Source organism: Lethenteron reissneri, chromosome 60 (genome assembly GCF_015708825.2).
Source record: "Lethenteron reissneri isolate LAM-NWPU_2019-01 chromosome 60, ASM1570882v1, whole genome shotgun sequence".
Lineage (NCBI taxonomy): Eukaryota > Metazoa > Chordata > Hyperoartia > Petromyzontiformes > Petromyzontidae > Lethenteron > Lethenteron reissneri.
The window spans coordinates 1788739-1849704 of record NC_083838.1 but is presented as its reverse complement, the minus strand read 5'-3'; the positions used below and the strand labels follow the sequence as shown (position 1 = coordinate 1849704).

The 60966-nt window shown below is 53.0% G+C and overlaps 4 protein-coding genes across 5 annotated transcripts in view; 2 read left to right on the top strand and 2 right to left on the bottom strand.

The window, feature by feature from the left end:
• The first annotated feature begins 2964 nt into the window (after positions 1-2964).
• Positions 2965-26523, top strand: LOC133357939 (glucose-6-phosphate isomerase-like). The gene is given in 20 exon segments (XM_061576132.1): positions 2965-3064; positions 5228-5296; positions 7079-7109; positions 7112-7197; positions 8022-8105; positions 10164-10310; positions 12463-12534; positions 13650-13694; positions 14475-14528; positions 15297-15357; positions 16053-16078; positions 16530-16566; positions 16569-16681; positions 18066-18185; positions 18187-18196; positions 18967-19043; positions 20747-20875; positions 23714-23789; positions 24969-25035; positions 25262-26523. Coding segments are annotated over 20 exon segments (1449 nt in total). The 5' UTR covers positions 2965-3043; the 3' UTR covers positions 25386-26523.
• A 1575-nt stretch (positions 26524-28098) lies between these two features.
• Positions 28099-34555, top strand: LOC133358005 (DNA replication complex GINS protein PSF2-like). Its single transcript, XM_061576272.1, has 5 exons — positions 28099-28338; positions 30321-30435; positions 31425-31524; positions 32746-32872; positions 33572-34555. Exons 1-5 carry the CDS (start codon positions 28237-28239, stop codon positions 33698-33700), a joined length of 573 nt encoding a protein of 190 aa, XP_061432256.1. The 5' UTR covers positions 28099-28236; the 3' UTR covers positions 33701-34555.
• A 69-nt stretch (positions 34556-34624) lies between these two features.
• On the bottom strand, positions 34625-51639 carry LOC133357928 (cytoplasmic tRNA 2-thiolation protein 2-like). The gene is made up of 16 exons (XM_061576116.1): positions 51328-51639; positions 48787-48864; positions 48045-48119; positions 46553-46631; positions 46083-46142; positions 44848-44908; positions 43518-43627; positions 41884-42191; positions 41409-41544; positions 40672-40803; positions 39765-39856; positions 39480-39565; positions 37991-38144; positions 37292-37346; positions 36625-36683; positions 34625-35343 (listed from the first exon to the last, which is right to left on the bottom strand). Exons 2-16 carry the CDS (start codon positions 48843-48845, stop codon positions 35265-35267), a joined length of 1545 nt encoding a protein of 514 aa, XP_061432100.1. The 5' UTR covers positions 48846-48864; positions 51328-51639; the 3' UTR covers positions 34625-35264.
• Positions 51640-54221: 2582 nt separating this feature from the next.
• The window catches only part of LOC133357945 (WW domain-containing oxidoreductase-like), a 12597-nt gene continuing 5852 nt past the window's right edge, over positions 54222-60966 (bottom strand). For both annotated transcript variants that reach the window (XM_061576150.1, XM_061576149.1), the window contains exons 5-9: positions 59984-60090; positions 59012-59100; positions 58448-58633; positions 57365-57632; positions 54222-56055 (exon numbers count right to left, since the gene is read on the bottom strand). In XM_061576150.1, the coding sequence (XP_061432134.1) occupies positions 55855-56055; positions 57365-57632; positions 58448-58633; positions 59012-59100; positions 59984-60090 (851 nt within the window). In that variant the 3' untranslated portion in view covers positions 54222-55854. The remainder of the gene's footprint in view (positions 56056-57364; positions 57633-58447; positions 58634-59011; positions 59101-59983; positions 60091-60966) is intronic.

Below are 60966 nucleotides of genomic sequence, written 5' to 3'. Positions count from 1 at the left end.
GCAGTGCTGTGTTTGTGTGCATGCAATGTGTGTGTATGTGCAGTGTCTGTGTGCAGTGTGTGTGTGTGTATCGGTGCGCATGCAATGTCTGTGTGCGGTGTGTTGATGTGTGTGTGCGTGCAATGTGTGTGTGTAATGTATGTGTGTGTTGATTGTGTGTGCATGCAGTATGTTGATGTAGTGTGTGTGTGTGCAAGCAATGTGTGTGTGTAATGTCTGTGTGTGTGTGCAGTGTCTGTGTGTGTAATGTGTGTGTGTGCAATGTCTGTGTGTGTGTGCAACATCTGCGTGTGTGCGTGTGCAACATCTGTGTGTGTGTGCTGTGTGTCTGCGTGTGTGCGTGTGTGCAACATCTGCGTGTGTACGTGTGCAACATCTGTGTGTGTGTGTGCTGTGTGTGTGTCTGCGTGTGTGTGTGGCGTACAACATCTGCGTGTGTGCGTGTGCAACATCTGTGTGTGTGTGTGCTGTGTGTGTGTCTGCGTGTGTGCAATGTCTGTGTGCAACATCTGTGTGTGTGTGTGTGCTGTGTGTGCAACATCTGCGTGTGTGCGCGTGCAACATCTGTGAGCGACGATTATCTGAACCGGTCCTGGGTTTCCCCGAGGTCGTCTCAGCCTCAAAACGAGTAACCTGCCCCACGTGTAAACAACATCGCCACTGGGGAGACAAAGGCGGCCGGGCGTGGTGCTGCCACCCACCCCTCGTGTGTCGTAGCGCCGTCCGTCGCAGGTGCCGCTCGGCACTTTGCGAACGGCGCTTGCCCCTCTCGCAGCCTGTAGCAGGCTGTAGCAGGCTGTAGCAAGCTGCTACAGGCTGTAGCAGGCTGTATCAGGCTGTAGCAGCTGTTTCACTGTTGCAAGCTGTTGCAGGCTGTAGCAGGCACTAGCAGGCTGTAGCAGGCTGTATCAGGCTGAAACAGGCTGTAGCAGCCTGTTGAAAGCTGTTCCAGGCTGTAGCAACCTGTAGCAGGCTGTAGCAGCCTGTAGCAGCCTGTAGCAGGCTGTAGCAGCCTGTTGCAAGCTGTTGCAGGGTGTAGTAGCTTGTTGCAGGCTGTTAGCAGGCTGTCGCAGGCTGTCGCAGGCTGTAGCAGGCTGTTGCAGGCTGTAGCAGGCTTTTGCAGGCTGTAGCAGGCTGTATCAGGCTGTATCAGGCTGTTGCAAGCTGTTGCAGGCTGTAGCAGGCACTAGCAGCCTGTAGCAGACTGTAGCAGCCTGTAGCAGGCACTAGCAGGCTGTAGCAGGCTGTCACAGACTGTCGTAGGCTGTCGCAGACTGTCGTAGGCTGTAGCAGGCTGTTGCAAGCTGTAGCAGGCTGTAGCAGGCACTAGCAGGCTGTAGCAGGCTGTCACAGACTGTCGTAGGCTGTCGCAGACTGTCGTAGGCTGTATCAGGCTGTTTCAGACTGTTGCAAGCTGTTGCAGGCTGTAGCAGGCACTAGCAGCCTGTAGCAGACTGTAGCAGCCTGTAGCAGGCACTAGCAGGCTGTAGCAGCCTGTTGCAAGCTGTAGCAGGCTGTAGCAGGCTGTAGCAGGCTGTTGCAGGCTGGTAGCAGGCTGTTGCAAGATGTCACAGGCTGTAGCAGCCTGTTGCAGCTTGTAGCAGGCTGTAGCCAGGCTGTAGCAGGCGGTGCAGGCTGTAGCAGCCTGTTGCAAGCTGCCCAGACGGTCGCAGGCTGTCGCAGGCTGTAGCAGCCTGTTGCAAGCTGTTGCAGGCTTGTAGCAGCCTGTTGCAAGCTGTTCCAGGCTGTGGCAGGCTGTAGCAGCCTGTGCAGCTGTTCCAGGCTGTCGCAGGCTGTAGCAGCCTCTTGCAAGCTGCCCCAGACTGTCGCAGGCTGTCGCAGGCTGTCGCAGGCTGTAGCAGCCTGTTGCAAGTTGTAGCAGGCTGTTGCAGGCTGTAGCAGGCTGTGTTTTTTTATCTGCCTGCGTGCTGTCTGCTGGAACCCGAGACCCGCTGGTGAGACTTGCTGACTTAGGGGTCCGGCTAATTTGGGTGCCCAACCTTGGGCGAGTTATTTAATTATTAACGCGGCTATTTCTGACCGAGTGTAGGGTTGGTGACCCTGACAATTTAATATAATATCGTGTGTGTGTGTGGGTGTGTGTGTATATGTGTGTGTGTGTATATATAGGAGGGGCAGACACTTGAAACTGCGCTCAGGTGCCTATGTAAGGGTGTCTGGGGTGTGCGTGTCTGTCTGGGTGTGTCTGTGTGGGTGTTGTGTCTGTGTGTGTCTGTCTGGGTGTATCTGTGTGGGTGGTGTGTCTGCTGGGTGGTCTGTGTGGGTGTGTCTGTCTGTGTGGGTGTGTCTGTGTGGGTGTGTGTCTGTGGGTGTCTGTCTGTGTGTGTCTGTGTGGGTGTGTGTTGTCTGTGTGTGTGTGTCTGGGTGTATCTGTGTGGTGTGTGTGTCCTGTGTGGGTGTGTGTGTCTGTGTGGTGTCTGGGTGTGTCTGTGTGTGTGCTGTGTGGGTGTGTGTGTCTGTGTGTGTGTCTGGGTGTGTCTGTGTGTGTGTCTGTGTGGGTGTGTGTGTCTGTGTGGTGTTGTCTGGGTGTGTCTGTGGGTGTGTCTGTGTGGGTGTTGTGGTGTCTGTGTGTGGTGTCTGGGTGTGTCTGTGTGTGTGTCTGTGTGGGTGTGTGTGTCTGTATGTGTCTCTATGGGTGTCGGTGTGTGGGGAGCGGTGGTATAGCGGTTAGCACGCTACGCTATGAACCCGAGTAAAGATTCCCGCTCACGGCCAACATCAGTGATGAAAATCTGAAAGCATGTTCTGGGCCTCCCCAGGTCGACTCGGCCATAAATGAGTCCCTGGCGCGGTGGTGTTGAAAAGCGTCACCATGGGGCGGCCGGGACCCCGGCTCTGGCCACACCGCCTCTCACAGCGTGCGCCGTTCCGGCCTTCGTAGGGGCCGCTCGCGAACGGCTCTTGCCCCAACAGTCTGCTCAAGGCTACCCGGGCGACCTTTGTCTTGTGTAGCACGGTGCTGAAGACCGAGGATGGGGAGCTCCTCTTTGACTACTCTAAGAACCTCATCAATGAAGAGGTGATGAAGATGCTCGTGGACATGGTGAGGACACCGCCAAACACCTGCAGAGAGACACTGCACTGCCGTGCAGTCCATCAGCTGGTCCATCAGTCACTCCATCAACCAGTCCATCAACCAGTCCATCAGCTGGTCCATCAGTCAGTCCATCAGCTGGTCCATCAGTCACTCCATCATTCAGTCCATCAGTCAGTCCATCAGCCAGTCCATCATCCAGTCCATCAGTCGTCCATCAGTCAGTCTATCATCCAGGCCATGAGCCCGTCCATCAGTCAGTCCATCAGTCAGTCCATCAGCCGGTTCATCAGTCAGTCCATCAGTCAGTCCATCAGTCAGTCCATTAGCTTGTCCATCAGCCAGTCCATCAGTCAGTCCATCAGTCAGTCCATTAGCTTGTCCATCAGCCAGTCAGCCTGCGGGCAGCTCAGCCAGTCTTTGGGTCAATTGGTCACCGCACCAACTCGGCCTCAAATGAGACCTGGTGCGGTGTGTAAACATCGCCACTGGGGAGACAAAGGCGGCCGGGCGTGGTGCTGGGCCACCCACCCCCTCGTGTGCCACAGTGCCGGTTGCCTTCATAGGTGGCGCGGGGTGTAGTGTTTATTGACAAGGATCGATTATATTGCAACTCGCACTCCTCTACCATAGTACAGGGGCTTGTTTTGTTAGTTGGGGGTTAGATCGCATAATCAATGCCGTAATTATAATAAATAATATTCAAATATGCTCCAAATGTTCCCCACAATAGATTGCTATAAAATAGATTTCTGTTTATATGATTGTGGTTATGGTTGTACTGTATTAATCCCTAATCTCTGCCATTACATACAATGAAACAAGAAAAGGTAAAAAAAACAGAGCAATGTATTACAATACACTATTAGACAGTATTGTAAAAAAAAAATGTAAAGTCCATCCTATGTGTTAGTGCATTTTTAAATATTTTAGGCAGGAAATTCGTTTTTAAAAATTCGATGTTTTTTTTCTGGGGGGAGGGGGGGGCCTAGACCCCTGGAAGATTTGCCCCCCCCATGTTGACTCCATGGCTATGGCCTTGGCATAAATACACATGCCGTTAAACCCCCACCACCTGGCACGGCCTATTGCCAATGTTTGATTCACGTGAATGGAACTGTGGAAATTCGGCCCCGGGGGGGGGGGGGGGGGGGTGTGAGGGGGGGCACGTGGTGCTGCCCCCACCCCCCTGCCCTTCGTGTGCCGTGCCAGCCGCCCTTGGTAGACGCTGCCCCTCGCGAAACGGCACTCGCCCCCCAGCTGCTCGCACTCGTTCACTCATTCATTCACCCATTCATTCACTCATTCACCCCATCCATTCACTCATTCACCATTAATTCACCCATCCATTCACTCATTCACGAACTCATTCACCCATTCAATCACCCATTCAATCACCCATTTATTCACTCATTCACCCATTCATTCACTCATTCACTCATTCACCCATTCATTCACTCATTCCCCAGTCATTCAGCCATCCATTCACTCATTCACGAACTCATTCACCCATTCCATCACCCATTCAAATCACCCATTTATTCACTCATTCACCCATTCATTCACTCATTCACCCATTCATTCACTCATTCACCATTCATTCACCCATCCATTCACTCATTCACGAACTCATTCACCCATTCAATCACCCATTTATTCACTCATTCACCCATTCAATCACCCATTTATTCACTCATTCACCATTCATTCACCCATCATTCACCCCATCAATTCACCCATCATTCACTCATTCACCCATTCATTCACTCATTCACCCATTCATTCACTCATTCATTCACCTATTCATTCACTAATTCATTCGCCAATTCTTTCACCCATTTATTCACCCATTCATTCGCTCATTTTTTCAACCATTCATTCGCTCATTAATTCACCCATCCATTCACTCATTCATTCACTCATTCATCCCATTCATTCACCATTCATTCACTCATTCATTCACCTCATTAATTCCTCAATTCTTTCACCCATTCATGCACTCATTCATTCACTCATTCATTCACCTATTAATTCACTCATTCATTCACCAATTCTTTCACCCATTCATTCGCTCATTAATTCACCCATTCATTCACTCACTCACTCATTCTCTCTCTTGTTACCCTCTCACCCCCTCTCCCCCGTGTCCCCCCCCCCCCCTCACCTCACCAGGCAAAGGCACGTGGGGTGGAGAAGGCCCGAGAACAAATGTTCTCTGGCGAGAAAATCAACTTCACCGAGGTGAGGGATGAGCGGCGTCCGGGCCAAACTGCCCGGGACGGTGTTGGCAACACTTGCCGCTGGTGATTGCGTAGCCGTGAAAACGAGCACCGCTTTGAGCGCCACGATGGCTAGGAGATGTTGACTACCTCGCCTGGTGTACAGGAGGTCGTGGGTTCGATCCCGACCCTGACGCCTGCTGCTGTATATTTGGAGTTTGCGTCTCTCTCATCATCATCACGGTGGCTAGATGTTGACTACCTCGCCTGGTGTACAGGAGGTCGTGGGTTCGATCCCGACCATGACGCCTGCTGTATATTTGGAGTTTGCGTGTCTCTCTCTCATCATCATCATGGTGGCTAGGAGATGTTAACTACCTCGCCTGGTGTACAGGAGGTCGTGGGTTCGATCCCGACCCGACGCCTGCTGCTGTATATTTGGAGTTTGCGTGTCCTCTCTCCCCGTGGTCACGTGGATTTTTCTCCGGATCCTCCTGGGTCTTTCCCTCCACATTAAAAATCAGTATTTGGCTGCGATACATTTCCACGCGACGAGCCACTTCGTTGAGCTATCATTTGTGGCCACGTCGCTTCTAGAAAATAACGATGTTGCCAGGGATTTGGAGGCAGTCGCCCTCCAGCAACAGCGGAGGGCGGAGGAGCGACAGCTCACAAACAACGAGCGAAGCGCCGGGCGGTTAAACGCAGTGAGTTGGCACAGTAGGAGGTACACAGTTGGTGGTGCATCTACCGGTCATCTCAGTCGGCCAACCCATGGCACCTGCTGGGTTTGTTTCGAGATCTCCTCATGCACCGGTGAAGATTATCTGAGACCGGACCTGATCCATCCCTAGGTCGACTGGGCCATAAATAAGAATGATTAAAATGTAAAATTGCGGCTCAGTTTAAAGAGATGGGTTTCCGCGCCTTGTGGGTGCCACGCTAACAGAAGCACGGATCGGCAAGATGAGCGCGACCTGTAGGTCCTGGGGTAGCTGAGCAGTTGGAGATCAGTTCTTAAGGACCGTGATAGAGGCTTGTTTGGGTGAGATTGCGTGGAATGTATAAATGTTGTGTCTTAAACCCGCCACCAACCCGACAGCCAACTAGTGAGGGTTGTCACGTAGACAGAACGTGCCAATTCGTTACTAGTACAGCACTAGTGTGTAGTGTAGTGTATAGTAGTGTATAGTGTAGTGTAATTGTGTAGTGTATTGTAGTGTATGGTGTAGTGTAGTGTATAGTAGTGTAGTGTATAGTAGTGTAGTGTATAGTGTAGTGTATTGTGTATAGTAGTATATAGTAGTGTAGTGTATGTAGTGTAGTGTATTGTGTATAGTAGTGTATAGGTAGTGTATAGTGTAGTGTATTGTAGTGTGTAGTGTATAGTGCAGTGTATAGTATAGTGTATAGTAGTGTAGTGTATAGTGTAATGTATAGTAGTGTATAGTAGTGTATTGTATAGTAGTGTAGTGTATAGTAGTTGTAGTGTATAGTAGTGTATAGTAGCGTAGTGTATAGTGTAGTGTATTGTGTATAGTAGTGTATAGTGCAGTGTATAAGTGTAGTGTATAGTAGTGTAGTGTATAGTAGGTATAATGTAGTGTATAGTGTAGTGTAGAGTGTAAGTATATCAGTACGCACACCGGTTGTGTGTTGGAGAGCCAAGCCCCAACATTCACAGCCCAATCTGTCTGTCGCCTGATGAAGCTGGTTGCAATTATCGACGGCCTGCGACTTGCCCCAGCAGTCTTGAAGGCTACACATTGGACGGCACCTTTGTCTTTGGTGTGTGCGTGCACAGCACCGTGCAGTTCTGCACGTGGCGCTGAGGAACGCTCGGGGAAGCCGCTGATGCTGGAGGGGAAAGACGTGATGCCCGGAGTGAAGGCCGTGCTCGAGAAGATGAAGGCCTTCTGTCACGTGGGTACACACACAGAAGGCAAAGATGCCCCGTGTAGCCTTGACGGACTGGTTGGGGCAAGTGCTGTTAGCGAGTGGCACCTATGAAGGCCGGCACGGCACACGTGTACACACACGCATGTACACACACATGTACACACCATACGTACACAGACACACGTGTACACACACTCATGTACACAACAACAACAACAACCGCCATTCGCCACTAAGTGGCGGTGACGTCACCACGATGCTTGTGCCAGGCCAAGTGCACCTTGAGGCCACGTGAAGTGTCGAAAGCCCGCTGGCAGGAGGTCACGGGGCAGACCCAGGTGCCACGGGTCGACTGACCGAGATGACACACACGTGTACACACACATACGTACACACACGCATGTACACACACGTACACAGGTACGCACACACGTTTACACACACACACGTACACACACATATACACACACACGTACACACATGTACACACACACACACGTACACACATGTACACACACACACACGTACACACATGTACACACACACGTACACACATGTACACACACACACATACACACATGTACACACACACACAACCCCGCGGCGCTTTGGGATTCCCTTCCGCGGCCCGTCTGGAACGCGCTCTTCCTTCCGATATCAGGAAGCCACAGGACCCGTACACTCTCAAATCGCCATCTACATCGACGAACTCATTGCTTCGCAACTGCTTTGTGTGTTTAGGTTGCTGTTGTTGTTGTTGGCTACGTACGGTGCGAAAGAATTTTGCTAACAGCACTTGCCCGCAGCAGTCGGTCGAGGCTACACGGGGGACCTTTGTCTTTGTGCAGCGCGTGCGCTCCGGCGAGTGGCTGGGCTACACGGGGAAGCCCATGACTCACGTGGTGAACATTGGCATCGGAGGGTCGGACCTGGTGAGTTTCGCCACTCCACACACTCAACAGCATCATCGGCAGCAGAATCACATTCATTATAATCATCATCATCATCAGCAGCAGCATCATGACACTCATCATCATCACACTTATCAGCATCAAGATCATCACACTCATTATCATCAGCATCATCATCGGCAGCAGCATAATCATCACACTCATTATAATCATCATCAGCAGCAGCAGCAGCATCATGACACTCATCATCATCACACTTATCAGCATCATCATCACACTCATTATAATCATCATCATCATCAGCAGCAGCAGCATCAACATCAGCATCATCATCACACTCATTATAATCATCATCATCAGCAGCATAATCATCACACTCATCATCATCACACTTATCAGCATCATCATCACACTCATTATAATCATCATCATCATCATCAGCAGCAGCAGCATCAACATCAGCATCATCATCACACTCATTATAATCATCATCATCATCAGCAGCAGCATCATGACACTCATCATCATCATCATCATCATCACACTTATCAGCATCATCATCATCACACTCATTATAATCATCAGCAGCAGCAACAGCATTACATTCATCATCATCAGCATCATCATCATCACACTTATCAGCATCAAGATCATCACACTCATTATAATCATCATCATCAGCATCATCATCACACTCATTATAATCATCATCATCAGCATCATCATCACACTCATTATAATCATCATCATCATCAGCAGCAGCAGCATCATGACACTCATCATCATCAGCATCGTCATCATCACACTTATCAGCATCAAGATCATCAAGCAATCATCATCAGGTGTGAAATCCACAGCAAGAAAATTTGAGAGAAAAAGTATAACCCGTAAAAACAAAGTTTTCACTTTAAATCCTTTATATGCGTGGTGGCTAGAGTCCTCTCGTCCTCTGGCTTGAGATGGCTGCCACCTATGGGTCAGATGATTGCCTGCTACCATTAAGCAATTGGTAATTAAATATAATTTTTTTTTTCCTAAAAAGTGTAAAATTTTCACGAAAATTAATTGTCTCGCACAACGAGTCTGTGTGCAAAATGTCAGCTCGATTGGATCGCGGGAAGTGGGTTAAAAAACGACCGAAAGATTTGCACGGTCGTAAGCGCGCAAGCAAGCAAGTGAACTTAATATAAAGGATTTAAAAAACGGCACTTTTAAAAAAATTCTTGCTGTGGATTTCACACCTGATGATGATTGCTTGTGTTGCAGTGGAAACGTCGTGAGAATTGTATTGTTTAATATTTGTATTATTGTATTATTTCCCTGCTACGTGACTTTACCGAAAGAACCAAGATATGAATCCCTGCAGTCACGAAAGCATTAAATCAAAACCCACACATCATCATCATCCGGCCACACCACTCCGCTTCGTAAGCACTTGCCCCAGCGGCCCGCGTGGGCTACACGGGCGGGGAGGGGGTGGTGCCTTTACCTTTGTAGTGAGTTCAGGGAGACGACGTCGGAGTTGAGGCACACTCTTTTTATTAACTCAGGACAGACACAATAGTTGAAGGGGTAACGGCCCCTTCACCCGTACTATGTGGGAACCCACCCAAGTACTAAGCCCTCTGTCCTGTTCCCCAGTCCTCCTCTAATGGGCTACGGGAGGCTGACTGATCTGGCCCTGGCAAGCACAGATCTCGCCACCAGCTAAGCCGGTCTTGCCCTCACAAGGGCAGAGGTCCGGGAGTTCTTGGGCCGCGCCGCTGGCTTACCCAGCTCGGCCCTGACAAGGGCAGCGAGACAGGGGAGTCCCAGGGCCTAATCTCCGAGTCTTCAGTCTTCACTGGTCAGCTTCGTGTCCACTGGCCCCGAGCTCTCTGGCTCCCCGCCTTTTATAGAGATCCCCTCGGAGGGGCGGGGTTATGGGGGATCATAGAGCCCCCATGGCCCCCCAGTGGTTAACGGATGCGGACGTTGGTGTGGCCACCCGTGTGTGCGGGTGCAGACACCCCTGTGTTTCTCGTCCGCCTTTCTCCCGTAATAACCCCTACATCTTTACCTCTGCGGCCACGTGCGCAGGGCCCCCTGATGGTGACGGAGGCCCTGAAGCCCTACTCCGTGGGGGGTCCCAGCGTCTCGTTCATCTCCAACATCGACGGCACGCACCTAGCCAAGACGCTGGCCAGCCTGCAGCCCGACACCACCCTCTTCATCATCGCCTCCAAGGTACACGGCAGTCCATCGTGAGCCACTCGCACCGCCCTCTTCATCACCACCCTCTTCATCACCGCCCTCTTCATCGCCACCCTCTTCATCACCCGCCCTCTTCATCACCACCCTCTTCATCACCACCCTCTTCATCACCGCCCTCTTCATCATCGCCTCCAAGGTACACGGCAGTCCATCGTGAGCCACTCGCACCGCCCTCTTCATCACCACCCTCTTCATCACCGCCCTCTTCATCATCACCCTCTTCATCATCACCCTCTTCATCACCACCCTCTTCATCATCACCCTCTTCATCACCGCCCTCTTCATCATCGCCTCCAAGGTACACGGCAGTCCATCGTGAGCCACTCGCACCGCCCTCTTCATCACCACCCTCTTCATCACCACCCTCTTCATCGCCACCCTCTCATCACCACCCTCTTCATCACCGCCCTCTTCATCACACCCCTCTTCATCACCGCCTCTCATCATCGCCTCCAAGGTACACGGCAGTCCATCGTGAGCCACTCGCACCGCCCTCTTCATCACCACCCTCTTCATCACCGCCCTCTTCATCACCGCCCTCTTCATCACCGCCCTCTTCATCATCACCCTCTTCATCATCACCCTCTTCATCATCGACCCTCTTCATCATCACCCTCTTCATCACCACCCTCTTCATCATCGCCTCCAAGGTACACGGCAGTCCATCGTGAGCCACTCGCACCGCCCTCTTCATCACCACCCTCTCATCATCGCCCTCTTCATCACCACCCTCTTCATCATCACCCTCTTCATCATCGCCCTCTTCATCATCACCCTCTTCATCACAGCCCTCTTCATCATCACCCTCTTCATCATCGCCCTCTTCATCATCACCCTCTTCATCATCACCCTCTTCATCACCGCCCCTCTTCATCACCACCCTCTTCATCATCGCCTCCACGGTACACGGCAGTCCATCGTGAGCCACTCGCACCGCCCTCTTCATCACCGCCCTCTTCATCATCACCCCTCTTAATCACCGCCCTCTTCATCACCGCCCTCTTCATCACCACCCTCTTCATCATCGCCTCCAAGGTACACGGCAGTCCATCGTGAGCCACTTGCACTGCCCTCTTCATCATCACCCTCTTCATCATCACCCTCTTCATCATCACCCTCTTCATCATCACCCTCTCATCACCACCCTCTTCATCACCACCCTCATCATCACCACCCTCTTCATCACCGCCCTCTTCATCACCACCCTCTTCATCACCGCCCTCTTCATCACCACCCTCTTCATCATCACCCTCTTCATCATCACCCTCTTCATCACCACCCTCTTCATCATCACCCTCTTCATCACCGCCCTCTTCATCATCGCCTCCAAGGTACACGGCAGTCCATCGTGAGCCACTTGCACCGCCCTCTTCATCACCACCCTCTTCATCACCACCTCTTCATCACCGCCCTCTTCATCACCACCCTCTTCATCACCCGCCTCTTCATCACCGCCCTCTTCATCATCGCCTCCAAGGTACACGGCAGTCCATCATGAGCCACTCACACCGCCCTCTTCATCATCACCCTCTTCATCGCCACCCTCTTCATCAAGGCTTCTAAACTACCCGGCGTCCCGGCCATTGTGAATGTTCGAGACGTGGGGGGTGGGTTGGTGTAGTGTTGTCTGTAGTGGCGGTGACGTTTATGATGACGTTGACAATGATGTCGACGACGATGATGTTGACGATGATGTTGATGTTGACGATGTTGATGTTGACGATGATGTTGCGATTATGTTGCGATGATGTTGATGTTGACGATGATGTTGACGATGATGTGATGATGTTGATGATATTGATATTTACGATGTTGACGATGATGTTGCGATTATGTTGCGATGATGTTGATGTTGACGATTATGATGTTGACGATGATGTTGCGATGATGTTGATGATATTGATATTTACGATGTTGATGTTAACGATGTTGACGATGTTGGTGATGTTGACGATTATGATGTTGACGATGATGTTGCGATGATGTGATGATATTGATATTTACGATGTTGATGTTAACGATGTTGATGTTGACGATGTTGGTGATGTTGACGATGACGATGGTGTTGACGATGTTGCGACGATGTTGATGTTGACGACGTTGATGTTGATGTGGACGTGTGCAGACGTTCACCACTCAGGAGACCATCACCAACGCTGAGTCGGCAAAAGCCTGGTTCCTGGAGAAAGCAAAAGATGTGAGAATACTGCACCCATGTGTCTGAGTGTCTGTCCGTGTGATCGTCCGTGTGTCTGTACGTGTGTGTCCGTGTGTCTGTCCGTGTGTCTGTCCGTTGTGTGTCCGTCCATGTGTATGTGTGTCTGTGTGTGCCTGTGTGTGTCTGCCCGTGTGTCCATCTGTGTGTATCCATGTGTGTCCGTGTGTGGCTGTGTGTCTGGTCCACGTGTCTGTCCGTGTGTTCGTCCGTGTGTCTGTGCATCTATGTGCCTGTCCGTGTGTGTCCATGCGTTGGCTGGGTCACGTAGCCCACATGCCCAGCCACTGCGTGCCCAGCCACCGCATGCCAAATCAGCTTCGGTTTGGCCACATAGACCCAACTAAACGGGCGAGGCACGGGCTAGAGAAGAGATGGAGTGATGTGGTACAGGAGGACGTGGAGCTGAGTGGACTTGCTGATGACTGGTACCAGCGGTGTCAAGATCGGCCTCTGTGGAGGAGGCTCGTGAAGGACGCTACTGGGCAGTTGGAGGCAGTCGCCCTCCAACAACAACGGAGGGCTGATGAGCGATGCTCACAACAATGTGTGGAGCGCCGGGCGGATAAATCACTCGGTCAACTTACATTACCTGGGTCTGTCCCGTGACCTCCTGCCAGTGATGTCTCCGACACTGTCCGCCTCCGTGGATTGATCTGTGTGGACCGGAGTGTCACTTGAAGTAGAAAGGGATCTCACAAGTAGCTCGGTAATATCCGCTTCCGTGGGAAGTTTTGACACGCACATCACCCGTAACCACGCATCTCTCCGTTACCATGCCGCCCGTAACCACACGTCTCCCGTAACCGCGTCTCCCGTAACCACGCCACCCCGTAACCACGCCACCCGTAACTACGCTGCCCGTAACCACGCATCTCCCGTAACCACGCATCTCCCGTAACCACGCATCTCCCGTAACCACGCATCTCCCGTAACCACGCGTCTCCCGTAACCACGCGTCTCCCGTAACCAACGCATCTCCCGTAACCACGCATCTCCGTACCGCGTCTCCCGTAACCACGCCGACCGTAACCACGCGTCTCCCGTAACCACGCCGACCGTAACTATGCCGACCGTCTCTTCTGTTTACTTTCCAGGCTTCCGCTGTCGCCAAGCATTTCGTGGCACTCTCCACGAACGGGGTGAGTGCCAGCCCCACCCCCCACCCCCCACCCCCACTACCCCCACCCCCCCACCCCCTCCCCTGACCCCACCCCGCCCCACCACCCCTGACCCCACCCCCACCACTACCCCACCCCTGACCCCCCACCCTCCCACCCTCGCCCCCACCCCGCCAATACCCCCACCCTGACCCCACCCCCACCCTCCCACCTCACCCCACCCCCGCCCCACCCCTGACCCAACCCCCGCCCCCACCCTCCCACGTCTGACACTTGAACTCAGGTGACACGAGGTCACCTTGACACTTGAATTCAGGTGAGACGAGGTCCCCTTGACACTTGAAACTCAGGTGAGACGAGGTCACCTTGACACTTGAACTCAGGTGAGACGAGGTCACCTTGACACTTGAACTCAGCGTCACCCTTGACACTTGAACTCAGGTCACGTGAGGTCACCTTGACACTTGAAACTCAGGTCACACGAGATCACTGACACTTGAACTCAGGTCACGTGAGGTCACCTGACACTTGAACTCGGGTGACACGAGGTCACCTGGACACTCGAACTCAGGTCACCGAGGTCACCTTGACACTTGAACTCAGGTCACCTGAGGTCACCTTGACACTTGAACTCAGGTCACGCGAGGTCACCTTGAGACTCGAACTCAGGTGACACGAGGTCACCTTGACACTCGAACGAGGTGACCTTGACATCACGAGGTCACCTTGAGACGATGACCTTGAGGGACCCCTTGACACCACGGCTTGCCCTTCTCTTCGTGTGCGCTCGTTGTCACACAGCCCAAGGTGCAGGCGTTCGGGATCGACACGGCCAACATGTTTGAGTTCTGGGACGTGAGTACGCACACATGCGCAGCGCCTTGGGTTCACGGTTCGCCTCGCTGGCTAGGAGATGTTGACTACCTCGCCTGCTACGCAGGAGGTCGTGGGTTCAGTGAGTCTCTGTGTGTGTCTCTGTGTGTGTCTCTGTGTGTGTCTCTGTGTGTGTCTCTGGGTGAGTCTCTGAGTGTGTCAGTGAATCTCTGTGTGAGTCTCTGTGTGAGTCTCTGGGTGTGTCTCCTGGGTGACTCTCTGGGTCTCTGTGTGTGTCTGTGAGTCTCTGGGTGAGTCTCTGTGTGTGTCTCGTGTGTGTCTCTGTGTGTCTCTCTGGGTCTCTGTGTGTGTCTGTGAGTCTCTGGGTGAGTCTGTGGGTCTCTGTCTGTGTCATTGAGTCTTTGTGTGGGTCTCTGTGTGAGTCTCTGTGTGAGTCTCTGTGTCTCTGTGTGTGTCAGTGAGTCTCTATGTGTGTCTCTGTGTGGGTCTCTGGGTGAGTCTCTGTGTCTCTGTGTATGTCAGTGAGTCTCTGTGTGGGTCTCTGGGTGAGTCTCTGGATAATAACTGTGGCGAATATCTGAACCGGTCCTGGGCCTCCCCTAGGTTGACTCGGCCCTTAAATGAGTGCCTGGTGCGGGTGGTGGTGCATCATACATCATCCACTGGGAGAGGACAAAGGCGGCCGGGCGTGGTCTTTAGCCACACCACACCCACATAGGCGCTGCTCGCTAACAGCACTTGCCACAACAGCGTGTGTGGGCTACATGGGGGACCTTTGTCTTTGTGCAGTGGGTGGGCGGGCGATACTCTCTGTGGTCAGCCATCGGTCTCTCCATCGCCCTGCACATCGGTGAGCCTCACCATCACCACTCACCTAACCCTCACCACTCACCACTCACCAGAGCCTCACCACTCACCACTCATCAACTCACCTAACCCTCACCACCACACCAGACACTCACCACTCATCAACTCACCTAACCCTCACCACTCACCACTCACCAGACCCTCACCACTCACCACTCAAACTCACCTAACCCTCACAACTCCCACTCATAAACCCACCTAAACCCTCACCACTCACCACTCACCAGACCCTCACCACTCATCAACTCACCTAACCCTCACCACTCACCACTCATAAACTCCCAGACCCTCACCACTCACATCACCAGACCCCTCACCACTCACCACCTAACCCCTCCCCCCACACACCACCTGCCCCCCCCCGTTGACCCCCCCCACTCACTCACCTACCCCCCCCCCACTCCCACGTGACCCCCCCCACTTACACACCTGACCTCCCCCGGTGACCCCCCCCCTCACCACTGACCCCCCCCCCCCCACTCACCACCTGACCCCCCCTCCCCACGTGACCCCCCCCCCACTCACCACCTGCCCCTCCCCCTCATCACCACGTGTACCCCCCCCCCCTCCCCCACGTGACCCCCCCCTCCCCCACGTGACCCCCCCCTCCCCACGTGACCCCCCCCCCCTCCCCACGGTGACCCCCCCCTCCCCACGTGACAGCTTCGACAACTTGAGAAGCTGCGGATGGCGCCCACTGGCTGGTGAGTGCCGCCACCCACGTCGCCCACTACAACTCAACAACAACAACAACACAACAACATCACAACACAACAACAACACAACAACAACAACACAACAACAACACAACAACAACACAACAACACAACAGCACACAACAGCAACACAACAACAACACAACAACACAACAACACATAACAACACAACAACAACACCACAACACAACAACAACACAACAACCATCACAACACAACATCACAACACAACAACACACAACAACAACAACAGCATAACAACACAACAACACAACACCACAACAACAACACAACAACAACACAACATCACAACACAACACCACAACAACATCACAACAACAACACCACAACAACATCACAACACAACAACACAACATCACAACACAACACCACAACAACAACAACAACACCGCCGGACACTTGCCGTCGCCTTGCCCAGGACAAGCACTTCCAGGAGGCTCCGCTGGAGCGCAACGTGCGGTGCTGCTGGCGCTGCTGGGCACGTGGTACAGCAACGTGTACCGCGCCGAGACCCACGCCATCCTGCCCTACGACCAGTACATGCACCGCTTCACTGCCTACTTCCAGCAGGTACGCACACGCACGCACTCACACGCACACACTCACGCACACACACACGCTCGCACACACACACTCACGCACCGAGACCCACACACTCACACACACACGCACACACACACGCTCACACACACACACTCACGCGCGCTCACGCACGCTCACGCACACACTCACACACACACTCACGCTCACACACACACACTCACACACACACGCACACACACACGCTCACACACACACACTCACACACCGAGACCCACGCCATCCTGCCCTACGACCAGTACATGCACCGCTTCACTGCCTACTTCCAGCAGGTACGCACACGCCACTCACTCACACTCACTCACACGCACACACGCGCACTCATGCTCACGCTCACACTCACGCACGCGCACGCTCACACGAGTCTACCTAGGGACACAACACCGCACCAAGTACTCATTTGAGGCTGAGTCGACCTAGAGAACTCACCACCGCACAGGTACTCATTTGAGGCTGAATCGACTTAGCGAACCCACCACCGCACCAGGTACTCATTTGAGGGCTGAGTCGACCTAGAGAACCACCACCGCACCAGGTACTCATTTGAGGCTGAGTCGACCTAGAGATCCACCACCGCACCAGGTACTCATTTGAGGCTGAGTCGACCTAGAGATCCCACCACCGCACCAGGTACTCATTTGAGGCTGAGTCCACCTAGAGAACCCACCACCGCACCAGGTTACTCATTTGAGGCTGAGTCGACCTAGAGAACTCACCACCGCACCAAGTACTCATTTGAGGCTGAGTCGACCTAGAGAACCCACCACCGCACCAGGTACTCATTTGAGGCTGAGTCGACCTAGAGAACCCACCACCGCACCAAGTACTCATTGAGGCTGAGTCGACCTAGAGAACCCACCACCGCACCAAGTACTAATTTGAGGCTGAGTCCACCTAGAGAACCCACCACCGCACCAGGTACTCATTTGAGGCTGAGTCGACCTAGAGAACTCACCACCGCACCAAGTACTCATTTGAGGCTGAGTCGACCTAGAGAACCCACCACCGCACCAGGTACTCATTTGAGGCTGAGTCGACTTAGAGAACCCACCACCGCACCAGGTACACCAGGTACTCATTTGAGGCTGAGTCGACCTAGAGAACCCACCACCGCACCAGGTACTCATTTGAGGCTGAGTCGACCTAGAGAACCCACCACCGCACCAGGTACTCATTTGAGGCTGAGTCGACCTAGAGATCCCACCACCGCACCAGGTACTCATTTGAGGCTGAGTCGACCTAGATAACACAACACCGTACTAGGTACGGTGGTGGGTGCTCGCCAACAGCACTTGCCCCAGCGGTCCGTTGGAGGCTGTCCGGGTGTTGGTGGGCTCTTTGTCTTTGTGCGCAGGGGGACATGGAGTCGAACGGCAAGTCGGTGACGCGCTCCGGCCAGCACGTGGACTACCACACGGGCCCTATCGTGTGGGGAGAGCCGGGGACCAATGGGCAACACGCATTCTACCAGCTCACTCCACCAGGGTGAGCGCCCGCACGCTCGCCCGCACGCTCGCTCGCTCACACGCGCTCGCTCACACACTCACTCGCTCACACACACACACAAACACACACACACGCTCGCTCACACACTCGCTCACACGCACACGCGCACACACGCACACACGCGCACACACCCACACACACACACGCACACACACACGCACACACACACGCACACACACACGCACACACACACACACACCCACACACACACACACCCACACACCCACACACCCACACACGCGCACACACACCCACACACACACACGCACTCACACACACACACCCACACACACCCACACACACACACACCCACACCTACACACACACACACACACCCACACACACACACACACCACACACACACACACCCACACACACACCCACACACACACACCCACACACACACACACCCACACACACACCCACACACACACACCCACACACGCACTCACGCACACACACACCCACACACACCCACACCACACACACACCCACACACACACACACCCACACACACACACCCCCACACACACACCCACACACACACACCCACACACACACACACCCACACACACACCCACACACACACACACACGCACACACACACCCACACACCCACACACACACCCACACACACACACCCACCCACACACACACCCACACACACACACACACACCCACACCACACACCACACCACCCACCACACACCCACACGCACGCTTACTCCGGGGTGCGGTGTCGTTGCCAGGAACGCGCCTCGTGCCGTGCGACTTCCTCATCCCGGCTCAAACCCAGAACCCCGTCCGCGGCGGTCTCCACCACACGGTACCTTGGGGTCGCGACCTCTGACCTCGCGAGAACCTCCGACCCCCATACCCTGTCCACCCACACGGTACCTCGGGGTCGCGCTCTCTGACCTCGCGAGAACCTCCGACCCCCATACCCTGTCCACCCACACGGTACCTCGGGGTCGCGCCCTCCGACCTCGCGAGAACCTCCGACCCCCATACCCTTTCCACCCACACGGTACCTCGGGGTCGCCCTCTGACCTCGCGAGAACCTCCGACCCCCATACCCTGTCCACCCACACGGTACCTTGGGGTCGCGCCCTCCGACCTCGCGAGAACCTAACCCCATACCCTGTCGACCCACACGGTACCGGGGTCGCGCCCTCCGACCTCGCGAGCACCTCCAACCCCCGTACCCTGTCGACCCACACGGTACCTCGGGGTCGCGCCCTCCGACCTCGCGAGCACCTCCAACCCCGTACCCTGTCGACCCACACGGTACCTTGGGGTCGCCCCTCCGACCTCGCGAGCACCTCCAACCCCCGTACCCTGTCGACCCACACGGTACCTTGGGGTCGCCCCTCCGACCTCGCGAGCACCTCCAACCCCCGTACCCTGTCGACCCACACGGTACCTTGGGGTCGCGCCCTCCGACCTCGCGAGCACCTCCAACCCCCGTACCCTGTCGACCCACACGGTACCTTGGGGTCGCGCCCTCCGACCTCGCGAGCACCTCCAACCCCCGTACCCTGTCGACCCACACGGTACCTAGGGGTCGCGCACTCCGACCTCGCGAGCACCTCCAACCCCCATACCCTGTCCACCCACACGGTACCTCGGGGTCGCGCCCTCCGACCTCGCGAGCACCTCCAACCCCCGTACCCTGTCGACCCACACGGTACCTAGGGGTCGCGCACTCCGACCTCGCGAGCACCTCCAACCCCATACCCTGTCCACCCACACGGTACCTCGGGGTCGCGCCCTCCGACCTCGCGAGAACCTACAACCCCCATACCCTGTCGACCCACACGGTACCTCGGGGTCGCGCCCTCCGACCTCGCGAGCACCTCCAACCCCCGTACCCTGTCGACCCACACGGTACCTCGGGGTCGCGCCCTCCGACCTCGCGAGCACCTCCAACCCCCCGTACCCTGTCGACCCACACTGGTACCTCGGGGTCGCGCCCTCCGACCTCGCGAGCACCTCCAACCCCCGTACCCTGTCGACCCACACGGTACCTTGGGGTCGCGCCCTCCGACCTCGCGAGCACCTCCAACCCCCGTACCCTGTCGACCCACACGGTACCTAGGGGTCGCGCACTCCGACCTCGCGAGCACCTCCAACCCCCATACCCTGTCCACCCACACGGTACCTCGGGGTCGCGACCCTCCGACCTCGCGAGCACCTCCAACCCCCATACCCTGTTGACCCACACGGCACGTGGAGTAGAGACATCACCAACACCATCACATTGATCTTCATCCAGCAGTGGATAGAGCACGTGATGGTGATTACACTGATGAGCACGTGGGGTAGAGACATCACCACCACCATCACATTGATCTTCATCCAGCAGTGGATAGAGCACGTGATGGTGATTACACTGATGAGCACGTGGGGTAGAGACATCACCAACACCATCACATTGATCTTCATTCACCAGTGGATTGATCGTGGCTGTGGTCGACAACAACAACAATAACAACAACAACCTCCTCCCGTGTGTGGCGTCGTTCCCAGGTCCTCATCGCTAACTTCCTGGCCCAGACCGAGGCGCTGATGAGGGGGAAGACTTCAGGCGAGGCCAAGGCTGAACTAGAGGCCTCTGGCCTCACTGGCGAGGCCCTCGACAACATTCTTCCTCACAAGGTACGTGGCGGCAGTGCCGGATGATCCTCGTAGCAAAAGTAGCAAATCCTACGGGCCCCGCGCTTTCAAGCTATCAATTCCGATGCAGTGATTTTTGCACTTGCTCTATTGCTATAGGACTATACTGCCTTCAACTATTAGTGTGGCGGTTAGCGCCGCGCTGCGCTATGAACCCGGCGACGCGAGTTCGATTCCAGCTCACGGCCTACACCTGTGACGATTATCGGAACCGGTCCTGGGCCTCCCCTAGGTCGACTCAGCCTCAAATGAGTACTTGGTGCAGTGTGTAGTAAACATCGCCACTAGGGAGACAAAGGCGGTCGGGCGTGGTGCTGGCCACCCACCCCCTCGTGTGCCGTTGCGGCCTTCATAGGTGCTCGCTAACAGCACTTGCCCCTACAGTCTGTTAAGGCTATATGGGGGATATTTATCTTTGTTTTTTGCACGTGTGTGTGTACGTGTGTACGTGTGTGTGGAAGCTACCTGGTCTGTCGCTCCGCACGAAGCTTCAGGTCTTCTCGGCCACGGTCATTCCCTCCCTTCTCTACGCTTGCGAGACGTGGACCCCCCTGGTGGAGCATCTTCGCCGGTTGGAAACATTTAGGCTGGCCTGCCTACGATCCATCCTGGGTTTAACCAGGCTGGATTGTGTGAGGAGCTCACAAATCCTTGAAAGATCTGGGCAAAGTCCCATCAGTGAGCTCCTCCGGCAGGCAAGGCTGCGTTGGCTGGGTCATGTAGCCCGCATGCCCAGCCACCGCATGCCTAAACAGCTTTTGTTCGGCCGGATCGAGGGGGCTAGACGGGCGCGGCACGGGCTGGAGAAGAGATGGAGTGATGTGGTACAGGAGGACGTGGAGCTGAGTGGACTTGCCGATGACTGGTACCAGCGGTGTCAAGATCGGCCTCAGTGGAGGAGGCTCGTGAAGGACGCTACTGGGCAGTTGGAGGCAGTCGCCCTCCAACAACAACGGAGGGCGGAGGAGCGACGCTCACAACAACGAGCGGAGCGCCGGGTGGCTAAAGCACAGCAAGTTGGCACAGTAGGGGGCACAGGTGGTGCATCAGCCAGTCATCTCGGTCATCTCGGTCAGTCGACCAGTGGCACCTGGGTCTGCCCCGTGACCTCCTGCCAGCGGGCTTTCGACACTTCACGTGGCCTCAAGGTGCACTTGGCCTGGCACAAGCATCGTGGTGACGTCACCGCCACTTAGTGGCGAATGGCGGTTGTTGTTGTTGTTGTTGTTGTGTGTGTGTGTAGCTGCGTATGTGTACGTGACATAATAACAACAGTCTGGACCGCTGGACGGGTTCCGCAGGATTGGAAGGATGCCCAGACTGTAACAACTACAGGGGCATCTCACTCCTCAGTGTGCCGGGAAAGGTCCTGGCAAGGATTATTCAACATCGCCTTGCTAGGCACGCTGAGGAGAGGCTTGCGGAGTCCAAATGTGGTTTCAGGAAAGGGCGGTCCTGCACAGATGCCATATTTTCTGTCCGTCTGCTACAGCAGAGGTGTAGGGAATTCCAACAAGACCTACAACTCTGCTTTATTGACCTGGTTAAGGCCTATGATACCATCAGTAGGCCTGGGCTCTGGGTTGTTCTTCGTGTTTTTGGAGTCCTTGACCCTCTGCTCACGATCATTAAGAACCTTCATGATGGTGAGCGGGCCCGGGTAAAACTACGTGACCGGGAGTGGGAGCCATTCGCTGTTCACCTTGGGGTGCGACAGGGATGTCCTCTGTCTCCCACATTATTTAACATCTATTTCGACCACGTAGTTCGTGAAGCCTTCAATAGCTGTACTGGAGGAATTCCCATCTGGTACAGATACAATGGGTGGCTGATCGATGCCCGGGTGCGATCAAGGGATGGCTCCCTATTGCTCAACCATGTCATGTATGCCGATGATCTGGTAATTGCCGCTCACTCAGAGGGGGATTTGGAGGCACTGCTGCTGAACCTGGAGCTTGCCACTAAGAGGTGGGGCCTTACCATCAGCCCCACCAAAACTAAGCACCTGCCTGGGCATTTTGTACCATCGGACACTCCACCCCCACAACTCCCAATTGGTGATAGGGCAGTTGTGGAGAGAGTGGAGAGTTTCCCATACCTGGGCAGTGTGCTCATGACCGGCTCCAGTTTGACAGCAGAGGTCTCACTCCGAATCAGTCGAGCGGCATTATCTTTTCATCGGTTGCGTAACGCTGCGTGGAAGCTACCTGGTCTGTCGCTCCGCACGAAGCTTCAGGTCTTCTCGGCCACAGTCATTTCCTCCCTTCTCTACGCTTGCGAAACGTGGACCCCCCTAATGGAACATCTTCGCCGGTTAGAAACATTTAGGCTGGCCTGCCTACGATCCATCCTGGGTTTAACCAGGCTGGATTGTGTGAGAAGCTCACAAATCCTTCAAAGATCTGGGCAAAGTCCCATCGGTGAACTCCTCCGGCAGGCAAGGGTGCGTTGGCTGGGTCATGTAGCCCGCATGCCCAGCCACCGCATGCCTGAACAGCTTTTGTTCGGCCGGATCGAGGGGGCTAAACGGGCGCGGCACGGGCTAGAGAAGAGATGGAGTGATGTGGTACAGGAGGACGTGGAGCTGAGTAGACTTGCCGATGACTGGTACCAGCGGTGTCTTTGCTGGTTAGAAACATTTAGGCTGGCCTGCCTACGATCCATCCTGAGCATCATTAGCCGCGCTACTCCTGGAGCTATCGCGTGGCTCACAGACTCAAAGTTGGACGTGTGAATTGCACGCACGTGCCATGCGCTAGAGAGAGAGAGTCTGTTAAGGCTACACGGGGGACCTTTGTCTTTGTGTGTGTGTGTGCGCAGGTGTTTGTGGGAAACTGCCCGACTAATTCCATCGTGTTCTCCAAGCTCACCCCGAACATGCTGGGCGTCCTCATTGGTGAGTGCCGCCGGGTTGATGATGATGATGACGACGATGATGATTCTGATGATGCTGATGAACATCGTGATGAAGATGATGATGATTCTGGTGATGCTGATGAACATCGTGATGATGATGATGATTCTGGTGATGCTGATGAACATCGTGATGATGATGATTCTGGTGATGTTGATGAATATCGTGATGATGATGATGATGATTCTGGTGATGTTGATGAACATCGTGATGATGATTCTGGTGATGTTGATGAATATCGTGATGATGATGATGATTCTGGTGATGCTGATGAACATCGTGATGATGATGATGATGATTCTGGTGATGCTGATGAACAACGTGATGATGATGATTCTGGTGATGCTGATGAATATCTTGATGATGATTATGATTCTGGTGATGCTGATGAATATCGTAATGCTGGTGAACCTGGTGATTACGATTTTTTTAATTGTTTTATATTAATATTATTTTATTATTTCCCTTCTACGTGACTTTACCGAAAGAACCAAGAATATGAATCTGGTACCATTGATAATGATGAGTATGGTGGTGCTGATTGTGATGACGATTATGAATCTGATGATGACGTGTGTCGCTGCCATGATGCGATGAGCGGTGGCGCAGTGGTTAGCTCGGTGAATATTTTCTGGCTCGCCGGTTGAGCAGAGGAGACACGTGACCTGCAGCCATAGCAAGCGAGAGGTCTACTCAACACCCGGGGGATGCTGAAGATGATGATGGCGATGATGATGTTGACGATGATGACGACGACAACGATGATGATGACGACGAAGACGACGACGACGACGACGACAATGATGATGATAATGATGATAAGGATGATGACAACGACGACGATGATGATGACAATAATAATGATAATGACGACAACAATGATGATGACAATGATGATGATGATGACAATAAGGATGATGACGACGATGATGATGATTATGACAATGATAATGATGACGACAACGATGATGATGACAATGATGATGATGACAATAAGGATGATGACGACGATGATGATGATTATGACAATGATAATGATGACGACAACGATGATGATGATGACGACAATGATGATGATGATGACAATGATGATGACGAAGATGACGACGACAACGATGATGATGACGATAATCATGATGATGCTTTCTCACTGTTCCTCAGCCATGTATGAGCACAAGATCTTTGTTCAAGGCATCATCTGGGACATCAACAGCTTCGATCAGTGGGGGTGAGTTCGTACGTCTGTCTGTGTACTCATTTAGAGGCTGAGTTGACCTAGGGGAGGCCCAGGACCGGTTCAGATAATCGTCACTGGTGTTGGCCTTGAGCAGGAATCGAGCACACAGACACGTACCCAGAATACCGGTTCAGATAATCGTCACCGGTCCGAATCCCGGATCGCCGGGTTCGTAGCGCAGCGCTAACCGCTACACCACCCCCCCCCCTCCCCACAGGGTGGAGCTGGGGAAGCAGCTGGCCAAGGTGATCGAGCCGGAGCTCACGACGGCCCAGCCGGCCACGGGTCACGACTCTTCCACCAACGGCCTCATCAACTTCATCAAGGCCCATCGCAAATGAGCGGCTCCCAGCGGCTCTGCGGGAGTTGTGGGGGGGGTGGGGGGGGGTTGTGGGGGTGTTCGGAGATGTCGGGGGCCCTCGGCAGCTCCATAGGACCCCTGTGCAATGATCTCAGAATTGCTGCTTCATCTGGGAGCTCCTCACATCAAATCTAACGCCTCTAGTGTGTGTCGTTTATTTTTTTCGACTGGCGCACATCTGAGCCGTGCCGAGCCAGCCCTCGGCACGGTCCAGGTTGCTCTTTTTCACTGCGGGAACCGAGCCGCGGAGAGTCACGCGCGCGACGACGCCAGCACCGTACCGTGCTGGCCTCGAGCTGGCTTGGCTCAGATGTGCCAGTGGAAAACCACTCGTTCCGTGCTTGCCTCGAGCTGGCTTGGCTCAGATGTGCCAGTGGAAAACCACCCGTACCGTGCTGGCCTCGAGCTGGCTTGGCTCAGATGTGCCAGTGGAAAACCACCCGTACCGTGCTTGCCTCGAGCTGGCTTGGCTCAGATGTGCCAGTGGAAAACCACTCGTTCCGTGCTTGCCTCGAGCTGGCTTGGCTCAGATGTGCCAGTGGAAAACCACCCGTACCGTGCTTGCCTCAAGTTGGCTTGGCTCAGATGTGCCAGTGGAAAACCACCCGTACCGTGCTTGCCTCGAGCTGGCTTGGCTCAGATGTGCCAGTGGAAAACCACCCGTACCGTGCTTGCCTCGAGCTGGCTTGGCTCAGATGTGCCAGTGGAAAACCACCCGTACCGTGCTTGCCTCAAGTTGGCTTGGCTCAGATGTGTCAGTGGAAAACCACCCGTACCGTCGTGGCCTCGAGCTGGCGCGGCTCAGATGTGCCAGTGTAAAACCACCCGTACCGTGCTGGCCTCATGTTGGCTCGGCTCAGATGTGCCAGTGAAAAACCACCCGAAACTCGGTCGGAACGGGCAACTGGACATACGACGGACAGGTTTTGTTCGTATCTCTGAAAGTTCCTAAGTCGAATGTTCGTAAGTACAAGGAGTATCTGTATCTTCAGCGTGGCCTATTACCTTGCGAACGCACCGCCCCCAAGCGATGACGAATCACCCGTTGACTTCAACGATTCGTCGTTTCGCACAGGTACCCTGCGCGGCTAAATAAATAAACAATTCAGGCGACCGCATCTGACTCCGCGTCCCTTTGTGAACCTCCAACCCCGGCCGCCGACGGCACCGCACGCTGCACATGATCATCAGCATCGGCAGCCATGGTCTATTCATCGCTGGATGGAGGTCTCCCCATCTGTCATCATCATCAGCAGCCATGGTCTGTTCACTGCTGGATGAAGGCCTCACCATCTGTCATCATCATCAGCAACCATGGTCTGTTCACTGCTGGATGAAGGCTTTCCCATCTGTCATTCTCATCAGCAGCCATGGTCTGTTCACTGCTGGATGAAGGCCTTCCCCATCTGTCATCCTCATCAGCAGCCATGGTCTGTTCACTGCTGGATGAAGGCCTGCACACTGTGCTAGGTCTGGTCGTAGCTGGGTGGGTCGGGGCAGGGTGTAGTAGCAGGGGTAGTGGCAGTGGTTGAGGTAGTGGTGGGGGTAGTGGTGGGGGTAGTAATAGGGTTGGGGTAGTGATGGGGGTTAGGTAGTGATAGTGGTTGGGGTAGTGGTAGTGATGGGGGTTAGGTAGTGATAGTGGTAGGGTTGTGGTAGTGGTTGGGGTAGTGATGGGGGTAGTGATGTGGGTTAGGTAGTGATAGTGGTAGGGGTAGTGGTAGGGTTGTGGTAGTGGTTGGGGTAGTGATGGGGGTAGTGATGGGGGTAGTGGTAGTGATAGTGGTAGGGTTGTGGTAGTGGTTGGGGTAGTGATGGGGGTAGTGATGTGGGTTAGGTAGTGATAGTGGTTGGGGTAGTGATGGGGGTAGTGGTAGTGATAGTGGTAGGGTTGTGGTAGTGGTTGGGGTAGTGATGGGGGTAGTGATGGGGGTTAGGTAGTGGTAGTGGTAGGGGTTGGGGTAGTGGTTGGGGTAGTGGTAGGGGTTGGGGTAGTGATGGGGGTTAGGTAGGGTAGTGGTAGGGGTTGGGGTAGTGCTTGGGGTAGTGGTAGGGGTTGGGGTTAGGTAGGGGTAGTGGTAGGGTTGGGGTTGGGGTTAGGTAGGGGTAGTGGTAGGGTTGGGGTAGGGGTTGGGGTTAGGTAGGGGTAGTGGTAGGGTTGGGGTAGGGGTTGGGGTAGTGATGGGGATTGAACTCAACTCGACCTGGTGCTCCCATCTCTACCCATTGTGCTTTCCCGCGCTATTTCAAACAGCTGTTGGATCAAACCATTACTGAACAACTTGTTTGTACCGTATATTAAACTTATTTCGCACCCCTACGTCGGTAAATGTGCTAATTGGAGACGTCATGAAGGATAAATCGCGGAAATTATATTTTCGTAAGTTATATCGGCTAAAAACAGATCGTTTTGAAACGCTTAATTCAAAAAAATGTTTCAATCCATTCATAAAAAAGACACCCGACACCCCCTTTTGGTGATGCTCAAGTGGTTGCGTCCAATTGAGTGGGCGGGGCTAGAGGGGCTGGACCAATAGGAGAGCAGCTTCCCCCCCCACCTCACTCCCCCATTTTTGAGGCAATCGATTCCAAATGAAATCGACGATCCCGATTAGAATCGCCAAATCTCCCTCGTTAGCGGCTACGCTCGCGCTGAAATCGATTCCTTTCATGCTTTGACGGAATCGATTCAGCGTGTCATCGGGACCCCCTGGCCGTGGGTGGTGAAATTGCGCGGGAACTTGAAGCGTGAGGAGATTAACGCGTACGGTAGCTGTACATACAAAATTGTTTTAATAGTTTAAAAAAAAAAATAGTTTATTAAAGTCGCGATGGCCGAGTCGATGGACCCAGCGGAGGTGGAATTTCTGGCGGAGGAGGAGACGGTCACGATCATCCCCAACTTCTCCCTGGACAAAGTTTACCTCATCGGGGTGAGTCGGTCTCGCTCGCAAAGCGCGCCCAGGAATCGTCCGACGAGGCGGCGCCGGGACTTAGGAAAGCCGTAAGGCTTCGCGGCCTAAGCCGGGCCCACGATCAGCTTTTGGTCAAATCCACTGCTGGATGTCGAGACGATCCCTCTCCTCACTCTCTCCCCCACCACGGGAGGAGTTATTTTGACCATACTTCACCACGTCTTGTTCCTGTGCAGAAGGTTGTAGTTTGTGCGGTTTAACACGCTGTAGGCTTTCGCGTCCAGTGCTGTTCAAGGTTTTTGTTTTGGTCGCGTTAAGTATAAAATGTGTCGTAACCATCCACCAACCCGACATAATACGGGTTTGTTTGGGGTTAGATCGCGTATAAATATATAATTGTTGTGTCGTTAAACCCGCCACCACCCGACACGGCCAACTAATAAGGGTTGTCACGTAAACAGAACGTGTATATTTTTGAGTGATTTCTTTACCTCACCTATCGATTCGTGTTTGCATCGTTTGTTTTTGTAACGTTCTGATCTGCCCCTACTGGACATGTATGACAAAGAGCTTTATAGTTCATCGGATTCCTTAAGTATAAGTATTGATTCTATCCACCACGTAGTCGCACCACAGCCTATAGCACCTGTTCCATTCACGGGGTTCGTCCACCTTATTACAAGCCAGGCTCTCTGTGGGTTGAGTCTGCTTAGTTTCCGAAATTTGGGGCACATTACGGGTGAATTGGTCATAAGCGATTCATTTGATTCTAGATTTGTTGAAGTTTTCGTGACTGCAAGGGTCCATACTCTTTGTTTGTTTCGGTAAAGTCACGTAGGTGAAAAATAATAAATAGAAATAAATAATTTTAGATTTGAAGCTTTCGTGACTGCAAGGATTCATACTCTTTAGTTTTTTCGGTAAAGTCACGTAAGTAAAAAAATTAAATTAAAATGTATAAAAATAAAATATTTTATTAATTTTAATTTCATTTTTTTAGTTTTTTCGGTAAAGTCACGTAGGTAAAAAAAAATGAAATTTAAATTAATAAAAATAAAATATTTTATTAATTGTAATTTCATTTTTTAAGTTTTTTCGGTAAAGTCACGTAGGTAAAAAAAATGAAATGCAATTAATAAAATATTTTTATTTATTAATTTTCATTTCATTTTTTTTACCTACGTGACTAGAAATAAATCAATCATGACGTTTCGATTGCAACACAAGCAATCATCATCAGGTGTGACAACCACAGCCCACGTCAGTAAAAATGTCCTTTCAGCAATTGAAATGTCGTGATTTATTTATTTCTATTTTTTTCCACCTACGATTCGTTTGAATCTATGAACCCTGTGCGCGAGTCTGGGTTCTGTTTAATCCCATGTTAGTCTGTGGCTCCGATGCGAGTCTATGAAGCCCTATTCTAGTCTATGGGTTCTATGGCTCCTATGTAATCGCATGTTAAACCTATGGCTCCTATGCGACTCTATGAAGCCCTATGGGTTATATGGCTCCTGTGTAATCGCATGTTAGTCTATGGATCCGATAAGAGTATGAAACCCTATGCCAGTCTATGGGTTATATGACTCCTATGTAATCCCATGTTAAGTCTATGGCTCCTATGCGACTCTATGAAGCCCCTATGGGTTATATGGTTGCTATGTAATCCCATGTTAGTCTATGGATCCTATGCGAGTCTATGAAACCCTATGCCAGTCTATGGGTTATATGGCTCCTATGTAATCCCATGTTAGTCTATGGCTCAAATTTGAGTAAATTAAGCCCTATGCAAATCAATGGGTTATATGCCTCCTATGTAATCCCATGTTAAGTCTATGGCTCCTATGCGAATCTATGAACCCCTATGCAAGTCTATGGGGTTATATGGTTGCTATGTAATCCCATGTTAAATCTACGGCTCCCATGCAAGTCTGTGGGTCCGATGCCAGTCTATTGTCTCGTCTTTGCAATGGCAATCTGTGTTCACTTTGAATCGCCAGGGCGACCTGGGACCCTTCGACCCGGGGCTGCCCGTGCGGGTGCCTCTCTGGCTGGCCATCAACCTCAAGCAGCGGCAGAAGTGCAGGATCCAAGCCCCGGAGTGGATGAGTGTAGGTACGGAGCGCGGGCAGGAGCCGCCGATACGAGGTCTTTCGAAGTTTCGTCTCGTCTGTGGGTCCCATGTAATGTCATCTTCGTCCATGGCTACTATCCATTAATCTTACGAGTCTGTGGGTGCTATGTTTGTCTATGGGTACTGTTCAAGTATGTGGGTCTTATGTTAGTCCATGTTAGTTGATGGGGGTACCATTCCAGTCTCTGGATATTATCAGTTTAATACTGATAATATGAGTTAATGATGACGTCACCCTGCTGCTGATCTATATAATAACGGGAGACAGCAGAGCCTCACCATTCTGGCGAATTGCCCGATGATGCTGGATGCAATTACCAGCGAAACGTCGTGCTACTCAAATTGTAAATGTTGTGGTTTCACGCTTCAACACACCGGTGGGCTAAAGCAGTGAACTATTTGTCTTTTGTCAACGTGACACTTTTACTGATTGGCCGTGTCGGGTGGTGGAGGGTTACGACACATTTATAAATAACGCGATCTAAACCCAAAAACGTTGATTCTGGATATTATGTTAGTCCATGGGTACTATTCGAGTCTGTGGGTCCTATATAATACCATGTTAGTTCATTCCTACTATTTGATTCTGTGAATCTTACGAGTCTGTGGGTCCTATTTTATTTTCGATTTAAAGCTTTTGTGACTGCAGGGATTCATCTTCTTGGTTCTTTCGGTAAAGTCACGTAGAAGGAAAATAATAATGGGTCCTATTTTCATCTATGGGTACTATTCGAGTCTGTGGGTCCTATGTTAGTCCACGTTAGTCTGTGGGTACTATGCGAGTCTATGGCTGCTTTGTAATTCCACGTTAATCTATGCGAGTCTGTGGGTACTGTTCCGAGTCTATGGATCTATGTTAATCTGTGCAGGATGAATCAGTGGATTCATCCCGTTTATCAGCAAGCCCCACATTTTGCCATGCGCTCTCCCTATGCACTCGGCCTCAATTGAGTCCATGTTATTTTTGCAGACCGTCTGGAGCAGCTGCGGGAGGAGGAGCGGGCGGCCCAGACCTTCACCCCCATGCCCAGCCCCCACTACATGGAGCTCTGCAAGCTGCTGCTCAACGTGTGAGTACTCCGGCCATCGCCACTGTTAGTGGTTGGGTGACGTGGCAGTGACGTGGTAGCACAGCGGTTAGTGCTACGAACCCGGCGAGTTCAATTCCCACTCACGGACAACACTGGTGACGATTATTTGACCTCACCCAGCCCCTCCCCACCCTCCCCTCCCCACCCAGCCCCAATCTCACCAACCAGCCCCTCCCCACCCAGCCCCTCCCCACCAAGCCCCTCCCTCCCCACCCAGCCCGCCCCTGCACGACGGACGGACACAATAATCTCCTTCTGGCTGGTGTAACCAGGAGGTTCCAACCAGTATAACAGCACTTGCCCCAACAGTCTGTTACAGGCTATATGGGGGGGGAATCTGTCTTTGGTGGCGAAGTCTTCTGCTATGGAGAACAATACATTGCTCACCTTTTCCAAATAGTTTATTTTTTAATAACGTGTTTTAAGACGTAACAATAACGCCGTGACGACAGCAGGTCCATTAAAAGAGCTCGCGCTGAATAGAGGAAAGCATCGACTAGTCCCCCAACACTCGAGTTTGCTTTGTTGAAGCAGGTGAGAAACTATTGAAACCACGATAGGAGTCTCAGTTCCATGTGGCCTTGTGAATCAAGAGTAACTCACTTATCCAGAGAGGGTCATGTTAGGTTTATGCTGTAGGGTAACAAGGTGGGGGGGGGGGGGGGGTGGTGGTGACGTTGCTGCTGATGCTGCTGCTGATGCTGCTGATGCTGCTGATGCGTGCCATTCCCAAATGGAGTAATTTGCAGGTAATATTTGTTCAGCATTTCGGGATGTAGTTTGGGCCCAATACCGGTTGCATTGCAGTGTGCTTGTTTTGCTGTGGGAGGAAATTGGTGAAACCCGGAGGAAACCCACGCAGAACAGGGGGTGGAGAGAATCTACAAACATCAGAGGCCACAAGCGTTAGCACCGCCCTGCTCCCAGAGGTCGCAAACGGGTTTTGATTCTGAAGCCATGTTGCAGGCGCCGGTGGGTTGATTCTAGGAACTTGAATTGTGAGAAGAGACAAGACGTTGGGAAATGAGTGACCGTTACTCACCAGTGACTCACGGCCTACCCGGCCGGGTACGGGTAGCCGGGTATCGGGTACCCGGTTGCGACCTTTGCCTTCCCCGCAACACTGCAGCCAACAACGGCGATGCTCACCAACCGATGACTTATTGTGCCCCCCCCCCCCCCCCTCCTGCACGTGATCAGAGCTGCCGACGATATCCCACGCGCTGACGAGATCCGGTCGGTGCTGCGTGACCTGTGGGACACGCGCACGGCCAAGCTGCGTCTCTCGGCCGACGGCTTCGTGTCTCAGCAGGCGAGCCATGCGCAGGTGGGTCTACCTCGCCAGCAGCCTGCCTGCGGTCCCTGCAGTCGGCTGTGTTGTCCAGCTGTTCGTTCAGCTCGCTGTTAGACCGGCTGGTTGACCAGCCAGTCTATAGGTTCAATGCGAGTCTGTTTAGTATTTTTGCAATGGCAATCTGTTAAACTTGCCGATTGGCCAGCCAGTCTATAGGTTCAATGCGAGTCTAATATTTTTGCAATGCAATCTGTTAAAACTTGCCGATTGACCAGCCAGTCTATAGGTTCAATGCGAGTCTAATATTTTTGCAATGCAATCTGTTAAAACTTGCTGATTGACCAGCCAGTCTATAGGTTCAATGCGAGTCTAATATTTTTGCAATGCAATCTGTTAAAACTTGCCGATTGGCCAGCCAGTCTATAGGTTCAATGCGAGTCTAATATTTTTGCAATGGCAATCTGTTAAACTTGCCGATTGACCAGCCAGTCTATAGGTTCAATGCGAGTCTAATATTTTTGCAATGGCAATCTGTTAAACTTGCCGATTGACCAGCCAGTCTATAGGTTCAATACGAGTCTGCCTAATATTTTTGCAATGGCAATCTGTTAAACTTGCCGATTGACCAGCTGGTCGTTCAACTGGCTGACCGCTCCACTGGCCGATTAACCAGTTGTTTCAGTGGCTGATTGACCCTCCTCCTCCACCCCCACTCCTCTCAATCGCCGGCAGCTGGACAACCTCACCATGATGGAGGTGAACGGCATCCGCCCATTTTTCCTGGGCTCCCTCAGCCTCCTGCAGAGGCTGCGTGGGAACCTCATGCCCGGAGCGACACAAGCGGAGTCGCAGGAGACTTGAGTTTGCTCCCTCCGCCAAGGTCAGCGACCAAACAAAGGCACACACACAGATGGGTCCATCTGGTGCGCAGGCAGGCTGACCTCTAAGGGACCTGGGTTCGATTCCCAACTCGGCCACCTGTGTGGAGGTTGTGTGTGTTCTCTCTCTCTCGCTCCCCGTCCTGGATGGATTTCCTCTGGGTTCTCCTCCCCATAGCTAAAGAAAAATTAAAACCCCATTCAATGTAAGTGGTAATGACCAAAACAACAAAGATTACCTACAAATTACTCGATCGAGATAAAGACTAAGATCCCCTGTATAGGCTTAACAGAATGTTGGGGCAAGTGCTGTTAGCAAGCAGCACCTATGAAGGCCGGCACGGCACACCAGGGGGTGGGTGGCCAGCACCACGCCCGGCCGCCTTTGTCTCCCCAGTGGTGATGTTTACACCGCACCAGGTACTCATTTGAGGCAGAGTCGACCTACGGGAGGCCCAGGGCCGTTTCAAATAATTGTGAGTGGTGTTGGTGGCCGTGAGTGGGAATCGAACGCAGGTTGCCGGATTCGTAGCGCAGCGCTAACCGCTCCACCACCGCTCCCCACCATCAATCTCATGACCCTTCCTGAGCACAAGTGTTGAGCACAAGTGTTGAGCACGAACAGCTGACTTTGGTGTGCATTGGCGTCGGGTCCACGTGTCCCGCGGTTCTCTGTACAAATTCCCCGACCGATACGGACGCTCCGTCGCCTTGCTGACTGTGAATAGCTCCGTGTGTGCGTGCGTAGCGATAAAAACAGTGTTGGTTACTGTTATTGTGTGTGTGCGTTGCCGTTCGTCTGTCAATGTTGTATGAAATTAAAGTGATTTTGACCACATGCGTGCAAAGCTACAAGCAGGGCCGTCGATCAGACAGGATGCGGGGGGGGGGTGAGTGTGAGCGGGCGAGTGTGAGCGAGTGAGTGTGTATGTGCAGAATAGCAGTAGTGCAGCGGTTAGCACGCCACGCTACGAACCCGGCGATTCCGAGTTCGATTCCCGCTCACGGCCAACATCAGTGAACGATTATCTGAACCGGTCCTAGGCCTCCCTTAGGTCGTCTCATCCTCAAATGAGTACCCGTTGCCATGTGTAAACATCGCCACTGGGGAGACAAAGGCGGCCGGGCGTGGTGCTGGCCACCCACCCCCTCGTGTGCCGTTCCGGCCTTCATTGATGCTCGCTAACAGCACTTGCCCCGACAGTCTGTGACAGGCGACACGGGGGAGTTGTGCGTACTACTCTCTCCCTCCCGCTGCTCCAAACGGGTTTCCTCGCATAGTTAAAATGAACCACGCAACGTAACCGCTATCAACCAAAACATCCCAAAGCCGTTGCATACTACTCAAATCAGATTACAAACAGCGACAAAATCACAGCCCCAACCTAATGCAGGACCCTCCCTCTGTGACACTCTGGGTAAACATGCGTACTGATGATAAAAATAAACATCTGTGTCGATGTTTATCTGGGGCAACCCCCCCCCCCCCCGCGCCCCCCAGCCTTCGTAGCTCATCATTGACATCACGGGGGTCTCTGTGAGATGGATCACAGGGTCTCGTCCTCATCAGCGCCACCATCGTCATCTTCCAGCAAAAACTCCTGGATCTGTGCCTTAAGGAGACGCCTGGAAAACAGCACCCATCACCAGCAACCACCACCACCACCATTATCATCACCGCCACCATCACCGCCACCATCACCGCCATCATAACCGCCACCGCTATCACCACCATAACCAACACAGACAGACTCCACAGACAGACGCGTACCCACAACCGCCCTTCGCTAGGCCAGTAGACGCTAGCGCCCCTTCATCGTTCTCACTACTCGGTGGCGGTGATGTCACCACGGTGATTGTGTCGTGCTAGGTGCACTTTAAGGCCATTGAAGTGTCGGAAGGCTCGCTGATGGGAGGTCACGGAACAGACCTCGGTGCCATGGGTTGACTGAGATGACTGGTATATGCACCACCTGTGCTCCCCACTGTGTTTTGGCCACCCGGCGCTCCGCTCGTTGTTGTGAGCGTCGCTCCTCTGCCCTCCGTTGTCACTGGAGGTGGCTAAAACAAGGGGCACAGGTGGTGCATCGGCCACTCATATCAGTCGACTCGTGGCACCTGGGTCTGTCCCCTAACCTGCCAGCGGGCGTTTGACACTTCACGTGGCCTTAACGTGCACGTAGCCTGGCACAAGCGCCGTGGTGATGTCACCGCCACTTCGTGGCGAATGGCGGTTGTTGTTGGGGGGTGGTGGCATACTTGTTAGCGCGCTGCGCTGCGAACCTAGAACCTAGTGACCCGAGTTTGGTTTCTGCTCACGGTCAACACCAGTGAAGAATATCTAAACCGGTCTTGGGCCTCCCCTAGGTCGACTCAGCTTCAAAGGCGTACCCGGTGCGGTGTGTAAACATCGCAACGAGGGAGACAAAGGCGGCCGGGCGTGGTGCGAGCCACCCACGCCCCCGTGTGCAGTGTCGGCTTTTACTAACAGCACTTGAATTTCGATTTAAAGCTTTCGTGACCGCGGGATTCATCTTCTTGGTTCTTTCAGTAAAGTCACGTAGAAGGGAAAAAAGAAAATAAATGTAATTATTTATGTCAAATTTGTATTATTTTATTATTTCCCTTCTACGTGACTTTACCGAAAGAACCCAGAAGATAACAGCACTTGCCCTAACATTCTGTGTTAAAGGCTACACACGGGGGATCTTTGTCTTCTGTGATATCCGCTTCCACGGGACGTTCTCTACCGCGCGCGGGGAGGGGGAGAGTGCCGCTCTGCTCATCGAGGAACCCCAAACGGACTCTTGTTCGCGCGACGCCGACAGCGCCAAGTGCGAGTCTACGGTGGCGTTCGTCATCGCTGGGACGGTGTGCGCACCGTCACCGCCACCCCCCCCCCCTCACCTCTTCTCTCGCTGCTCCGCTTCAGCCAAAACGAACGGCGGCAGGAGCTTCGCCTCGTCCTGCTCACGCCCAGCACAGGGACAACGATGGGGACGGTGGGAAAACTCATTTCTTTAAAACTGCTCTTCGTGTTTAGAGTTTGCCGTCCTTCCAACGCACCTCCGATTAGCACGTTTGGCTACGTACGGTGGTGCGTATGAAGTTCTACGTACGTACGTACGTGAGGACGATGACCGGGACGCTAGCATCTACTAGCCTAGCAGAGGGTGGTGGGTGTTGTGGGTACGCGTCTGTCTGTTTGTGGAGTCTCTGTTGCGTGTGTGTGTGTTGGTGCAGTTGTGAGTGTGGCTGTCTGTGTGTGGGTGGGGAGCGGTGGTGCAGCGGTTAGCGCGCTGCGCTACAAACCCGGCGACCCGAGTTCGATTCCCGCCCGCGGCCACCAACACCACCAGTATCTGAACCGGTCCTGGGCCTCCCTTAGGTTGACTCGGCCTCAAAATGTAGTACCTAGTGCAGTGTGTAAACATCGCCAGTAGGGAGACAAAAGCAGCCAGGCGTGGTGCTGGCCACCCACCCCCTTCATCGGTGATGCTCGCTAACAGCACTTGCCCCAATAGTCTGTTCAGGCTACACGGGTGGTCTTTGTCTCTGTGTATTCCCAACTCACCATGTCGTTCACAGTCAGCCGACACCCATAACACAGAGCTTGTGTGAGAGACTCCCTGCAGAACACGACACACACACACACACTACCAGTTAATTGTGAAACTCAAACGGAGGTTGCTGTGGTCAATATTAAGATTCACGATTTATGTTTGGGTTAGGCCACTCCGTAATGATTTGATCAAATTTGTGTTGTGATGACCCCTCCACCACCTGCCACACAAACTCCACTCACTCACCACACAACAGGTGGGAGAACACACAAACTCCACCTCACTAAACAGAACAGGGGGACAACACACAAACTCCACTCACTCACCACAGAACAGGGAGTGAACACGCAAACTCCACTCTCACTTTGCAGGACAGGGGGACAACACACAAACTCCACTCACTCACCACAGAACAGGGAGTGAACACGCAAACTCCACTCTCACTTTGCTGGACAGGGGGAGAACACACAAACTCCACTTCACTCACCACAAAACAGGGAGAGATCACACAAACTCCACACATTCTTGCTCTGCAGAACAGGCGGAGAGAGAACATAGAAATTCAACACGCAGAAACGCGCCCCAGCCGGGAATCGAACCCAGGCCCCTCTCCTCTCCGCGGGGCCACAATCGACTCCACTGCGACCCCCACCCCCCCACGGACGAGTCGTCGAGGATTGCACGAACCGTTGTAACCTCGAAATCCTTACCCGTTAACGCAACGGTCCGCTCCGCTGTCACGGCAACAAGCCCCCTGCCCGGAGCTGCACTGGGCCGCATCATCGCACGGCGGGGGGGGGTCGGCGCGGTGTTTGCCCGACAGCTTCTCCGACAGGAGGGCTGCTTGCAAAGCCGAAGCCGGCACTGAAATACAGAGGGGGGGGGGTTGATAATGGCCGTGTCAGATACACACAGTCGTGGTGGTGGTGGTTGTGGTGGTGGTCGTGGTGGTGGTGGTGGTAGTGGTCGTGGTCGTGGTCGTGGTGGTGGTGGTCGTGGTGGTGGTGGTGGTAGTAGTGGTCGTGGTGGTGGTAGTGGTGGTCATGGTGGTGGTGGTGGTGGTCGTGGTGGTCGTGGTATTGCTGGCACCTCGCGGCCAGAAGGGGCCTTGGTTCAACTCCCGACACGGGCGCCTGTCTGTGTCTGCGTGTGGACTTGGTGTGTTTTCTCTCTCTCCTGCCCCTGTTCTGCATGGGTTACCTCCGGATTTTCCCCCTCCCATAGTCACGAACAAAGACAAAGATCCCCTCCCCTCTCTCCCTGTTTAGCTTTCACAGACTATTGTGGCAAGTGCTTTATTTAAAGGCCAGCATGGCCTCACACACACGCGCAGTGTAACCGCTATCGGCCCAAACATCAAGCCGATGTTGAATTCATTTCCTCTGGGTCCTCCGTTTTTCCCTCCACGTTTAGAATAAACATCACACGTTCTAGAGTATTTGGCTGCTGTCAATTTCCACGTGATGATGATGATGAGGAGCCACTTTAGTTGAGCTGTCATTTTGTGACAGCCGGTACACTTCTGACAGTTCTAGATTTGAAGCTTTCGTGACTGCAAGGATTCATACTCTTAGGTTTTTTTTAGGTAAAGTCACGTAGGTAAAAAGACTCGTGTTGCCTCCGAAATGTCGTGATTTATTATTTTATTTCTATTATTACTTCGATTAATTTTATTTTTACCTACGTGACTTTACCGAAAAAAAACCTAAGAAGTACGCTTCTGACAGCTACAGTGGGGCTCTTACCTGGCAAAATACTAAAATAGTTGAAATTTTTATTTAAAGCTTTCGTGACTGCGGGGATTAATATTCTTGCTTCTTTCGGTAAAGTCACGTAGAAGGGAAATAATAAAATAATAAAAATATTAAACAATAAAATTCTCACGACGTTTCGACTGCAACACAAGCAATCATCATCAGGTGTGAAATCCACAGCAAGAAAATTAAAACAAAAATTTGAAAAAAGTGGCTTTTCTTAAATTTTTCCTGTTGTGGATTTCACACATGATGATGATTGCTTGTGTTGCAGTCGAAACATCGTGAGAATTTTATTTTTTTATATTTTTTAAATTTTATTATTTCCCTTCAAGGTGACTTTACCGAAAGAACCAAGAATATAAAATAAGTTTAGTTTAATAGTTTTGTTGCTATCGAGACTCGGCAGCGAGGCCTCGTTCCTGAGCGAAGGACGTCCGTTCACCTGCGTCCGTGTCGAGGAAGGCCGAGCACAGAGCGCACTTCTCCGCCGCCCGAGACGCGTCGTCCGTTCCGATCTTCTCCCCGGTTCTGCAGCAGAGGTCGTAAACGGGTTTTGATTCCTATCAGCTGATCGTCCAACTGGCCGATTGATCAGCTGATCGTTCAACTCAACTGGCTGACTGACCGACCAAATGCACTACCGCTCCACACACACACTCCGAGTGACCCACACCGACACACACACACACACACACGTGTGGGCGAACAGCCTGCGTGTGCATCTCGCCTGTAGATGGTGGAGACGGTTGATGGGAATTCCGCCTGAAGTTCCGTCACAAACGCCTCCGTCAAGCTCGTGATGCTCGCCTGACTGCCGGCCTGCGGGCCACAGCACGCGCACACAAAGGTCCCCCGTATAGCCTTGACAGGCTGTTGGGGCAAGTGCCGAGTAGCACCTGCGAAGGCCGGCACGGCACACGAAGCCAGCGCACACACACGTGCGTACCCGTGCGTATGTGCGTGCGATAGTGCAGCGGTTAGCGCTACGCTACGCTGCGCTACGAACCCGGCGACACGGGTTCGATTCCCGCTCACGGCCAACACCAGTGACGATTATCTGAACCGGTCCTGGGCCTCCCCTAGGTCGACTCAGCCTCAAATGAGTACCCGGTGTGGTGTGGTGTGTAAACATCGCCGCTAGGGAGACAAAGGCGGTCGGGCGTGGTGCTGGCCACCCACCCCCTCGTGTGCCGTTCTGGCCTTCGTAGGTGCTCGCTAACAGCACTTGCCCCTGCAGTCTGTTAAGGCTACACGGGGGATCTTTGTCTTGTACCTGTCTATGGATGTGAATAAGTCATGAAATATTGTATGTTCTGTATTATCATTGTATGCGCGTGCGTGTAAATATAGAGTTATTATGGGGAGTGGTGGCGCAGTGGTTAGCGCACTGCTCGACAAACCCAGACATCCAGAGTCGTCTCCTGGTCACGGCTAACATCAGTGGCAATTGCTGAGCCTCCCCTAGGTCGACTCGGTGTGTAATCGTACATCAGTAATCGAGAGACAAGGGCGGTCGATCGTGTACTACATGCATCGTGTGTCGTGCCGGCCTTAATAGGTGCTCGCTAACAACAGCACTTGCCCCTACAGTCTGTTAAGGCTACACGGGGGATCTTCGTTACGTGCGTGCGTACCCGCGTGCCGAGTGCGGGCCTCCACGCGGTGCGCACGCCGAACGCGTGGACGTACAGCGCCACCTCCTTGGCCGAGAGCTCCCGCATGGGACGCAGGAAGAGCACGTCGCCAAAACGGTCGTCGCAGAAACCCTGGGGGCGGCACGCCGTGGGATGACACGGTGACACGGTGACACGAGGGCACGGCGACACGAGGGCACGGCGACACGGTGACACGGTGACACGAGGGCACGGCGACATGAGGGCACGGCGACACGGTGACACGGTGACACGGAGACACGAGGGCACGGTGACACGAGGGCACGGTGACACGGTGACACGGTGACACGGAGACACGGAGACACGGTGACACGGTGACACGAGGGCACGGTGACACGTGTCACTCTGGGGCAGCGGTAATGGCAACATCGTCACGAGGGAGACAAAGGCGGTCGGACGCGTTGCCGGCCACCCACCCCTTCGCCATACGGGGGGTGAGAGTCTTTATCGTCATTAGCCGCCTTGCGTACACACGCGTGTGTGTGTGTGTGCATGCGTCACCGTTTCGATAACGCAGTGTCCCCGCGTGTGTACGCGTGTGCGTTGCGTGTGTACACGTGTGCGTTGCGTGTGTACACGTGTGTGTTGCGTGTGTTGTGTGTTCACGTGTGTTGCGTGTGTTGTGTGTTCACGTGTGTTGCGTGTATACGTGTGTTCACGTGTGTTGCGTGTACACGTGTGTTCACGTGTGTGCGTACCGTGTCCTGCGCGAGGCCGGCGCCGCGCCCCAGTGCGAGTGCCGCGAGGATCCTGACGGCCACGCGGGTGCACGACTCCCCCAGCATCGCCTTGGCGTAGCCACGGCGGCGGCACAACCACACCAGCAAGCGCAGACTACACACACACACGGTGACGCACGGTGACACACACAGACACACTCAGCAACACGCGCAGACCACACACAGACACACGGTGACACGCGCAGACTACACACAGACACACAGACACACGGTGACACACACTCAGCAACACGCGCAGCGGCACTCGGCGACACGCGCAGACTACACACCGACACACGGTGACACGCGCAGACTACACACAGACACACACGGCGGCACTCAGCAAAACGCGCAGACTACACACAGCCACACACGGCGGCACTCAGCAACACCCAGACACACACACACATACACACACACACTCAGCAACACGCGCAGACTACACACCGCTCACCGGAGCGAGAAGAGGAGATCCTCCCTGGCCGTGAGCGTCCGCGTCGCCCGGAACATCCCACACAGCGACTCCGTCTCCTCCACACTCGCCCCCACGCCCTGCCCGTCAGCTCCCAGCCCAGCTCCCAGCCCATCAGCTTCCTGACCAGCTCCCAGCCCGTCAGCTTTCTGATCAACATCCTGCCCAGCTCCCAGCCCATCACCCTGCCCGTCAGCTTCCAGCCCAGCTCCCAGCCCAGCACCCTGCCCAAATCTCTGTCTGCCACTTTCCATTGCACTGCATTCTCCACTGCTTCCCAAACGCAACGCCTGCACGCACGCACACACAAAGACAAAGATCCCCCCCGCCCCCGTGTAGGCTTAACAGACTGCTGGGGACAAGTGCTGTTAGCGAGCGCTCCTGAAGGTCGGCACTGGGCAGAGGTCGCAAACGGGTTTTGATTCCTTACCCGTACCCGGCCACACCAGGGTCGCAAACGGGTATCTGGTACCCGGTTGCGACCTCTGGGATGAAGCCATGTTGCAGGCGCGGGTGGGTTGATTCTAGGAACTTGAATTGTGAGAAGAGACAAGACGTTGGGAAATGAGAGACAAACGGTTACTCACCAGTGACTCACGGCCTACCCGTACCCGGCCGCACCAGGGTTGCAAACGGGTACCCGTACCTGGTCGGGTACGGGTAGCCGGGTATCGGGTCGGGTACGGGTATCGGGTACCCGGTTGCGACCTCTGGCACTGGGGCACACGAGGGGGTGGGTGGCCAGCGCCACTCCCGGCCGCCTTTGCGCGTCTGCGTGCACGACACACAAGGACAAAGATCGTCCGTACGGCCTTAAAAGACTGTTGCCGACCCAGTCAACCGGGTTCGATTCCCGCTCGCGGCCAACGCCAGTGACGAATCGGAGCCCGTCCTGGTTCTCCTATAGGTCGACTCAGCCTAAAATGAGTACCCGGTGCGGTGTGTAAACATCGCCACTGGGGAGACAAAATGGGGGGGTCCGGGCGCGGTTCTGGGAACCTACCCCCCTCGTGTGCCGTGCCGGCCTTCATAGGTGCTGACTCTCGCTAAAGGACTTAAACTAAACTGTCTTTATTTGACCAGGGAAGGCCCCACTGAGCTACGTAGCTTTTTTTGCAGAAGCGACCCGAATATCACAAATGATATCTGAACGAAGTGGCTTATCGTCTTATTGTCACGTGCAAATTTATGTTGTTTCTAAATGTGGAGGTGAAAAACCAGAGGACCTGGAGAAAAATTCACGGGACCACGGACGAGAGAGACAAGCAAACTCTATGATACAGCGGGTGTCAGGGTGGGGGTCAACCCACGACCTCCTGTACACCAGGCGAGGGAGTTAACATCTCATAGCCACCGTGATGATGATGAGAGAGAGAGACACGCAAACTCCAAATATACAGCAGCAGGCGTCGTCAACATCTCCTAGCCACTGTAGTGTCAGGGTCTTCGATCGAACCCACGACCGCCTGCGTACCAGACGAGGTAGTCAACATCTAGCCACCGAGGCGCTCCTTAACGTCGTGGTGGGGATCGAACCCACGACCTCCTGCACACAGCACCTGCCCCGACAGCCTGCTAAAGGCTCCACGGGGGGATCTCTGTCGACGCCGCCGCACCTGTTCTAGGGGCACGATGTAGTAGGGGAAGCCGCTCTGCTTGAAGATCTCCTCGATCCGTGCGTTTGCCGCGACGCGCTCCTCCACAGTCTCCCCACACGCGGCTCCCTCTGCACACAGACAAAGACAAAGTTCCCCCGCGTAGCCTTTAACAGACTGTCGGGGCAAGTGCTGTAAAGCGAGAAGCGCCTATGAAGGCTGGCACTGTCGCACACGAGGGGGTGGGTTGCCAGCACCACGCCCGGCCGCCTTTGTCTCCCCAGTGGGGAGGTACGCACGCACACAGGTACGCACACGTACAAAGACAAAGATCCCCCATATAGCCTTAACAGACTGTAGGGGCAAGTGCTGTTAGCGAGCACCTATAAAGGGCGGCACGGCACACGAGGGGGTGGGTGGCCAACACCACGCCCGGCCGCCTTTGTCTCCCTAGCTGCGATGTTTACACACCGCACCAGCTACTCATTTGAGGCTGAGTCGACCTAGGGGAGGCCCAGGACCGGTTCAGATAATCGTCACTGGCGGTGTTTGCCGTGAGCGGGACACACACACACACGTACACACACATGCACAAATATAAAGATCCCCCGTATAGCCTTAAAAGACTGTAGGGGCAAGTGCTGTTAGCGAGTACCTATGAGGGCCGGCACGGCACACGAGGGGGTGGGTGGCCAGCACCACGCCCGACCGCCTTTGTCTCCCCAGTGGAGATGTTTACACAACGCCGCACATGCACATAACACCCATTAATTGGCTGAAAACACCTTAATATATAGGGGACCGCAAAGCTTAGGCAACCGTTGGCGATGGCTCACTGCCCGACCGCCTTCTACCATGTCTGTGGTTCGTCAGCGATCGTGAGGGCAATTTGCATGGGCGACGCTATACACAAGTCGGCATTATAACAGCCGCCATTCTCCGCCAAGTGCCAGGCTAGGTGCACCTTCAGGCCACGTGAAGTGTCGAAGGCTCGCTGGCAGGAGGTCACGGGACAGACCCAGCAGGTGCCATGGGTTGACCGACCGAGATGACTGACAGATGCACCATCAGCTGTACCCCCTACTGTGCCAACTCGCTTAATTTTAATCCGCCGGCGATCCGCTCGTTGTTGTGAGCGTCGCTCCTCCGCCCTCCGTTGTTGTTGGAGGGCGACTGCCTCTAACTGCCCAGCAGCAGCAGCAGCAGCAGCGTCCTTCACGAGCCTCCTCATCCGCAGACACCGCCGGTACCGGTCATCGGCAAGTCCACTCAGCTCTACATCCTCCCATACCGTGTCAGCTCCGTCTCCTATGCAGCCCGTTGAACGCACGCGCTCGCACTCGCTACGTACCGTCCACGTGCACCAGTCCAGGAATGAACTTGAGCCGCTTGTGAGACTCGCGACTCAGACCCTGCAAGACACACAGGACGGGGGAAGTCGCCAACCCGCGCCCCGGGGTCACATCGCTGGGCTCCACTCGCCTCCGGCCGGTCGTGCAGTGCAAGCTCCGAGTGTGTGGGGGGCAAAGTGGGGCTACTCCGAGCCCTTCCGTGGATGTCGGGCGAGCGATGGAAGAACGTTTATACTTTAGTTGTTTACGTGGTGGTTTAGTTACTGCAGCTACATACTATTAACACTCCCTCCCTTTATTAATGCTACCCCTATCCCCTCCCTTTGATGCTGCTAATCCTGCATAATGCACGGGCATAATGACTTTAAACCCCTCGCCAAACCTCCTACGCATTTCACAAGTAGTACTAATCGCATATCTGCATTTCCCATAAATATGATAAATCCCTCTTGATATGCAAATTATTTTGTCAAGGCTCTCTTCGCCCCTCCATCCCAGCTTAAATAGTCGCTCCAAGCCTGGGGCTTGTCATTCAGACTGTCTCGACAGACCTGTTCTCCACCTGAGGACGGCTACTTGCGTTGTGGCCGAAACGTCGTGAGAATTATTTTATTATGTTTAAATTTTTATTATTTTATTATTTCCCTTCTACGTGACTTTACCGAAAGAACCAAGAAGATGGAAGGACACGCGACACGATGCCCTAGACGGCAGCGCCGCACACGGTCGCGCGTGAACGGTGCGGCGCGCGTCTGCGTGTTTGGGGAGCGGTGGCGCCGCGGTTAGCGCTACGCTGCGCTACGAACCCGACGACCCGAGTTCGGCTCCCGCTCACGGCCACCAACACCGGTGACGATTATCTGCACCGGTCCTGGGCCTCCCCTAGGTCGACTCAGCCTCAAATTGGGGAGACAAAGGCGGCCGGGCGTGACGATGCCGGCCACCCACCCCCTCGTGTGCCGTGCCGGCCTCCGGAGGTGGTGCTGCTACTCGCCAACAGCACTGCTGTTGCTGCTGTGTCCTCCCAATCGAGTGATTTTGCAGGAAATTAATTCAACATCGGCGATGATGTTTGGGCCGATAGCCATTACACTGTGCGTGTGCATGTGTGCGTGTGCGTGTGTGTGTGCGTGTGTGCGCCGTGTCGGCCTTCAATGGTGCTACTCGCTAACGGCACTTGCCCCAACAGTGCAGTGAGGCTATACGGGCGGCGGTGTTTGTGTGCGCGTCGTACCAGCTGCACTTGAGCGAGCAGAGTGCATGACGACGCTCCTCCTGAAACGGCCACCAACACCTGATGGAAGACAAAGACGCCACCCCCCCCCAGGTAGCCTTTAACAGACTGCTCGTGGCAAGGGCCGATAAGCGAGCGGCACGGCGAGCATCGGAGGGGGTGGTGGGGTCAACACCAGAGGTCGCAACCGGGTACCCGATACCCGTACCCTACCCGATACCCGGCTACCCGGCCGGGTACGGGTAGGCCGTGAGTCACTGGTGAGTAACCGTTTGTCACTCATTTCGGGTAGGGAACGGGTACCTGTACACGGCCAGGTACGGGTAAGGAATCAAAACCCGTTTGCGACCTCTGGTCAGCACCACGCTCGGCCACTTGGCAGGAACCCGGAGAGGAAGCCCCTTGCATACGAGGAACATTCTGAGTCAACGCGCCGGCCGTACTGCGTCGCAGGGTGTGTGCGGAGTCACCTTCTCCCCGGGCTCGATGACTTTGCGCTTTCCCAGGACGGCGCGGAACTTGTGCACAAAATACTCGCGGAAGCATTCCCTGCACACGCGCAGACACGCGGCACACGCGCAGACACAGCACACGCGCAGACACAGCACACGCGCAGACACGCGGCACACGCGCAGACACAGCACACGCGCAGACACAGCACACGCGCAGACACGCGGCACACACGCAGACACAGCACACACAGCACACACGCAGACACAGCACACACGCAGACACAGCACACACGCAGACACAGCACACACGCAGACACAGCACACACGCAGACACAGCACACACACAGACACAGCACACACACACGCGCAGACACAGCAACACGCAGACACAGCACACACGCAGACGCGCAGACACAGCACACACGCAGACACAGCACACACGCACACAGCACACACGCAGACACAGCACAGACACAGCACAGACACAGCACACACACACGCGCAGACACAGCACACGCGCAGACACAGCACACGCGCAGACACAGCACACACGCAGACACAGCACAGACACAGCACACACACGCGCAGACACAGCACACGCGCAGACAGCACACGCGCAGACACAGCACACAAGCAGACACAGCACACACGCAGACACACGCACAAACGTGGCACGCACACGGCACGCATGGACACACGCGCATGCACACACGGACACACAGAGCACACACGGAAAGAGACACATGGACACACGCTCACTCAGATACACAGACACGCACACACAGACAGAGACGTACACAGCGCACACACACACACGGCACACACGAGGACACAGAGTTAGAGGGACACACAGAGATGCTGAGAGACACATAGACACACAGACAGTACAGATGCACACACAGACAAACACAGACAGATGGCGAGACACAGAAGATGGTTACTATATATGGTCAGGAATACACAAAGACTACGGGGGAGAGAGACACGCAAACTCCAAATATACAGCAGCAGGTGTCAGGGTCGGGATTGAACCCACGACCTCCTGTATACCAAGCGATATAGTTAACATCTCCTAGCCACCGTGATGATGATGATGAGAGAGAGACACGCAAACTTCAAATATACAGCAGCAGGCGTCAGAGTCGGGATCGAAACCACGACCTCCTGTGTACCAGGCGAGGTAGTCAACATCTCCTAGCCACTGTGATGATGATGATGAGAGAGACGCACAAACTCCAAATATACAGCAGGAGTCGGGGTCGGGATCGAAACCACGACCCTCCTGTGTACCAGGCGAGGTAGTTAACATCTCCTGGCCACCGTGGAGGAGAGGAGAGCACACGAATTACACGCAGAATAACACGCGGGTTGTGAATCAAACCCAGGCCCCTCTAGCTGTGCGGTGCGCGAGCGTCGCCACCGTGCTGCCCCGTCACCCTGCCGCCCACAACTTCGGATCAAAGCAGTCCGCCGACGGTCAGGTCGTGTAGAGGTCAGGGGAGGTCGCGACCTGCAGAAGGGGTCGTTGACCCGGATCAGCATGGACGCCCTGCGCTCCTTACACTTCATGCAGACGGTGCCCATACTGCGGAGAGGGGGCGGGGGAGGGGGCGAGGTGTGAACAGAGCCATCAGCACAACAACAACAACCGCCATTCGCCACTAAGTGGCGGTGATGTCACCACGACGCTTGTACCAGACCAAGTGCACCTTGAGGCCACGTGAAGTGTCGAACGCCCGCTGGCAGGAGGTCACGGGGCAGACCCAGCAGGTGCCACGGGTCGACTGGCTGAGATGACTAAGATGACTGGCTGATGCACCACCTGTGCCCCCTACTGTACCAACTTGCTGTGCTTTAGCCACCCGGCGCTCCGCTCGTTGTTGTGAGCGTCGCTCCTCCCCCCTCCGTTGTTGTTGTAGGGCGACTGCCTCCAACTACCCAGTAGCGTCCTTCACGAGCCTCCTCCACAGAGGCCAATCTTGACACCGCTGGTACCAGTCATCGGCAAGTCCACTCAGCTCCACGTCCTCCTGTACCACATCACTCCATCTCCTCTCCAGCCCGTGCCGCGCCCGTTTAGCCCCCTCAATCCGGCCGAACAAAAGCTGTTTAGGCATGCGGTGGCTGGGCATGCGGGCTACATGACCCAGCCAACGCAGCCTTGCCTGCCAGACACAGCCTCACACACAGAGACACACACACGGACACAGACACACAGCCTCACACACAGAGACACACGCGGACAGACAAACCTTGGCTTCCCAACGCGCGGCGGATCCACATCCTTGTCATCTTCATTCGCCTGGCACATGGCAACTTCTCCTGGCGGCCTGTGAATGAGAACACCGATACAGCCGGAGGAATCCGATGAGCGATAAAGCTCTTCTTGTTCAACAGACGTCCGGCTGATTATCCGGCGATCAGCGTCCCATAGGGGTCGTCGTCCATAAATGACGTCACGCGATTTTGGACGATTTTTGACCCCCCCCCCCCTCGTCACACGGCGTCACAAAAAGTCAGACCCCTGCCCCCCCCCAAAAAAAATAAACATGCTTCAAATCGCTTTAAACTATTGTCATTAGTGCGTATTTAATGTGGCGCTGCACTCTGATGTTGTAGAAAACATTTATTACAAAGTCTATTTAATTAAGTAGAACGTGTTGTCTATATTTATTTAAAGTTGCGCATTTTGATGTGACGTCACATTTCTCAAACACCCCCCCCCCCCTCGTTACACATCGTCACAAATGTCTGACACCGCCCCCCTCCTAGGTGCGTGACGTCATTTATGGACGGCTCCATATCCCCATCGCCATGCACCTGAAAAAATAAATGACTCATTATTCTTTTCCTATTTGGAGATAATCAGAATATTTAAAGTGGAGGAATCCGATGATCTATCAAGCGGCCTGGGAGGTAATCGTTGTCCGTCTTGGATGGACAGGCAAAGACAAAGATCCCCCGTGTAGCCTCGACCGACTGCTGGGGCAAGAGCTGTATTGTCGGAATCAGAATCGGAAGTATTTATACTGCGGGAGAAATCCGATGAGCTATGAAGCTCTTCACACACAGATGTCCAGTCGGGACCACGGGGGGTTAAGAACGTCGCAACAGCAAACACAGCGACACGGGAGGAGTGCAAAGTAGAAGATCAACAAACCACCCCAGACACGAACAAAATGCAAACACTAATTCTAGATTTGAAGCTTTCGTGACTGCAAGGATTCATACTCTTATGTTTTTTCGGTTAAGTCACGTAGGTAAAAAATGAAATTAAAATTAATAAAAATAAAATAATAATTCTTATTGGTTCTTTCGGTAAAGTCACGTAGAAGGGAAATAATAAAAATAAAACATAATAAAATAATTCTCACGACGTTTCGGCCACAACGCAAGCAGCCGTCCTCAGGTGAAGACCAGGTCTGTCGAGGCGCCTTATTTTTATTATTTTATTACTTCCCTTCTACGTGACTTTACCGAAAGAACCAAGAAGATGAATCCCTGCAGTCACGAAAGCTTTAAATCGAAAAATAATTATTTTCATTAAATTTAATTTTTTACCTACGTGACTTTACCGAAAGAACTAAAAATGAAATAAAAATTAAAATTATTATTTTATTTTTATTAATTTAAATTTAAATTTTTACCGACGTTACTTTACAGATTCATATTCTTAGGTTTTTTCGGTAAAGTCACGTAGGTGAAAAATGAAAATTAATAAAAGTCAAATAAAAATCACGACGTTTCGGAGGCAACACAAGCTTCCGTCTTCAGGTGGAACCGTCACAGCACGATAGCTGTATCTAGTGAGAAATTCTGTTTTCTTGGTATTTATCTCACTTGATACAGCTATCGTGCTGTGACGGTTCCACCTGAAGACGGAAGCTTGTGTTGCCTCCGGAAACGTGATTTTGATTTTATTTTAATTAATTTAGTTTTTTTACCTACGTGACTTTACCGAAAAAAAAACTAAGAATACAAACCCTAACCCTAACCCCCATCCTACCACCCACGCAAAGCCCACAGAGGTATTTACTTTTGAAAAGCGAATGATCGCTCACCAAAGTGGCACCATCATGTGGACATTCAAAGCGGCAAAATTATCTGAATCATCTCAACACGTGTTGCTAAATGTGGAGGGGAAACCCACGGGAAGAGAGAGATTCTAAATATACAGCAGCAGGCGTCAGGGTCGGGATCGAACCCACGACCTCCTGTAACACCAGGCGAGGTAGTTAACATCTCCTAGCCACCGTGATGATGATGAGAGAGAGACACGCAAACTCCAAATATACAGCAGCAGCAGGCGTCAGGGTCGGGATGGAACCCACGACCTCCTGCGTACCAGGCGAGGTAGTTAACATCTCCCAGCCACCGTGATGATGAGAGAGACGCACGCAAACTCCAAATATACAGCAGCAGCAGGCGTCAGGGTCGGGATGGAACCCACGACATCCTGTGTACCAGGCGAGGTAGTTAACATCTCCCAGCCACCGTGATGATGATGAGAGAGAGACACGCAAACTCCAAATATACAGCAGCAGCAGGCGTCAGGGTCGGGATGGAACCCACGACCTCCTGCGTACCAGGCGAGGTAGTTAACATCTCCTAGCCACCGTGGCGTCTCAAGAGACTGCTGGGGCAAGCGAGAACGAGTTGAAGGCAGGCCACAACGCACTGCCGATGCGTAGTGGTGTGTGGGTGTGCAGCAATAGCAGCAATAGCAGCAGCAGCAACCACGCCCTCCGTCTTTGTCTCCCCGGCAGCGACTCTTACACGCGACCCGGACTCACCGACGGCGGCTTGGAAGTCGAACCAGGCCCGGGACCGGCTCGGCTGATCGCTCTCTCGAACGGGGCGGCGGGGGGGGTCGGGGAGAGCGTGGAATCGAACTCGGGGTTCTCTTACCTCACCGGGAAAAGGAAATGCTTTTTAAAAAAATTAACCGGCGGCTGCTGGCTGAACCCGGGGGTCACCCCCGTAACCAATCACAAGTAAACTAAAGTTAGCTCAAAGTTTAATAATAAAAGGGGTCACGCGAATGATTGAGTCACCGCCACTTACACACACACGCGCACACGTGTGTTACTGTACGGGCCAGTGACGTCACGGGTTAAGGACACCGGCGGTGACGTCAGACTCTCGTTTTAATCAGCGTACATGATGTCACGCATATGTCCTGGGTGGGGAGGGGTCCACCAACCCCCCCCTCGAGATCTTAAGGAATGTGTATGACGTCACGAGCCCCATACAACGGAGATAAATGACGTCAGACGCCGTTGGCTGAAGCGGTCAAGGTGTGACGCCGCTGAAGCGGGCGCAATGACGTCATCGCAACAGTTTCGTACGCTTTGTATGACGTCATATTTTACAAAGGCCTGCGTGACATCATACACATGATTGAGTGGAACAAATGAAGCAGATAATGACGTCACCTTCCTTCCCGTCTTTGTCTCTCCACTTAAACAAATAAATAACTCCGTTGTTAAACTTAATTTGGAGTTTTCGTGACTGCAGGAATTAATTTAATTTATTATTTTATCTTTATACGTGACTTTACCGAAAGAACTAAATAATAACTCAGTTTTTCTTCTATTTATACAAAATCTTAATATTTGCAGTGGAGAAATCCGATGATCTATGAAGCGCTTCTTTGTCTGTTCACATTCCATCAGCTCCAGAAACGGCCTGGGACAGGCAAAGACAAAGATCCCCCGTGTAGCCTCGACAGCCTCTTGGGGCAAGTGCTGTTAGCGAGCACCTATGAAGGCCGGCACGGTCAACACCACGCCCGGCCGCCTTTGTCTCCCCAGTGGCGATGTTTTAATCTACCGCACCGGGTACTCATTTGAGGCTGAGTCGACCTAGGGGAGGCCCAGGACCGGTATCAGATAATCGTCACCGGTGTTGGCCGTGAGCGGGAATCGCTCCCGAGTTTGTAGCGCAGCTTAAAGGGCCGTCCATAAATGACGTCACGCGATTTTTGACAATTTTTGACCCCCCCCTTTAATATGACGTCACAAAGCTCTGCCCCCCCCTCTAATATGACGTCACAAAGCTTTGCCCCCCCCACCCAAAAAATAAAACATGCTTCAAATCGCTTTAAACTATTGTCATCGAAGTGCGTATTTAATGTGGCGCTGCACTCTGATGTTGTAGGAGAAAACATTTAAATTTCGATTTAAAGCTTTCGTGACTGCAGGGATCCATCTTCTTGGTTCTTTCGGTAAAGTCACGTAGAAGGGAAGCAAAAAAAAACATAATAAAATAAAATTATTCTCACGACGTTTCGGCCACAACGCAAGCAGCCGTCCTCAGGTGAAGAATGAGACATTTCCAAGCTAGGAGCTAATATATACGCTGCGTTGGAGGTGCAAGAGCGCCTTAACAAAAATAATGTGCATATGAAGAGGAATTTAGCATATTCACCCACCTCCTACGCATTTCCCATGAATATGCTAAATTCCTCTTCATATGCACATTATTTTTGTTAAGGCGCTCTTGCACCTCCAACGCAGCGTATATATTAGCTCCTAGCTTGGAAATGTCTCATTCTTCACCTGAGGACGGCTGCTTGCGTTGTGGCCGAAACGTCGTGAGAATTATTTTATTTTATTATGTTTTTTTTATTGCTTCCCTTCTACGTGACTTCACCGAAAGAACCAAGAAGAGAAAACATTTATTAGAAAGTCTATTTAATTAAGTAGAACGTGTCGTCTATATTTATTTAAAATTACGAATTTTTGTGACGTCCCAATTGTCTGACCCCCCCCCCCCCCAGGTGCGTGACGTCATTTATGGACGGCCCCTAAGCACGCCCAGTGGGGCATACCCGAGCACAGCAAGAGGGGATCACAGCTGGTGGCATCGGCCAGTCATCTCAGTCGACTGATGCCACCTGGTTCTGTCCCGTGACCTCCTCTATCAGCGATGGCCTCAAAGTGCACCTAGCCTGGCACACGCCACCGTGGTTACGCCACCGGTCACTTAGTGGAGAATGGGGGCTGTTGTTGTTTGTTTGTTTGTAATGTTTAACCTTCATCTTCTTTTATTTTATTATTATTTAATATTATTATATTTTATAATTTTATTATATTATTTTATTATGTTTTATTTTTATTATTGTATTACTTCCCTTCTACGTGACTTTACCGTAAGAACCAAGCAGATGAATCCCTGCAGTCACGAAAGCTTTAAATCGAAATGTTTAACCTTCCCCCCCACCGCCCAACAAAATGAGAGACTCCCTTGAGAGATTGGCTTGCCGGGTTTTTAATTCAATTTAACGTTACAACGACGCAGTCAGTGGTACTTTTACAACAATCATATTTACAGGAACAAATCTGCGTCGAGGCCAAACACGGACCGTAGGGAAATTGCCCGGGTCGCTGAAACTGCAATGGTCCTCGCGAACCACTGAATAGCAATTTCAGGATTTGAAGCTTTCGTGACCGCAAGGATTCATATTCTTAGGTTTTTTCGGTAAAGTAATGTAGGAAAAAACATCAAATTAATAAAAAGTAAAATAAAATAAAAATCATGACGTTGTGTTGCCTCCGAAACGTCGTGATTTTTATTTTATTTTACTTTTTATTAATTTGATTTTTTTACCTACGTGACTTTACCGGAAAAAAACCTAAGAATAGCAATTTCACTCTGCGGTAAATTCCGCTTTACTATATACAGCAGCAGCAGCAGAGGATGTGAACGAACATGATAACAGCTCGCCGCCTTTCCAACGTGAAGGTCATAACCGTCTTTGATCGCACGTTACAGAACTTCCACCTAGTGGAAAAATACGCGGGGAAAAATAAAAACACATTGCTTGCGTGAGAGTCAGAAGAGCCACGATGATTTGTTTTACGATTCGGCTTCGAACGGAACGGAACCGATGCGGGTTTTACAAAATTAATTTTGGAGCTTTCGTGACTGCAGGAATTATTCTTTGGTTCTTTCGGTAAAGTCACGTATGAAGATAAAATAATAAATTAAATAATAGCATACTACGACGTTTCGATTGCAACACAAGCAATCGTCATCAGGTATAAAAGAAATAGCAACAAAAATCTCACCAGAAAACTATAGACAGACATATAAGCAGACAGACATCATAAAGATACACACAGAGAGAGAGAACACGTATTGGCACAAAGAGAGAGGTCGTCTTTGTGACGGGGCTTTAAATATAGAGAGGGGGCCCCGCCACAGAGACGACCTCTCTCTCTGTGTATCTTTATGATGTCTGTCTGCTTAGATGTCTGTCTAGAGTTTTCTGGTTAGATTTTTGTTGCTATATATTTATTTTATACCGGATGACGATTGCTTGTGTTGCAATCGAAACGTCGTAGTATGCTATTATTTAATTTATTATTTTATCTTTATACGTGACTTTACCGACAGAACCAAAGAAAAATTTTACAAAATTGTTACATACGGTGATCATGAAAACAAAGCTCGCTAAACGACAAAATAGATCCCGACCCAGCCAACCCCAGTATCGAATCGTCACAGCGCAGCGTAGTGGCAAGAATGGCCTGGGTTCGATTCCCCAATCTGATGCCCGTGTGGAGAGAGTTTGCGCGTGACATCTCGCACCCTCGTTCTGCGTGCGGGTTTTTTTTCTCTTCTCTCCCACGGATTAAAAAAAACCACCACCACAACTCGATGTGACTGCTGGAAACAAATGTAACCTGCATATGATTCTATTGGGGTCACACAGCAGCAGCAGGAGCATGATCATGACAGAGAGACGCTAACTCAAAATATACAGCAGGCGTCAGGGTTGGGACTGAACCCACGACCTCCTGCACACCAGGCGAGGTTGTGAACATCTCCTATTCACTGTGATGATCATGTGCGAGAGAGAGATGCTAACTCAAAATATACAGCAGGCGTCAGGGTTGGGACTGAACCCACGACCTCCTGCACACCAGGCGAGGTTGTGAACATCTCCTATTCACTGTGATGATCATGTGCGAGAGAGAGATGCTAACTCAAAATACACAGCAGGCGTCAGGGTTGGGATTGAACCCACAACCTCCTGTATACCAGGGGAGGTTGTCAACATCTCCTATTCACCGTGATGATGATGAGAGAGAGACACGCAAACTCCAAATACACAGCAGCAGGCGTCAGGGTTGGGACTGAACCCACGACCTCCTGTACACCAGGCGAGGTAGTCAACATCTCCTAGCCACCGCTGCGACAATTTGCGTATTTAGTAAAAAAAAAAGTGAAATAATACAAAAATAGAAACGACAACAACAACAATTATTGATCAACGCAACGATTCCCCAGTCCTGGCAGCCGCCGCCGCCGCCTCAGGCATTGCCAGCGGGCGGCAGTGGCCCCATGCGCTCGCTCACGAGGCGCTCGCTGAGCTCCCAGAGGTCCTGCGCCAGCTCCTCGCTCTGTGCGGCCGCGGACGGGAGGCAGCGGCAGCAGTTGTTGAAGTACATGCCGCTGGCGCCCTGCAGCTCCGGCGCCGTCGCGCAGTACACCGTCGTGGCCGCCGCCTGCTGCTGCTCGTCCGTGTGTGTGTGTGGGTGTGTGTGTGCGGTGTGTGTGTGTGCGTGTGTGTGCGTGTGTGTGTGCGTGTGCGTGTGTGCGTGTGTGTGTGTGTGTGCGTGTGTGTGTGCGTGTGCGTGTGTGTGTGTGGGTGTGTGTGTGTGCGTGTGTGCGTGTGTGTGTGCGTGTGTGTGTGTGCGTGTGTGTGTGCGTGTGTGTGTGTGCGTGTGTGTGTGCGTGCGTGCGTGCGTAGTGTGGGGAGCGGTGACGTGGCAGTTAGCGCGCTGAGCTACGAACCCGGCGACCTGAGTTCGATTCCCGCTCACGGACAACATCGGTGGCGATTATCTGAATCGGCCGAGGGCCTCCTCTAGGTCGACTCAGCCTCAAATGAGTACCTGGTGCAGTGTGCAGTAAACAACGGCACTGGGGAAACAAAGGCGGCCGGGCGTGGTGCTGGCCACCCACCCCCTCGTGTGCCGTGGTCGGCCTTCATAGGTGCTCGCTAACAGCACTTGCCCCTACAGACCGTTCAGGCTACATGGGGGACCTTTGTCTTTTTTTGTGTGTGGAGACGCCCCGTTCCAGACAAGAGATCCCCCCCGTTTAATTGAACACGTGGTGGACATTCGCGACCAATGCTAGTCACAACAAAGGGGTTTTTTGTTGGGGTGAGGACACGTAAATATGAATGTTGTGCCGTTAAAGCCAGAATCACCACCACCACCACCCGACACGGCCGCTGAATAAAGGTTCGTCACGTAAACAAAAAAACGTGTCAATTGGTGGCTACTGCAGCACAGCCGATGTGCTGGAGCGTGAACCCACGGCGTTGACAACTCGAGCACCACGACGATCGCGTCGGCAATCTCACCCTGGTGTACAAATACTAACCACAGATGAACCAATAATTGTTTTGTTTACCCTTCTATCTGGCAACAAAACTGACACCTTTTTTACAAGGAGTCATGTTTGCATAGACCACAATACCTGCAGTCGTAATGCAAACAAAAAACACAACTCTGATAATGTATGCACTGTCCTTGAAGTTGATTGGTCCACACCCGAGACAGCTTTCCTTAGAGCCTAGTCTCACATGGTGTTGGACCAGATGACGCCAAAAGGCGCACAACTCAAAGACAACGCACCATCAGAAATCGAGAGCTGGGGGTGAAGCATTTACACCATTGGAACCTCATTTGCCAGTAGCAAAACATGATAATTATTTCTTTACCCTTCTATCTGGCAACAAAACTGACACCTTCCAATGGAACAGTTGAACCGTTTTGAGACAAAGCTCCCCCGCGCGGCGGCGAGCCTCACCGGGGACTTGGTGAACGGGCGGGCGAGCTGGAAGAGGAGGCGGTAGGCCCAGGAGTGGCGAGCGAGGCGCGTGGACACCATGTTGCCCGGGTGCACGGCGTGTGTGGCGACGCGCAGCGGCGCGAGGCGAGCGTGCAGCGCCAGCACCAGCAGCAGTGCGCACAGCTTGGAGCGGTTGTAGGCGAGCGCCGGCCAGTGGTCGGAGCGCGACGCCGGCGACAGGCGCGACAGATCCACGCGGAAGCCGGCGCCGTCCAGCTCGGGGAACCTGCGGGAACGCACGGAGCGACGGAGGGACGGACGGACGCATGGGCAGATGGACAGACGCATGGGCAGACGGACAGACGCATGGGCAGACGGACAGACGCATGCGCAGATGGACAGACGCATGGGCAGACGCATGGGCAGATGGACAGACGCATGGGCAGATGGACAGACGCATGGGCAGATGGACAGACGCATGCACAGATGCATGGGCAGATGGACAGACGCATGGACAGACGCATGGGTAGATGGACAGACGGACGGACAGACAGATAGACAGATATAAAGATGGGCAGATGAACAGACAGATAAATGACAAGACAGATAGAGAAATGGACAGATAGACAGAGGGACAGATGCATGGACGGATGGACAGGTGGATGGACAGACAGACGGATAGAAAGATGGGCAGATAGACAGATGAACAGACAGAGAATTGGACAGACAGATAGACAGAGGGACAGACGGATGGGCGGATGGACAGAAGGATAGAAAGATGGGCAGATGGACAGATGAACAGACAGAGAAATGGAGAGACAGATAGACAGAGGGACAGACGGACGGACAGGTGGACGGACGGACGGACAGACAGACGGTGAGAAGGAATCGCAGTATCGCATCCACGCGGGAGAAATCCGATGAGCTATGAAGCTCTTCATCACCGATGTCCAACAGGGCAGGCGGCGCCTCCAATCGCGCTAACCGATACATTTCCACGGAGGGGTTAAAAGAACAAGAAAAACACCCGAAACTCCGCAAACTCGGAGGAGGGAACCGCCCGAAAACCTTCTCATCGACCGGCGGGCGCCAGCGTCACACCTGTGCGACTCGGACGAGACGAGCACGACCCGCGCCGGCGCCGAGCGCACCAGCGTCTCCTGGAGCAGGCGCAGCAGGTAGAAGTGGCCCAGGTAGTTCACCTGGAAGGTGGACTCCAGCAGGTCCTCCGTGAGGCTCCAGGGAGCGGCGAAGACGGCGGCGTTGCACACCAACACGTGCAGGGGCCTGGCACGGGGTGGGGGTCAGGGGTCAGGGGGCGGGGGTCAACGGCATCGTCACCTTGAATTTCGATGTAAAGCTTTCGTGAGTGCAGGGATTCATCTTCTTGGTTCTTTCGGTAGAGTCATGTGGAAGGGAAATCATAAAATAATAAAACATAATAAAATACAAAAATAAAACATAATAAAATACAATTCTCAAACATAATAAAATACAATTGTGAGAATTGTATTTTATTTCGATGTAAAGCTTTCGTGACTGCAGGGATTCATCTTCTTGGTTCTTTCGGTAAAGTCACGTGGCCGGGTACGGAATCAAAACCCGTTTGCGACCTCTGAGGGAGGGTGCTCGCTGAGTAAACGTGAAAACGGAGCGGCCGCTTACAGGCGCCGGGAGATGAAGCTGTCGGCGCACTCGCGTACGCTGTGCAGCGACGCCAAGTCCAGCGGCAGCACGTCCACTTGAGCCTGGGGCTGGGGAGCAGACGGAGAGAGAGAGGGGACGGGCAGAGGGACGGGCAGAGAGACAAACAGAGGCAGACAGAGAGACAGACAGAGAGACAGGCAGAGAGACAGACAGACAGAGAGACAGAGAGAGACAGACAGACAGAGAGACAGACAGAGAGACAGACAGAGACAGAGAGAGAGACAGACAGCTACAGGCTTAGTGCGGCCTGGAAGCGTATTATTAAATAAGATACATTACAATTCCTTATAAGGGAAACAACCACTAACTGATTACTAATGTAGCATAATCACAATAAAACACATTCCAAATGATTACTAATCTACAACTCGCATCGTAACAATAGCCTGATTACTAATCTAGTATATAATTACAATCACTCCCCCCCCCCTTGAATCTTTGCACCTGATGAGTTAATGAGTTAATGATGACGTCACCCTGCTGCTGCTCTATATAAGAACGGGAGACACAGCAGAGCCTTACCATTCTGGCGAATTGCCCGATGATGCTGGATGCAATTACCAGCGAAACGTCGTGCTACTCAAATGGTAAATGTTGTGGCTTCAACACACCGGTGGGCTAAAGCAGTGAACTATTTGTCTTTTGTCAACGTGACACTTTTTTACTGATTGGCCGTGTCGGGTGGTGGAGGGTTACGACACATTTATAAATAACGCGATCTAAACCCAAAAACGTTGATTATGAGGCAGAGACGGTTAAAACGTGCCGTAATTTCCACCATACGCCCAACAGGTACCCAGCATAAATCCACACACATCCACACACACACACACCCACACACACACACACCCACACACACACCCATACACACACACACCCACACACACACACCCACACCCACACACCCACACTCCCACAACCAGCACGTACCCACTCGCTGGTGATGAGCTGCGCGGCGTGCGCACCCCTGGCGTCGTCACGGCACGCCAGGAAGACGTGCGCTCCGTGCAGCGCCAGAGAGCGCGACGTCTCAAAGCCTGCCGGTGGTGGGGGGGGGGGGGGCGGCACACACGTGACCACACACAGACAAAGGTCCGCCGGTGTAGCCCGCAGCGGACGTTGGGGCAAGTGCCGTGCGCACGCTGCGTGTGGTGTGCACGGCAGAGGTCGCAACCGGGTACCCGATACCCGTACCCTACACGATACCCGTACCCTACCCGATACCCGTACCCTACACGATACCCGTACCCTACCCGATACCCGTACCCTACCCGATACCCGTACCCTACCCGATACCCGTACCCTACCTAATACCCGTACCCTACCTAATACCCGTACCCTACCCGATACCCGTACCCTACCTGATACCCGTACCCTACCCGATACCCGTACCCTACCCGATACCCGTACCCTACCTAATACCCGTACCCTACCTAATACCCGTACCCTACCCGATACCCGTACTCTACCCGATACCCGTACCCTACCTAATACCCGTACCCTACCCGATACCCGTACCCTACCCGATACCAACCCACTCACCTACTCACTTACCCACCGAACCTACTTACTCACTTACCCACTCACCCACACACCTACTCCCTCACCCGTCCACTCACCCACCAAATTCCTCACCTCCTCACTCATCCACTCACTCACTCACTCACCAATCCACTCACCCACCAACCTACTCACCTACTCACTTACCCATCCACTCACCCACCAAATTCCTCACCTACCCACTCACCCACCCACCTACTCACTTACCCACTCACCCACTCAATCACTCACCTACTCACTCACCAATACACTCACCCACCAAATTCCTCACCTCCTCACTCATCCACTCACCTACCCACCAACCTACTCACTTTCCCACTCACCCACCAACCCACCTACTCACTCACCCACCA

What these genes read in the sequence shown, in the direction of transcription:
- LOC133358005 (XM_061576272.1), top strand. Translation starts at nt 28,237, where the DNA reads ATGGCCGAGTCGATGGACCCAGCGGAGGTGGAATTTCTGGCGGAGGAG. An exon ending in CCCGGAGTGGATGAGTGTAG is followed by an intron (nt 30,436 to 31,424) that starts GTACGGAGCGCG and finishes TTATTTTTGCAG; the next exon opens with ACCGTCTGGAGCAGCTGCGG. An exon ending in TGCAAGCTGCTGCTCAACGT is followed by an intron (nt 31,525 to 32,745) that starts GTGAGTACTCCG and finishes GCACGTGATCAG; the next exon opens with AGCTGCCGACGATATCCCAC.
- LOC133357928 (XM_061576116.1), bottom strand. Translation starts at nt 48,845, where the DNA reads ATGTGCCAGGCGAATGAAGATGACAAGGATGTGGATCCGCCGCGCGTT. An exon ending in ACCGTCTCCACCATCTACAG is followed by an intron (nt 39,566 to 39,764) that starts GCGAGATGCACA and finishes CCTCTGCTGCAG; the next exon opens with AACCGGGGAGAAGATCGGAA. An exon ending in GGCTGACTGTGAACGACATG is followed by an intron (nt 36,684 to 37,291) that starts GTGAGTTGGGAA and finishes GGGCGTGAGCAG; the next exon opens with GACGAGGCGAAGCTCCTGCC.